Below are 72,089 nucleotides of genomic sequence, written 5' to 3'. Positions count from 1 at the left end.
ACCAGACCCCAAACACGTAACCCTAAACCCTAACGCCAACCCTAAACATCATAACCTAGACCCTATGTATCGAATGCTTACACCTATACATTTTTTAGCATTAAATGGTTTCCACAAAAAACCCAAGAATGCGAATTGTGTCCAACCAATATTAAAATGTAATCCAAGTAATAGTAAAATACAAAGATCATAAAAAAAATTAAGTGCAAACCATTGTAAAATTTTAGAGATAGTACAATTTATCCAAACCTTAATAAATGTCTAGAGATAGAAAATTTTTGCCCAAACACTAAACACTAAAACACAAACCCTTAACTCGAAACTCTAAACCCCAAACCCTAAACCCTGTGTATCGAAGGATAACTCATATGGCCTTTTGACCATTATGGTCTCCACTAAAGAACCAAGATTGTGATTTGTGTCCAACCTATAGTAAAATTTAACCAAAAGAGTAGCAAAATCTAGAAATCGAAAAATTTTAGGCTGAACCATAGTAGGATTGAAGAGATAGTACTATTTATCCAAACATTAATAAATGTATAAAGACAGAAAAATTTGCCTAAAGCCTAAATCCTTAACCCTAAGCACTAAACGCAGAACCCCAAACCTTGAACTCGAAACCCTAAACGCCAAACCCTAAACCCTATGTATCTAAGGATAACTCATATGGCTTTTTGACCATTATGGTCTCCACTAAAGAACCAAGATTGCGATTTGTGTCCAACCTAAACATCAAACCCTAAACCCTATGTATCGAATGCTTACACCTATGGATTTTTTACCATTAAATGGTTTCCACCAAAAACCCAAGAATGTGATTTGTGTCCAACCAATATTAAAATATAAACCAAGTAATAGTAAAATACAGAGACCATAAACAAACTAAGTGCAAACCATAGTCAAATTTTAGAGATAGTAGAATTTATCCAAACCTTAATAAATGTCTAGAGATAGAAAAAATTTGGCCAAACCATAAATCCTGAACCCTAAACACTGAAAGCCAAACCCTCAACTCGAAACTCTAAACCCCAAACCTTAAACCCTATGTATCGAAGGATAACTCATATGGCTTTTTGACCATTATGGTCTCCACTAAAGAACCAAGATTGTGATTTGTGTCCAAACACTAAACACTTAATCATAACCCTCAACCCTAAACACGAAACACCAGACCCCAAACACATAACCCTAAACCCTAACGCCAACCCTAAACATCATAACCTAGACCCTATGTATCGAATGCTTACACCTATACATTTTTTAGCATTAAATGGTTTCCACAAAAAACCCAAGAATGCGAATTGTGTCCAACCAATATTAAAATGTAATCCAAGTAATAGTAAAATACAAAGATCATAAAAAAAATTAAGTGCAAACCATTGTAAAATTTTAGAGATAGTACAATTTATCCAAACCTTAATAAATGTCTAGAGATAGAAAATTTTTGCCCAAACACTAAACACTAAAACACAAACCCTTAACTCGAAACTCTAAACCCCAAACCCTAAACCCTGTGTATCGAAGGATAACTCATATGGCCTTTTGACCATTATGGTCTCCACTAAAGAACCAAGATTGTGATTTGTGTCCAACCTATAGTAAAATTTAACCAAAAGAGTAGCAAAATCTAGAAATCGAAAAATTTTAGGCCGAACCATAGTAGGATTGAAGAGAGAGTACTATTTATCCAAACATTAATAAATGTAAAAAGACAGAAAAATTTGCCTAAAGCCTAAATCCTTAACCCTAAGCACTAAACGCAGAACCCCAAACCTTGAACTCGAAACCCTAAACGCCAAACCCTAAACCCTATGTATCTAAGGATAACTCATATGGCTTTTTGACCATTATGGTCTCCACTAAAGAACCAAGATTGCGATTTGTGTCCAACCTAAACATCAAACCCTAAACCCTATGTATCGAATGCTTACACCTATGGATTTTTTACCATTAAATGGTTTCCACCAAAAACCCAAGAATGTGATTTGTGTCCAACCAATATTAAAATATAAACCAAGTAATAGTAAAATACAGAGACCATAAACAAACTAAGTGCAAACCATAGTAAAATTTTAGAGATAGTAGAATTTATCCAAACCTTAATAAATGTCTAGAGATAGAAAAAATTTGGCCAAACCATAAATCCTGAACCCTAAACACTGAAAGCCAAACCCTCAACTCGAAACTCTAAACCCCAAACCTTAAACCCCATGTATCGAAGGATAACTCATATGGCTTTTTGACCATTATGGTCTCCACTAAAGAACCAAGATTGTGATTTGTGTCCAAACACTAAACACTTAATCATAACCCTCAACCCTAAACACGAAACACCAGACCCCAAACACGTAACCCTAAACCCTAACGCCAACCCTAAACATCATAACCTAGACCCTATGTATCGAATGCTTACACCTATACATTTTTTAGCATTAAATGGTTTCCACAAAAAAACCCAAGAATGCGAATTGTGTCCAACCAATATTAAAATGTAATCCAAGTAATAGTAAAATACAAAGATCATAAAAAAAATTAAGTGCAAACCATTGTAAAATTTTAGAGATAGTACAATTTATCCAAACCTTAATAAATGTCTAGAGATAGAAAATTTTTGCCCAAACACTAAACACTAAAACACAAACCCTTAACTCGAAACTCTAAACCCCAAACCCTAAACCCTGTGTATCGAAGGATAACTCATATGGCCTTTTGACCATTATGGTCTCCACTAAAGAACCAAGATTGTGATTTGTGTCCAACCTATAGTAAAATTTAACCAAAAGAGTAGCAAAATCTAGAAATCGAAAAATTTTAGGCTGAACCATAGTAGGATTGAAGAGATAGTACTATTTATCCAAACATTAATAAATGTATAAAGACAGAAAAATTTGCCTAAAGCCTAAATCCTTAACCCTAAGCACTAAACGCAGAACCCCAAACCTTGAACTCGAAACCCTAAACGCCAAACCCTAAACCCTATGTATCTAAGGATAACTCATATGGCTTTTTGACCATTATGGTCTCCACTAAAGAACCAAGATTGCGATTTGTGTCCAACCTAAACATCAAACCCTAAACCCTATGTATCGAATGCTTACACCTATGGATTTTTTACCATTAAATGGTTTCCACCAAAAACCCAAGAATGTGATTTGTGTCCAACCAATATTAAAATATAAACCAAGTAATAGTAAAATACAGAGACCATAAACAAACTAAGTGCAAACCATAGTAAAATTTTAGAGATAGTAGAATTTATCCAAACCTTAATAAATGTCTAGAGATAGAAAAAATTTGGCCAAACCATAAATCCTGAACCCTAAACACTGAAAGCCAAACCCTCAACTCGAAACTCTAAACCCCAAACCTTAAACCCTATGTATCGAAGGATAACTCATATGGCTTTTTGACCATTATGGTCTCCACTAAAGAACCAAGATTGTGATTTGTGTCCAAACACTAAACACTTAATCATAACCCTCAACCCTAAACACGAAACACCAGACCCCAAACACGTAACCCTAAACCCTAACGCCAACCCTAAACATCATAACCTAGACCCTATGTATCGAATGCTTACACCTATACATTTTTTAGCATTAAATGGTTTCCACAAAAAACCCAAGAATGCGAATTGTGTCCAACCAATATTAAAATGTAATCCAAGTAATAGTAAAATACAAAGATCTTAAAAAAATTAAGTGCAAACCATTGTAAAATTTTAGAGATAGTACAATTTATCCAAACCTTAATAAATGTCTAGAGATAGAAAATTTTTGCCCAAACACTAAACACTAAAACACAAACCCTTAACTCGAAACTCTAAACCCCAAACCCTAAACCCTGTGTATCGAAGGATAACTCATATGGCCTTTTGACCATTATGGTCTCCACTAAAGAACCAAGATTGTGATTTGTGTCCAACCTATAGTAAAATTTAACCAAAAGAGTAGCAAAATCTAGAAATCGAAAAATTTTAGGCCGAACCATAGTAGGATTGAAGAGATAGTACTATTTATCCAAACATTAATAAATGTATAAAGACAGAAAAATTTGCCTAAAGCCTAAATCCTTAACCCTAAGCACTAAACGCAGAACCCCAAACCTTGAACTCGAAACCCTAAACGCCAAACCCTAAACCCTATGTATCTAAGGATAACTCATATGGCTTTTTGACCATTATGGTCTCCACTAAAGAACCAAGATTGCGATTTGTGTCCAACCTAAACATCAAACCCTAAACCCTATGTATCGAATGCTTACACCTATGGATTTTTTACCATTACATGGTTTCCACCAAAAACCCAAGAATGTGATTTGTGTCCAACCAATATTAAAATATAAACCAAGTAATAGTAAAATACAGAGACCATAAACAAACTAAGTGCAAACCATAGTAAAATTTTAGAGATAGTAGAATTTATCCAAACCTTAATAAATGTCTAGAGATAGAAAAAATTTGGCCAAACCATAAATCCTGAACCCTAAACACTGAAAGCCAAACCCTCAACTCGAAACTCTAAACCCCAAACCTTAAACCCTATGTATCGAAGGATAACTCATATGGCTTTTTGACCATTATGGTCTCCACTAAAGAACCAAGATTGTGATTTGTGTCCAAACACTAAACACTTAATCATAACCCTCAACCCTAAACACGAAACACCAGACCCCAAACACGTAACCCTAAACCCTAACGCCAACCCTAAACATCATAACCTAGACCCTATGTATCGAATGCTTACACCTATACATTTTTTAGCATTAAATGGTTTCCACAAAAAAACCCAAGAATGCGAATTGTGTCCAACCAATATTAAAATGTAATCCAAGTAATAGTAAAATACAAAGATCATAAAAAAAATTAAGTGCAAACCATTGTAAAATTTTAGAGATAGTACAATTTATCCAAACCTTAATAAATGTCTAGAGATAGAAAATTTTTGCCCAAACACTAAACACTAAAACACAAACCCTTAACTCGAAACTCTAAACCCCAAACCCTAAACCCTGTGTATCGAAGGATAACTCATATGGCCTTTTGACCATTATGGTCTCCACTAAAGAACCAAGATTGTGATTTGTGTCCAACCTATAGTAAAATTTAACCAAAAGAGTAGCAAAATCTAGAAATCGAAAAATTTTAGGCTGAACCATAGTAGGATTGAAGAGATAGTACTATTTATCCAAACATTAATAAATGTATAAAGACAGAAAAATTTGCCTAAAGCCTAAATCCTTAACCCTAAGCACTAAACGCAGAACCCCAAACCTTGAACTCGAAACCCTAAACGCCAAACCCTAAACCCTATGTATCTAAGGATAACTCATATGGCTTTTTGACCATTATGGTCTCCACTAAAGAACCAAGATTGCGATTTGTGTCCAACCTAAACATCAAACCCTAAACCCTATGTATCGAATGCTTACACCTATGGATTTTTTACCATTAAATGGTTTCCACCAAAAACCCAAGAATGTGATTTGTGTCCAACCAATATTAAAATATAAACCAAGTAATAGTAAAATACAGAGACCATAAACAAACTAAGTGCAAACCATAGTAAAATTTTAGAGATAGTAGAATTTATCCAAACCTTAATAAATGTCTAGAGATAGAAAAAATTTGGCCAAACCATAAATCCTGAACCCTAAACACTGAAAGCCAAACCCTCAACTCGAAACTCTAAACCCCAAACCTTAAACCCTATGTATCGAAGGATAACTCATATGGCTTTTTGACCATTATGGTCTCCACTAAAGAACCAAGATTGTGATTTGTGTCCAAACACTAAACACTTAATCATAACCCTCAACCCTAAACACGAAACACCAGACCCCAAACACGTAACCCTAAACCCTAACGCCAACCCTAAACATCATAACCTAGACCCTATGTATCGAATGCTTACACCTATACATTTTTTAGCATTAAATGGTTTCCACAAAAAACCCAAGAATGCGAATTGTGTCCAACCAATATTAAAATGTAATCCAAGTAATAGTAAAATACAAAGATCATTAAAAAAATTAAGTGCAAACCATTGTAAAATTTTAGAGATAGTACAATTTATCCAAACCTTAATAAATGTCTAGAGATAGAAAATTTTTGCCCAAACACTAAACACTAAAACACAAACCCTTAACTCGAAACTCTAAACCCCAAACCCTAAACCCTGTGTATCGAAGGATAACTCATATGGCCTTTTGACCATTATGGTCTCCACTAAAGAACCAAGATTGTGATTTGTGTCCAACCTATAGTAAAATTTAACCAAAAGAGTAGCAAAATCTAGAAATCGAAAAATTTTAGGCCGAACCATAGTAGGATTGAAGAGATAGTACTATTTATCCAAACATTAATAAATGTATAAAGACAGAAAAATTTGCCTAAAGCCTAAATCCTTAACCCTAAGCACTAAACGCAGAACCCCAAACCTTGAACTCGAAACCCTAAACGCCAAACCCTAAACCCTATGTATCTAAGGATAACTCATATGGCTTTTTGACCATTATGGTCTCCACTAAAGAACCAAGATTGTGATTTGTGTCCAACCTAAACATCAAACCCTAAACCCTATGTATCGAATGCTTACACCTATGGATTTTTTACCATTACATGGTTTCCACCAAAAACCCAAGAATGTGATTTGTGTCCAACCAATATTAAAATATAAACCAAGTAATAGTAAAATACAGAGACCATAAACAAACTAAGTGCAAACCATAGTAAAATTTTAGAGATAGTAGAATTTATCCAAACCTTAATAAATGTCTAGAGATAGAAAAAATTTGGCCAAACCATAAATCCTGAACCCTAAACACTGAAAGCCAAACCCTCAACTCGAAACTCTAAACCCCAAACCTTAAACCCTATGTATCGAAGGATAACTCATATGGCTTTTTGACCATTATGGTCTCCACTAAAGAACCAAGATTGTGATTTGTGTCCAAACACTAAACACTTAATCATAACCCTCAACCCTAAACACGAAACACCAGACCCCAAACACGTAACCCTAAACCCTAACGCCAACCCTAAACATCATAACCTAGACCCTATGTATCGAATGCTTACACCTATACATTTTTTAGCATTAAATGGTTTCCACAAAAAACCCAAGAATGCGAATTGTGTCCAACCAATATTAAAATGTAATCCAAGTAATAGTAAAATACAAAGATCATAAAAAAATTAAGTGCAAACCATTGTAAAATTTTAGAGATAGTACAATTTATCCAAACCTTAATAAATGTCTAGAGATAGAAAATTTTTGCCCAAACACTAAACACTAAAACACAAACCCTTAACTCGAAACTCTAAACCCCAAACCCTAAACCCTGTGTATCGAAGGATAACTCATATGGCCTTTTGACCATTATGGTCTCCACTAAAGAACCAAGATTGTGATTTGTGTCCAACCTATAGTAAAATTTAACCAAAAGAGTAGCAAAATCTAGAAATCGAAAAATTTTAGGCCTGAACCATAGTAGGATTGAAGAGAGAGTACTATTTATCCAAACATTAATAAATGTATAAAGACAGAAAAATTTGCCTAAAGCCTAAATCCTTAACCCTAAGCACTAAACGCAGAACCCCAAACCTTGAACTCGAAACCCTAAACGCCAAACCCTAAACCCTATGTATCTAAGGATAACTCATATGGCTTTTTGACCATTATGGTCTCCACTAAAGAACCAAGATTGTGATTTGTGTCCAACCTAAACATCAAACCCTAAACCCTATGTATCGAATGCTTACACCTATGGATTTTTTACCATTAAATGGTTTCCACCAAAAACCTAAGAATGTGATTTGTGTCCAACCAATATTAAAATATAAACCAAGTAATAGTAAAATACAGAGACCATAAACAAACTAAGTGCAAACCATAGTAAAATTTTAGAGATAGTACAATTTATCCAAACCTTAATAAATGTCTAGAGATAGAAAAAATTTGGCCAAACCATAAATCCTGAACCCTAAACACTGAAAGCCAAACCCTCAACTCGAAACTCTAAACCCCAAACCTTAAACCCTATGTATCGAAGGATAACTCATATGGCTTTTTGACCATTATGGTCTCCACTAAAGAACCAAGATTGTGATTTGTGTCCAAACACTAAACACTTAATCATAACCCTCAACCCTAAACACGAAACACCAGACCCCAAACACGTAACCCTAAACCCTAACGCCAACCCTAAACATCATAACCTAGACCCTATGTATCGAATGCTTACACCTATACATTTTTTAGCATTAAATGGTTTCCACAAAAAACCCAAGAATGCGAATTGTGTCCAACCAATATTAAAATGTAATCCTAGTAATAGTAAAATACAAAGATCATAAAAAAATTAAATGCAAACCATTGTAAAATTTTAGAGATAGTACAATTTATCCAAACCTTAATAAATGTCTAGAGATAGAAAATTTTTGCCCAAACACTAAACACTAAAACACAAACCCTTAACTCGAAACTCTAAACCCCAAACCCTAAACCCTGTGTATCGAAGGATAACTCATATGGCCTTTTGACCATTATGGTCTCCACTAAAGAACCAAGATTGTGATTTGTGTCCAACCTATAGTAAAATTTAACCAAAAGAGTAGCAAAATCTAGAAATCGAAAAATTTTAGGCCGAACCATAGTAGGATTGAAGAGAGAGTACTATTTATCCAAACATTAATAAATGTATAAAGACAGAAAAATTTGCCTAAAGCCTAAATCCTTAACCCTAAGCACTAAACGCAGAACCCCAAACCTTGAACTCGAAACCCTAAACGCCAAACCCTAAACCCTATGTATCTAAGGATAACTCATATGGCTTTTTGACCATTATGGTCTCCACTAAAGAACCAAGATTGTGATTTGTGTCCAACCTAAACATCAAACCCTAAACCCTATGTATCGAATGCTTACACCTATGGATTTTTTACCATTAAATGGTTTCCACCAAAAACCCAAGAATGTGATTTGTGTCCAACCAATATTAAAATATAAACCAAGTAATAGTAAAATACAGAGACCATAAACAAACTAAGTGCAAACCATAGTAAAATTTTAGAGATAGTACAATTTATCCAAACCTTAATAAATGTCTAGAGATAGAAAAAATTTGGCCAAACCATAAATCCTGAACCCTAAACACTGAAAGCCAAACCCTCAACTCGAAACTCTAAACCCCAAACCTTAAACCCTATGTATCGAAGGATAACTCATATGGCTTTTTGACCATTATGGTCTCCACTAAAGAACCAAGATTGTGATTTGTGTCCAAACACTAAACACTTAATCATAACCCTCAACCCTAAACACGAAACACCAGACCCCAAACACGTAACCCTAAACCCTAACGCCAACCCTAAACATCATAACCTAGACCCTATGTATCGAATGCTTACACCTATACATTTTTTAGCATTAAATGGTTTCCACAAAAAACCCAAGAATGCGAATTGTGTCCAACCAATATTAAAATGTAATCCAAGTAATAGTAAAATACAAAGATCATAAAAAAATTAAGTGCAAACCATTGTAAAATTTTAGAGATAGTACAATTTATCCAAACCTTAATAAATGTCTAGAGATAGAAAATTTTTGCCCAAACACTAAACACTAAAACACAAACCCTTAACTCGAAACTCTAAACCCCAGACCCTAAACCCTGTGTATCGAAGGATAACTCATATGGCCTTCTGACCATTATGGTCTCCACTAAAGAACCAAGATTGTGATTTGTGTCCAACCTATAGTAAAATTTAACCAAAAGAGTAGCAAAATCTAGAAATCGAAAAATTTTAGGCCGAACCATAGTAGGATTGAAGAGAGAGTACTATTTATCCAAACATTAATAAATGTATAAAGACAGAAAAATTTGCCTAAAGCCTAAATCCTTAACCCTAAGCACTAAACGCAGAACCCCAAACCTTGAACTCGAAACCCTAAACGCCAAACCCTAAACCCTATGTATCTAAGGATAACTCATATGGCTTTTTGACCATTATGGTCTCCACTAAAGAACCAAGATTGTGATTTGTGTCCAACCTAAACATCAAACCCTAAACCCTATGTATCGAATGCTTACACCTATGGATTTTTTACCATTAAATGGTTTCCACCAAAAACCCAAGAATGTGATTTGTGTCCAACCAATATTAAAATATAAACCAAGTAATAGTAAAATACAGAGACCATAAACAAACTAAGTGCAAACCATAGTAAAATTTTAGAGATAGTACAATTTATCCAAACCTTAATAAATGTCTAGAGATAGAAAAAATTTGGCCAAACCATAAATCCTGAACCCTAAACACTGAAAGCCAAACCCTCAACTCGAAACTCTAAACCCCAAACCTTAAACCCTATGTATCGAAGGATAACTCATATGGCTTTTTGACCATTATGGTCTCCACTAAAGAACCAAGATTGTGATTTGTGTCCAAACACTAAACACTTAATCATAACCCTCAACCCTAAACACGAAACACCAGACCCCAAACACGTAACCCTAAACCCTAACGCCAACCCTAAACATCATAACCTAGACCCTATGTATCGAATGCTTACACCTATACATTTTTTAGCATTAAATGGTTTCCACAAAAAACCCAAGAATGCGAATTGTGTCCAACCAATATTAAAATGTAATCCAAGTAATAGTAAAATACAAAGATCATAAAAAAATTAAGTGCAAACCATTGTAAAATTTTAGAGATAGTACAATTTATCCAAACCTTAATAAATGTCTAGAGATAGAAAATTTTTGCCCAAACACTAAACACTAAAACACAAACCCTTAACTCGAAACTCTAAACCCCAAACCCTAAACCCTGTGTATCGAAGGATAACTCATATGGCCTTTTGACCATTATGGTCTCCACTAAAGAACCAAGATTGTGATTTGTGTCCAACCTATAGTAAAATTTAACCAAAAGAGTAGCAAAATCTAGAAATCGAAAAATTTTAGGCCGAACCATAGTAGGATTGAAGAGAGAGTACTATTTATCCAAACATTAATAAATGTATAAAGACAGAAAAATTTGCCTAAATCCTTAACCCTAAGCACTAAACGCAGAACCCCAAACCTTGAACTCGAAACCCTAAACGCCAAACCCTAAACCCTATGTATCTAAGGATAACTCATATGGCTTTTTGACCATTATGGTCTCCACTAAAGAACCAAGATTGTGATTTGTGTCCAACCTAAACATCAAACCCTAAACCCTATGTATCGAATGCTTACACCTATGGATTTTTTACCATTAAATGGTTTCCACCAAAAACCCAAGAATGTGATTTGTGTCCAACCAATATTAAAATATAAACCAAGTAATAGTAAAATACAGAGACCATAAACAAACTAAGTGCAAACCATAGTAAAATTTTAGAGATAGTACAATTTATCCAAACCTTAATAAATGTCTAGAGATAGAAAAAAATTTGGCCAAACCATAAATCCTGAACCCTAAACACTGAAAGCCAAACCCTCAACTCGAAACTTAAACCCCAAACCTTAAACCCTATGTATCGAAGGATAACTCATATGGCTTTTTGACCATTATGGTCTCCACTAAAGAACCAAGATTGTGATTTGTGTCCAAACACTAAACACTTAATCATAACCCTCAACCCTAAACACGAAACACCAGACCCCAAACACGTAACCCTAAACCCTAACGCCAACCCTAAACATCATAACCTAGACCCTATGTATCGAATGCTTACGCCTATACATTTTTTAGCATTAAATGGTTTCCACAAAAAAACCAAGAATGCGAATTGTGTCCAACCAATATTAAAATGTAATCCAAGTAATAGTAAAATACAAAGATCATAAAAAAATTAAGTGCAAACCATTGTAAAATTTTAGAGATAGTACAATTTATCCAAACCTTAATAAATGTCTAGAGATAGAAAAGTTTTGCCCAAACACTAAACACTAAAACACAAACCCTTAACTCGAAACTCTAAACCTCAAACCCTAAACCCTGTGTATCGAAGGATAACTCATATGGCCTTTTGACCATTATGGTCTCCACTAAAGAACCAAGATTGTGATTTGTGTCCAACCTATAGTAAAATTTAACCAAAAGAGTAGCAAAATCTAGAAATCGAAAAATTTTAGGCCGAACCATAGTAGGATTGAAGAGAGAGTACTATTTATCCAAACATTAATAAATGTATAAAGACAGAAAAATTTGCCTAAAGCCTAAATCCTTAACCCTAAGCACTAAACGCAGAACCCCAAACCTTGAACTCGAAACCCTAAACGCCAAACCCTAAACCCTATGTATCTAAGGATAACTCATATGGCTTTTTGACCATTATGGTCTCCACTAAAGAACCAAGATTGTGATTTGTGTCCAACCTAAACATCAAACCCTAAACCCTATGTATCGAATGCTTACACCTATGGATTTTTTACCATTAAATGGTTTCCACCAAAAACCCAAGAATGTGATTTGTGTCCAACCAATATTAAAATATAAACCAAGTAATAGTAAAATATAGAGACCATAAACAAACTAAGTGCAAACCATAGTAAAATTTTAGAGATAGTACAATTTATCCAAACCTTAATAAATGTCTAGAGATAGAAAAAATTTGGCCAAACCATAAATCCTGAACACTAAACACTGAAAGCCAAACCCTCAACTCGAAACTCTAAACCCCAAACCTTAAACCCTATGTATCGAAGGATAACTCATATGGCTTTTTGACCATTATGGTCTCCACTAAAGAACCAAGATTGTGATTTGTGTCCAAACACTAAACACTTAATCATAACCCTCAACCCTAAACACGAAACACTAGACCCCAAACACGTAACCCTAAACCCTAACGCCAACCCTAAACATCATAACCTAGACCCTATGTATCGAATGCTTACACCTATACATTTTTTAGCATTAAATGGTTTCCACAAAAAACCCAAGAATGCGAATTGTGTCCAACCAATATTAAAATGTAATCCAAGTAATAGTAAAATACAAAGATCATAAAAAAATTAAGTGCAAACCATTGTAAAATTTTAGAGATAGTACAATTTATCCAAACCTTAATAAATGTCTAGAGATAGAAAATTTTTGCCCAAACACTAAACACTAAAACACAAACCCTTAACTCGAAACTCTCAACCCCAAACCCTAAACCCTGTGTATCGAAGGATAACTCATATGGCCTTTTGACCATTATGGTCTCCACTAAAGAACCAAGATTGTGATTTGTGTCCAACCTATAGTAAAATTTAACCAAAAGAGTAGCAAAATCTAGAAATCGAAAAATTTTAGGCCGAACCATAGTAGGATTGAAGAGAGAGTACTATTTATCCAAACATTAATAAATGTATAAAGACAGAAAAATTTGCCTAAAGCCTAAATCCTTAACCCTAAGCACTAAACGCAGAACCCCAAACCTTGAACTCGAAACCCTAAACGCCAAACCCTAAACCCTATGTATCTAAGGATAACTCATATGGCTTTTTGACCATTATGGTCTCCACTAAAGAACCAAGATTGTGATTTGTGTCCAACCTAAACATCAAACCCTAAACCCTATGTATCGAATGCTTACACCTATGGATTTTTTACCATTAAATGGTTTCCACCAAAAACCCAAGAATGTGATTTGTGTCCAACCAATATTAAAATATAAACCAAGTAATAGTAAAATACAGAGACCATAAACAAACTAAGTGCAAACCATAGTAAAATTTTAGAGATAGTACAATTTATCCAAACCTTAATAAATGTCTAGAGATAGAAAAAATTTGGCCAAACCATAAATCCTGAACTCTAAACACTGAAAGCCAAACCCTCAACTCGAAACTCTAAACCCCAAACCTTAAACCCTATGTATCGAAGGATAACTCATATGGCTTTTTGACCATTATGGTCTCCACTAAAGAACCAAGATTGTGATTTGTGTCCAAACACTAAACACTTAATCATAACCCTCAACCCTAAACACGAAACACCAGACCCCAAACACGTAACCCTAAACCCTAACGCCAACCCTAAACATCATAACCTAGACCCTATGTATCGAATGCTTACGCCTATACATTTTTTAGCATTAAATGGTTTCCACAAAAAAACCAAGAATGCGAATTGTGTCCAACCAATATTAAAATGTAATCCAAGTAATAGTAAAATACAAAGATCATAAAAAAATTAAGTGCAAACCATTGTAAAATTTTAGAGATAGTACAATTTATCCAAACCTTAATAAATGTCTAGAGATAGAAAAGTTTTGCCCAAACACTAAACACTAAAACACAAACCCTTAACTCGAAACTCTAAACCTCAAACCCTAAACCCTGTGTATCGAAGGATAACTCATATGGCCTTTTGACCATTATGGTCTCCACTAAAGAACCAAGATTGTGATTTGTGTCCAACCTATAGTAAAATTTAACCAAAAGAGTAGCAAAATCTAGAAATCGAAAAATTTTAGGCCGAACCATAGTAGGATTGAAGAGAGAGTACTATTTATCCAAACATTAATAAATGTATAAAGACAGAAAAATTTGCCTAAAGCCTAAATCCTTAACCCTAAGCACTAAACGCAGAACCCCAAACCTTGAACTCGAAACCCTAAACGCCAAACCCTAAACCCTATGTATCTAAGGATAACTCATATGACTTTTTGACCATTATGGTCTCCACTAAAGAACCAAGATTGTGATTTGTGTCCAACCTAAACATCAAACCCTAAACCCTATGTATCGAATGCTTACACCTATGGATTTTTTACCATTAAATGATTTCCACCAAAAACCCAAGAATGTGATTTGTGTCCAACCAATATTAAAATATAAACCAAGTAATAGTAAAATATAGAGACCATAAACAAACTAAGTGCAAACCATAGTAAAATTTTAGAGATAGTACAATTTATCCAAACCTTAATAAATGTCTAGAGATAGAAAAAATTTGGCCAAACCATAAATCCTGAACCCTAAACACTGAAAGCCAAACCCTCAACTCGAAACTCTAAACCCCAAACCTTAAACCCTATGTATCGAAGGATAACTCATATGGCTTTTTGACCATTATGGTCTCCACTAAAGAACCAAGATTGTGATTTGTGTCCAAACACTAAACACTTAATCATAACCCTCAACCCTAAACACGAAACACTAGACCCCAAACACGTAACCCTAAACCCTAACGCCAACCCTAAACATCATAACCTAGACCCTATGTATCGAATGCTTACACCTATACATTTTTTAGCATTAAATGGTTTCCACAAAAAACCCAAGAATGCGAATTGTGTCCAACCAATATTAAAATGTAATCCAAGTAATAGTAAAATACAAAGATCATAAAAAAATTAAGTGCAAACCATTGTAAAATTTTAGAGATAGTACAATTTATCCAAACCTTAATAAATGTCTAGAGATAGAAAATTTTTGCCCAAACACTAAACACTAAAACACAAACCCTTAACTCGAAACTCTAAACCCCAAACCCTAAACCCTGTGTATCGAAGGATAACTCATATGGCCTTTTGACCATTATGGTCTCCACTAAAGAACCAAGATTGTGATTTGTGTCCAACCTATAGTAAAATTTAACCAAAAGAGTAGCAAAATCTAGAAATCGAAAAATTTTAGGCCGAACCATAGTAGGATTGAAGAGAGAGTACTATTTATCCAAACATTAATAAATGTATAAAGACAGAAAAATTTGCCTAAAGCCTAAATCCTTAACCCTAAGCACTAAACGCAGAACCCCAAACCTTGAACTCGAAACCCTAAACGCCAAACCCTAAACCCTATGTATCTAAGGATAACTCATATGGCTTTTTGACCATTATGGTCTCCACTAAAGAACCAAGATTGTGATTTGTGTCCAACCTAAACATCAAACCCTAAACCCTATGTATCGAATGCTTACACCTATGGATTTTTTACCATTTAATGGTTTCCACCAAAAACCCAAGAATGTGATTTATGTCCAACCAATATTAAAATATAAACCAAGTAATAGTAAAATACAGAGACCATAAACAAACTAAGTGCAAACCATAGTAAAATTTTAGAGATAGTACAATTTATCCAAACCTTAATAAATGTCTAGAGATAGAAAAAATTTGGCCAAACCATAAATCCTGAACCCTAAACACTAAAAGCCAAACCCTCAACTCGAAACTCTAAACCCCAAACCTTAAACCCTATGTATCGAAGGATAACTCATATGGCTTTTTGACCATTATGGTCTCCACTAAAGAACCAAGATTGTGATTTGTGTCCAAACACTAAACACTTAATCATAACCCTCAACCCTAAACACGAAACACTAGACCCCAAACACGTAACCCTAAACCCTAACGCCAACCCTAAACATCATAACCTAGACCCTATGTATCGAATGCTTACGCCTATACATTTTTTAGCATTAAATGGTTTCCACAAAAAAACCAAGAATGCGAATTGTGTCCAACCAATATTAAAATGTAATCCAAGTAATAGTAAAATACAAAGATCATAAAAAAATTAAGTGCAAACCATTGTAAAATTTTAGAGATAGTACAATTTATCCAAACCTTAATAAATGTCTAGAGATAGAAAAGTTTTGCCCAAACACTAAACACTAAAACACAAACCCTTAACTCGAAACTCTAAACCTCAAACCCTAAACCTTGTGTATCGAAGGATAACTCATATGGCCTTTTGACCATTATGGTCTCCACTAAAGAACCAAGATTGTGATTTGTGTCCAACCTATAGTAAAATTTAACCAAAAGAGTAGCAAAATCTAGAAATCGAAAAATTTTAGGCCGAACCATAGTAGGATTGAAGAGAGAGTACTATTTATCCAAACATTAATAAATGTATAAAGACAGAAAAATTTGCCTAAAGCCTAAATCCTTAACCCTAAGCACTAAACGCAGAACCCCAAACCTTGAACTCGAAACCCTAAACGCCAAACCCTAAACCCTATGTATCTAAGGATAACTCATATGGCTTTTTGACCATTATGGTCTCCACTAAAGAACCAAGATTGTGATTTGTGTCCAACCTAAACATCAAACCCTAAACCCTATGTATCGAATGCTTACACCTATGGATTTTTTACCATTAAATGGTTTCCACCAAAAACCCAAGAATGTGATTTGTGTCCAACCAATATTAAAATATAAACCAAGTAATAGTAAAATACAGAGACCATAAACAAACTAAGTGCAAACCATAGTAAAATTTTAGAGATAGTACAATTTATCCAAACCTTAATAAATGTCTAGAGACAGAAAAAATTTGCCCAAACACTAAACACTAAACACTAAAACACAAACCCTTAACTCGAAACTCTAAACCCCAAACCCTAAACCCTGTGTATCGAAGGATAACTCACATGGCTTTTTGACCATTATTGTCTCCACTAAAGAACCAAGATTGTGATTTGTGACCAACCTATAGTAAAATTTAACCAAAAGAGTAGCAAAATCTAGACATCGAAAAATTTTAGGCCGAACCATAGTAGGATTGAAGAGATAGTACTATTTATCCAAACATTAATAAATGTATAAAGACAGAAAAATTTGCCTAAAGCCTAAATCCTTAACCCTAAGCACCAAACGCTGAACCCCAAACCTTGAACTCGAAACCCTAAACGCCAAACCCTAAACCCTATGTATCTAAGGATAACTCATATGGCTTTTTGACCATTATGGTCTCCACTAAAGAACCAAGAGTGTGATTTGTGTCCAACCTAAACATCAAACCCTAAACCCTATGTATCGAATGCTTACACCTATGGAATTTTTTACCATTAAATGGTTTCCACCAAAAACCCAAGAATGTGATTTGTGTCCAACCAATATTAAAATATAAACCAAGTAATAGTAAAATACAGAGACCATAAACAAACTAAGTGCAAACCATAGTAAAATTTTAGAGATAGTACAATTTATCCAAACCTTAATAAATGTCTAGAGACAGAAAAAATTTGGCCAAACCATAAATCCTGAACCCTAAACACTGAAAGCCAAACCCTCAACTCGAAACTCTAAACCCCAAACCTTAAACCCTATGTATCGAAGGATAACTCATATGGCTTTTTGACCATTATGGTCTCCACTAAAGAACCAAGATTGTGATTTGTGTCCAAACACTAAACACTTAATCATAACCCTCAACCCTAAACACTAAACACCAGACCCCAAACACTTAACCCTAAACCCTAACGCCAACCCTAAACATCATAACCTAGACCCTATGTATCAAATGCTTACACCTATGCATTTTTTAGCATTAAATGGTTTCCACTAAAAACCCAAGAATGCGAATTGTGTCCAACCAATATTAAAATGTAATCCAAGTAATAGTAAAATACAAAGATCATCAAAAATTAAGTGCAAACCATTGTTAAATTTTAGAGATAGTACAATTTATCAAAACCTTAATAAATGTCTATTGACAGAAAAAATTTGCCCAAACACTAAACACTAAAACACAAACCCTTAACTCGAAACTCTAAACCCCAAACCCTAAACCCTGTGTATCGAAAGATAACTCATATGGCTTTTTGACCATTATGGTCTCCACTAAAGAACCACGATTGTGATTTGTGTCCAACATATAGTAAAATTTAACCAAAAGAGTAGCAAATCTAGAAATCGAAAAATTTTAGGCCGAACCATAGTAGGATTGAAGAGATAGTACTATTTATCCAAACATTAATAAATGTATAAAGACAGAAAAATTTGCCTAAAGCCTAAATCCTTAACCCTAAGCACCAAACGCTGAACCCCAAACCTTGAACTCGAAACCCTAAACGCCAAACCCTAAACCCTATGTATCTAAGGATAACTCATATGGCTTTTTGACCATTATGGTCTCCACTAAAGAACCAAGATTGTGATTTGTGTGCAACCTAAACATCAAACCCTAAACCCTATGTATCGAATGCTTACACCTATGGATTTTTTACCATTAAATGGTTTCCACCAAAAACCCAAGAATGTGATTTGTGTCCAACCAATATTAAAATATAAACCAAGTAATAGTAAAATACAGAGACCATAAACAAACTAAGTGCAAACCATAGTAAAATTTTAGAGATAGTACAATTTATCCAAACCTTAATAAATGTCTAGAGAGAAAAAATTTGCCCAAACACTAAACACTAAACACTAAAACACAAACCCTTAACTCGAAACTCTAAACCCCAAACCCTAAACCCTGTGTATCGAAGGATAACTCACATGGCTTTTTGACCATTATTGTCTCCACTAAAGAACCAAGATTGTGATTTGTGACCAACCTATAGTAAAATTTAACCAAAAGAGTAGCAAAATCTAGAAATCGAAAAATTTTAGGCCGAACCATAGTAGGATTGAAGAGATAGTACTATTTATCCAAACATTAATAAATGTATAAAGACAGAAAAATTTGCCTAAAGCCTAAATCCTTAACCCTAAGCACCAAACGCTGAACCCCAAACCTTGAACTCGAAACCCTAAACGCCAAACCCTAAACCCTATGTATCTAAGGATAACTCATATGGCTTTTTGACCATTATGGTCTCCACTAAAGAACCAAGAGTGTGATTTGTGTCCAACCTAAACATCAAACCCTAAACCCTATGTATCGAATGCTTACACCTATGGAATTTTTTACCATTAAATGGTTTCCACCAAAAACCCAAGAATGTGATTTGTGTCCAACCAATATTAAAATATAAACCAAGTAATAGTAAAATACAGAGACCATAAACAAACTAAGTGCAAACCATAGTAAAATTTTAGAGATAGTACAATTTATCCAAACCTTAATAAATGTCTAGAGACAGAAAAAATTTGCCCAAACACTAAACACTAAACACTAAAACACAAACCCTTAACTCGAAACTCTAAACCCCAAACCCTAAACCCTGTGTATCGAAGGATAACTCACATGGCTTTTTGACCATTATTGTCTCCACTAAAGAACCAAGATTGTGATTTGTGACCAACCTATAGTAAAATTTAACCAAAAGAGTAGCAAAATCTAGAAATCGAAAAATTTTAGGCCGAACCATAGTAGGATTGAAGAGATAGTACTATTTATCCAAACATTAATAAATGTATAAAGACAGAAAAATTTGCCTAAAGCCTAAATCCTTAACCCTAAGCACCAAACGCTGAACCCCAAACCTTGAACTCGAAACCCTAAACGCCAAACCCTAAACCCTATGTATCTAAGGATAACTCATATGGCTTTTTGACCATTATGGTCTCCACTAAAGAACCAAGAGTGTGATTTGTGTCCAACCTAAACATCAAACCCTAAACCCTATGTATCGAATGCTTACACCTATGGAATTTTTTACCATTAAATGGTTTCCACCAAATACCCAAGAATGTGATTTGTGTCCAACCAATATTAAAATATAAACCAAGTAATAGTAAAATACAGAGACCATAAACAAACTAAGTGCAAACCATAGTAAAATTTTAGAGATAGTACAATTTATCCAAACCTTAATAAATGTCTAGAGACAGAAAAAATTTGCCCAAACACTAAACACTAAAACACAAACCCTTAACTCGAAACTCTAAACCCCAAACCCTAAACCCTGTGTATCGAAGGATAACTCACATGGCTTTTTGACCATTATTGTCTCCACTAAAGAACCAAGATTGTGATTTGTGACCAACCTATAGTAAAATTTAACCAAAAGAGTAGCAAAATCTAGAAATCGAAAAATTTTAGGCCGAACCATAGTAGGATTGAAGACATAGTACTATTTATCCAAACATTAATAAATGTATAAAGACAGAAAAATTTGCCTAAAGCCTAAATCCTTAACCCTAAGCACCAAACGCTGAACCCCAAACCTTGAACTCGAAACCCTAAACGCCAAACCCTAAACCCTATGTATCTAAGGATAACTCATATGGCTTTTTGACCATTATGGTCTCCACTAAAGAACCAAGAGTGTGATTTGTGTCCAACCTAAACATCAAACCCTAAACCCTATGTATCGAATGCTTACACCTATGGAATTTTTTACCATTAAATGGTTTCCACCAAAAACCCAAGAATGTGATTTGTGTCCAACCAATATTAAAATATAAACCAAGTAATAGTAAAATACAGAGACCATAAACAAACTAAGTGCAAACCATAGTAAAATTTTAGAGATAGTACAATTTATCCAAACCTTAATAAATGTCTAGAGACAGAAAAAATTTGCCCAAACCATAAATCCTGAACCCTAAACACTGAAAGCCAAACCCTCAACTCGAAACTCTAAACCCCAAACCTTAAACCCTATGTATCGAAGGATAACTCATATGGCTTTTTGACCATTATGGTCTCCACTAAAGAACCAAGATTGTGATTTGTGTCCAAACACTAAACACTTAATCATAACCCTCAACCCTAAACACTAAACACCAGACCCCAAACACTTAACCCTAAACCCTAACGCCAACCCTAAACATCATAACCTAGACCCTATGTATCGAATGCTTACACCTATGCATTTTTTAGCATTAAATGGTTTCCACTAAAAACCCAAGAATGCGAATTGTGTCCAACCAATATTAAAATGTAATCCAAGTAATAGTAAAATACAAAGATCATAAAAAATTAAGTGCAAACCATTGTTAAATTTTAGTGATAGTACAATTTATCAAAACCTTAATAAATGTCTAGAGACAGAAAAAATTTGCACAAACAATAAACACTAAAACACAAACCCTTAACTCGAAACTCTAAACCCCAAACCCTAAACCCTGTGTATCGAAAGATAACTCATATGGCTTTTTGACCATTATGGTCTCCACTAAAGAACCAAGATTGTGATTTGTGTCCAACATATAGTAAAATTTAACCAAAAGAGTAGCAAAATCTAGAAATCGAAAAATTTTAGGCCGAACCATAGTAGGATTGAAGAGATAGTACTATTTATCCAAACATTAATAAATGTATAAAGACAGAAAAATTTGCCTAAAGCCTAAATCCTTAACCCTAAGCACCAAACGCTGAACCCCAAACCTTGAACTCGAAACCCTAAACGCCAAACCCTAAACCCTATGTATCTAAGGATAACTCATATGGCTTTTTGACCATTATGGTCTCCACTAAAGAACCAAGATTGTGATTTGTGTGCAACCTAAACATCAAACCCTAAACCCTATGTATCGAATGCTTACACCTATGGATTTTTTACCATTAAATGGTTTCCACCAAAAACCCAAGAATGTGATTTGTGTCCAACCAATATTAAAATATAAACCAAGTAATAGTAAAATACAGAGACCATAAACAAACTAAGTGCAAACCATAGTAAAATTTTAGAGATAGTACAATTTATCCAAACCTTAATAAATGTCTAGAGATAGAAAATTTTTGCCCAAACACTAAACACTAAAACACAAACCCTTAACTCGAAACTCTAAACCCCAAACCCTAAACCCTGTGTATCGAAGGATAACTCATATGGCCTTTTCACCATTATGGTCTCCACTAAAGAACCAAGATTGTGATCTGTGTCCAACCTATAGTAAAATTTAACCAAAAGAGTAGCAAAATCTAGAAATCGAAAAATTTTAGGCCGAACCATAGTAGGATTAAAGAGAGAGTACTATTTATCCAAACATTAATAAATGTATAAAGACAGAAAAATTTGCCTAAAGCCTAAATCCTTAACCCTAAGCACTAAACGCAGAACCCCAAACCTTGAACTCGAAACCCTAAACGCCAAACCCTAAACCCTATGTATCTAAGGATAACTCATATGGCTTTTTGACCATTATGGTCTCCACTAAAGAACCAAGATTGTGATTTGTGTCCAACCTAAACATCAAACCCTAAACCCTATGTATCGAATGCTTACACCTATGGATTTTTTACCATTAAATGGTTTCCACCAAAAACCCAAGAATGTGATTTGTGTCCAACCAATATTAAAATATAAACCAAGTTATAGTAAAATACAGAGACCATAAACAAACTAAGTGCAAACCATAGTAAAATTTTAGAGATAGTACAATTTATCCAAACCTTAATAAATGTCTAGAGACAGAAAAAATTTGCCCAAACACTAAACACTAAACACTAAAACACAAACCCTTAACTCGAAACTCTAAACCCCAAACCCTAAACCCTGTGTATCGAAGGATAACTCACATGGCTTTTTGACCATTATTGTCTCCACTAAAGAACCAAGATTGTGATTTGTGACCAACCTATAGTAAAATTTAACCAAAAGAGTAGCAAAATCTAGAAATCGAAAAATTTTAGGCCGAACCATAGTAGGATTGAAGAGATAGTACTATTTATCCAAACATTAATAAATGTATAAATATAGAAAAATTTGCCTAAAGCCTAAATCCTTAACCCTAAGCACCAAACGCTGAACCCCAAACCTTGAACTCGAAACCCTAAACGCCAAACCCTAAACCCTATGTATCTAAGGATAACTCATATGGCTTTTTGACCATTATGGTCTCCACTAAAGAACCAAGAGTGTGATTTGTGTCCAACCTAAACATCAAACCCTAAACCCTATGTATCGAATGCTTACACTTATGGAATTTTTTACCATTAAACGGTTTCCACCAAAAACCCAAGAATGTGATTTGTGTCCAACCAATATTAAAATATAAACCAAGTAATAGTAAAATACAGAGACCATAAACAAACTAAGTGCAAACCATAATAAAATTTTAGAGATAGTACAATTTATCCAAACCTTAATAAATGTCTAGAGACAGAAAAAATTTGCCCAAACACTAAACACTAAAACACAAACCCTTAACTCGAAACTCTAAACCCCAAACCCTAAACCCTGTGTATCGAAGGATAACTCACATGGCTTTTTGACCATTATTGTCTCCACTAAAGAACCAAGATTGTGATTTGTGACCAACCTATAGTAAAATTTAACCAAAAGAGTAGCAAAATCTAGAAATCGAAAAATTTTAGGCCGAACCATAGTAGGATTGAAGAGATAGTACTATTTATCCAAACATTAATAAATGTATAAAGACAGAAAATTTGCCTAAAGCCTAAATCCTTAACCCTAAGCACCAAACGCTGAACCCCAAACCTTGAACTCGAAACCCTAAACGCCAAACCCTAAACCCTATGTATCTAAGGATAACTCATATGGCTTTTTGACCATTATGGTCTCCACTAAAGAACCAAGAGTGTGATTTGTGTCCAACCTAAACATCAAACCCTAAACCCTATGTATCGAATGCTTACACCTATGGAATTTTTTACCATTAAATGGTTTCCACCAAAAACCCAAGAATGTGATTTGTGTCCAACCAATATTAAAATATAAACCAAGTAATAGTAAAATACAGAGACCATAAACAAACTAAGTGCAAACCATAGTAAAATTTTAGAGATAGTACAATTTATCCAAACCTTAATAAATGTCTAGAGACAGAAAAAATTTGGCCAAACCATAAATCCTGAACCCTAAACACTGAAAGCCAAACCCTCAACTCGAAACTCTAAACCCCAAACCTTAAACCCTATGTATCGAAGGATAACTCATATGGCTTTTTGACCATTATGGTCTCCACTAAAGAACCAAGATTGTGATTTGTGTCCAAACACTAAACACTTAATCATAACCCTCAACCCTAAACACTAAACACCAGACCCCAAACACTTAACCCTAAACCCTAACGCCAACCCTAAACATCATAACCTAGACCCTATGTATCGAATGCTTACACCTATGCATTTTTAGCATTAAATGGTTTCCACAAAAAACCCAAGAATGTGAATTGTGTCCAACCAATATTAAAATGTAATCCAAGTAATAGTAAAATACAAAGATCATAAAAAAATTAAGTGCAAACCATTGTTAAATTTTAGAGATAGTACAATTTATCAAAACCTTAATAAATGTCTAGAGACAGAAAAAATTTGCCCAAACACTAAACACTAAACACTAAAACACAAACCCTTAACTCGAAACTCTAAACCCCAAACCCTAAACCCTGTGTATCGAAGGATAACTCATATGGCTCTTTGACCATTATGGTCTCCACTAAAGAACCAAGATTGTGATTTGTGTCCAACCTAAACATCAAACCCTAAACCCTATGTATCGAATGCTTACACCTATGAATTTGTTACCATTAAATGGTTTCCACCAAAAACCCAAGAATGTGATTTGTGCCCAACCAATATTAAAATATAAACCAAGTAATAGGAAAATACAGAGACCATAAACAAACTAAGTGCAAACCATAGTAAAATTTTAGAGATAGTACAATTTATCGAAACCTTAATAAATGTCTAGAGACAGAAAAAATTTGGCCAAACATAAATCCTGAACCCTAAACACTGAAAGCCAAACCCTCAACTCGAAACTCTAAACCCCAAACCTTAAACCCTATGTATCGAAGGATAACTCATATGGCTTTTTGACCATTATGGTCTCCACTAAAGAACCAAGATTGTGATTTGTGTCCAAACACTAAACACTTAATCATAACCCTCAACCCTAAACACTAAACACCGGATCCCAAACATTTAACCCTAAACCCTAACGCCAACCCTAAACATCATAAACTAGACCCTATGTATCGAATGCTTACACCTATGCATTTTTTAGCATTAAATGGTTTCCACAAAAAACCCAAGAATGTGAATTGTGTCCAACCAATATTAAAATGTAATCCAAGTAATAGTAAAATACGAAGATCATAAAAAAATTAAGTGCAAACCATTGTAAAATTTTAGAGATAGTACAATTTATCAAAACCTTAATAAATGTCTAGAGACAGAAAAAATTTGCCCAAACACTAAACACTAAACACTAAAACACAAACCCTTAACTCGAAACTCTAAACCTCAAACCCTAAACCCTATGTATCGAAGGATAACTCATATGGCTTTTTGACCATTATGGTCTCTACTAAAGAACCAAGATTGTGATTTGTGTCCAACCTATAGTAAAATTTAACCAAAAGAGTAGCAAAATCTAGAAATCGAAAAATTTTAGGCCGAACCATAGTAGGATTGAAGAGATAGTACAATTTTATCTAGGCCATAATAAATGTCTAGAGATAGATAAATTTTTCCCAAACCCTAAAGACTTAACCATAACCCTCAATCGTATACACTAAACACCGGACCCCAAACCCAAATCCCTAAACCGTAACGCCCGAACCCTAAATATCAAACCCTAAACCCTATATACCGAATGCTTACACCTATGCATTTTTTAGCATTAAATGGTTTCCACAAAAAACCCAAGAATGCGAATTTTGTCCAACCAATATTAAAATGTAATCCAAGTAATAGTAAAATACAAAGATCATAAAAAAATTAAGTGCAAACCATTGTTAAATTTTAGAGATAGTACAATTTATCAAAACCTTAATAAATGTCTAGAGACAGAAAAAATTTGCCCAAACACTAAACACTAAAATACAAACCCTTAACTCAAAACTCTAAACCCCAAACCCTAAACCCTGTGTATCGAAGGATAACTCATATGGCTTTTTGACCATTATGGTCTCCACTAAAGAACCAAGATTGTGATTTGTGTCCAACCTAAACATCAAACCCTAAACCCTATGTATCGAATGCTTACACCTATGGATTTTTTACCATTAAATGGTTTCCACCAAAAACCCAAGAATGTGATTTGTGTCCAACCAATATTAAAATATAAACCAAGTAATAGTAAAATACAGAGACCATAAACAAACTAAGTGCAAACCATAGTAAAATTTTAGAGATAGTACAATTTATCCAAACCTTAATAAATGTCTAGAGACAGAAAAAATTTGGCCAAACCATAAATCCTGAACCCTAAACACTGAAAGCCAAACCCTCAACTCGAAACTCTAAACCCCAAACCTTAAACCCTATGTATCGAAGGATAACTCATATGGCTTTTTGACCATTATGGTCTCGACTAAAGAACCAAGATTGTGATTTGTGTCCAAACACTAAACACTTAATCATAACCCTCAACCCTAAACACTAAACACCAGACCCCAAACACTTAACCCTAAACCTTAACGCCAACCCTAAACATCATAACCTAGACCCTATGTATCGAATGCTTACACCTATGCATTTTTTAGCATTAAATGGTTTCCACAAAAAACCCAAGAATGTGAATTGTGTCCAACCAATATTAAAATGTAATCCAAGTAATAGTAAAATAGAAAGATCATAAAAAAATTAAGTGCAAACCATTGTAAAATTTTAGAGATAGTACAATTTATCAAAACCTTAATAAATGTCTAGAGACAGAAAAAAGTTGCCCAAACACTAAACACTAAACACTAAAACACAAACCCTTAACTCGAAACTCTAAACCCCAAACCCTAAACCCTGTGTATCGAAGGATAACTCATATGGCTTTTTGACCATTATGGTCTCCACTAAAGAACCAAGATTGTGATTTGTGTCCAACCTATAGTAAAATTTAACCAAAAGAGTAGCAAAATCTAGAAATCGAAAAATTTTAGGCCGAACCATAGTAGGATTGAAGAGATAGTACAATTTTATCTAGGCCATAATAAATGTCTAGAGATAGATAAAATTTTCCCAAACCCTAAAGACTTAACCATAACCCTCAATCGTATACACTAAACGGTGGACCCCAAACCCAAATCTCTAAACCGTAACGCCCGAACCCTAAACATCAAACCCTAAACCCTATATACCGAATGCTTACACCTATGCATTTTTTAGCATTAAATGGTTTCCACAAAAAAACCCAAGAATGCGAATGGTGTCCAACCAATATTAAAATGTAATCCAAGTAATAGTAAAATACAAAGATCATAAAAAAATTAAGTGCAAACCATTGTTAAATTTTAGAGATAGTACAATTTATCAAAACCTTAATAAATGTCTAGAGACAGAAAAAATTTGCCTAAACACTAAACACTAAAACACAAACCCTTAACTCGAAACACTAAACCCCAAACCCTAAACCCTGTAAGGAAGGATAACTCATATGGCTTTTTGACCATTATGGTCTCCACTAAAGAACCAAGATTGTGATTTGTGTCCAACCTAAACATCAAACCCTAAACCCTATGTATCGAATGCTTACACCTATGGATTTTTTACCATGAAATGGTTTCCACCAAAAACCCAAGAATGTGATTTGTGTCCAACCAATATTAAAATATAAACCAAGTAATAGTAAAATACAGAGACCATAAACAAACTAAGTGAAAACCATAGTAAAATTTTAGAGACAGTACAGTTTATCCAAACCTTAATAAATGTCTAGAGACAGAAAAAATTTGGCCAAACCATAAATCCTGAACCCTAAACACTTAAAGCCAAACCCTCAACTCGAAACTCTAAACCCCAAACCTTAAACCCTATGTATCGAAGGATAACTCATATGGCTTTTTGACCATTATGGTCTCCACTAAAGAACCAAGATTGTGATTTGTGTCCAAACACTAAACACTTAATCATAACCCTCAACCCTAAACACTAAACACCAGACCCCAAACACATAACCCTAAACCCTAACGCCAACCCTAAACATCATAACCTAGACCCTATGTATCGAATGCTTACACCTATGCATTTTTTAGCATTAAATGGTTTCCACTAAAAACCCAAGAATGCGAATTGTGTCCAACCAATATTAAAATGTAATCCATGTAATAGTAAAATACAAATATCATAAAAAAATTAAGTGCAAACCATTGTTAAATTTTAGAGATAGTACAATTTATCAAAACCTTAATAAATGTCTAGAGATAGAAAAAATTTGCCCAAACACTAAACACTAAACACTAAAACACAAACCCTTAACTCGAAACTCTAAACCCCAAACCCTAAACCCTGTGTATTGAAGGATAACTCATATGGCTTTTTGACCATTATGGTCTCCACTAAAGAACCAAGATTGTGATTTGTGTCCAACCTATAGTAAAATTTAACCAAAAGAGTAGCAAAATCTAGAAATCGAAAAATTTTAGGCCGAACCATAGTAGGATTGAAGAGATAGTACAATTTTATCTAGGCCATAATAAATGTCTAGAGATAGATAAAATTTTCCCAAACCCTAAAGACTTAACCATAACCCTCAATCGTATACACTAAACGGCGGACCCCAAACCCAAATCTCTAAACCGTAACGCCCGAACCCTAAACATCAAACCCTAAACCCTATATACCGAATGCTTACACCTATGCATTTTTTAGCATTAAATGGTTTCCACAAAAAAACCCAAGAATGCGAATGGTGTCCAACCAATATTAAAATGTAATCCAAGTAATAGTAAAATACAAAGATCATAAAAAAATTAAGTGCAAACCATTGTTAAATTTTAGAGATAGTACAATTTATCAAAACCTTAATAAATGTCTAGAGACAGAAAAAATTTGCCTAAACACTAAACACTAAAACACAAACCCTTGACTCGAAACACTAAACCCCAAACCCTAAACCCTGTAAGGAAGGATAACTCATATGGCTTTTTGACCATTATGGTCTCCACTAAAGAACCAAGATTGTGATTTGTGTCCAACCTAAACATCAAACCCTAAACCCTATGTATCGAATGCTTACACCTATGGATTTTTTACCATGAAATGGTTTCCACCAAAAACCCAAGAATGTGATTTGTGTCCAACCAATATTAAAATATAAACCAAGTAATAGCAAAATACAGAGACCATAAACAAACTAAGTGAAAACCATAGTAAAATTTTAGAGACAGTACAGTTTATCCAAACCTTAATAAATGTCTAGAGACAGAAAAAATTTGGCCAAACATAAATCCTGAACCCTAAACACTGAAAGCCAAACCCTCAACTCGAAACTCTAAACCCCAAACCTTAAACCCTATGTATCGAAGGATAACTCATATGGCTTTTTGACCATTATGGTCTCCACTAAAGAACCAAGATTGTGATTTGTGTCCAAACACTAAACACTTAATCATAACCCTCAACCCTAAACACTAAACACCAGACCCCAAACATTTAACCCTAAACCCTAACGCCAACCCTAAACATCATAACCTAGACCCTATGTATCGAATGCTTACACCTATGCATTTTTTAGCATTAAATGGTTTCCACAAAAAACCCAAGAATGCGAATTTTGTCCAACCAATATTAAAATGTAATCCAAGTAATAGTAAAATACAAAGATCATAAAAAAATTAAGTGCAAACCATTGTTAAATTTTAGAGATAGTACAATTTATCAAAACCTTAATAAATGTCTAGAGACAGAAAAAATTTGCCCAAACACTAAACACTAAAATACAAACCCTTAACTCAAAACTCTAAACCCCAAACCCTAAACCCTGTGTATCGAAGGATAACTCATATGGCTTTTTGACCATTATGGTCTCCACTAAAGAACCAAGATTGTGATTTGTGTCCAACCTAAACATCAAACCCTAAACCCTATGTATCGAATGCTTACACCTATGGATTTTTTACCATTAAATGGTTTCCACCAAAAACCCAAGAATGTGATTTGTGTCCAACCAATATTAAAATATAAACCAAGTAATAGTAAAATACAGAGACCATAAACAAACTAAGTGCAAACCATAGTAAAATTTTAGAGATAGTACAATTTATCCAAACCTTAATAAATGTCTAGAGACAGAAAAAATTTGGCCAAACCATAAATCCTGAACCCTAAACACTGAAAGCCAAACCCTCAACTCGAAACTCTAAACCCCAAACCTTAAACCCTATGTATCGAAGGATAACTCATATGGCTTTTTGACCATTATGGTCTCGACTAAAGAACCAAGATTGTGATTTGTGTCCAAACACTAAACACTTAATCATAACCCTCAACCCTAAACACTAAACACCAGACCCCAAACACTTAACCCTAAACCCTAACGCCAACCCTAAACATCATAACCTAGACCCTATGTATCGAATGCTTACACCTATGCATTTTTTAGCATTAAATGGTTTCCACAAAAAACCCAAGAATGTGAATTGTGTCCAACCAATATTAAAATGTAATCCAAGTAATAGTAAAATAGAAAGATCATAAAAAAAATAAGTGCAAACCATTGTAAAATTTTAGAGATAGTACAATTTATCAAAACCTTAATAAATGTCTAGAGACAGAAAAAATTTGCCCAAACACTAAACACTAAACACTAAAACACAAACCCTTAACTCGAAACTCTAAACCCCAAACCCTAAACCCTGTGTATCGAAGGATAACTCATATGGCTTTTTGACCATTATGGTCTCCACTAAAGAACCAAGATTGTGATTTGTGTCCAACCTATAGTAAAATTTAACCAAAAGAGTAGCAAAATCTAGAAATCGAAAAATTTTAGGCCGAACCATAGTAGGATTGAAGAGATAGTACAATTTTATCTAGGCCATAATAAATGTCTAGAGATAGATAAAATTTTCCCAAACCCTAAAGACTTAACCATAACCCTCAATCGTATACACTAAACGGCGGACCCCAAACCCAAATCTCTAAACCGTAACGCCCGAACCCTAAACATCAAACCCTAAACCCTATATACCGAATGCTTACACCTATGCATTTTTTAGCATTAAATGGTTTCCACAAAAAAACCCAAGAATGCAAATGGTGTCCAACCAATATTAAAATGTAATCCAAGTAATAGTAAAATACAAAGATCATAAAAAAATTAAGTGCAAACCATTGTTAAATTTTAGAGATAGTACAATTTATCAAAACCTTAATAAATGTCTAGAGACAGAAAAAATTTGCCTAAACACTAAACACTAAAACACAAACCCTTAACTCGAAACACTAAACCCCAAACCCTAAACCCTGTAAGGAAGGATAACTCATATGGCTTTTTGACCATTATGGTCTCCACTAAAGAACCAAGATTGTGATTTGTGTCCAACCTAAACATCAAACCCTAAACCCTATGTATCGAATGCTTACACCTATGGATTTTTTTACCATGAAATGGTTTCCACCAAAAACCCAAGAATGTGATTTGTGTCCAACCAATATTAAAATATAAACCAAGTAATAGTAAAATACAGAGACCATAAACAAACTAAGTGAAAACCATAGTAAAATTTTAGAGACAGTACAGTTTATCCAAACCTTAATAAATGTCTAGAGACAGAAAAAATTTGGCCAAACCATAAATCCTGAACCCTAAACACTTAAAGCCAAACCCTCAACTCGAAACTCTAAACCCCAAACCTTAAACCCTATGTATCGAAGGATAACTCATATGGCTTTTTGACCATTATGGTCTCCACTAAAGAACCAAGATTGTGATTTGTGTCCAAACACTAAACACTTAATCATAACCCTCAACCCTAAACACTAAACACCAGACCCCAAACACATAACCCTAAACCCTAACGCCAACCCTAAACATCATAACCTAGACCCTATGTATCGAATGCTTACACCTATGCATTTTTTAGCATTAAATGGTTTCCACTAAAAACCCAAGAATGCGAATTGTGTCCAACCAATATTAAAATGTAATCCATGTAATAGTAAAATACAAAGATCATAAAAAAATTAAGTGCAAACCATTGTTAAATTTTAGAGATAGTACAATTTATCAAAACCTTAATAAATGTCTAGAGATAGAAAATATTTGCCCAAACACTAAACACTAAAACACAAACCCTTAACTCGAAACTCTAAACCCCAAACCCTAAACCCTGTGTATTGAAGGATAACTCATATGGCTTTTTGACCATTATGGTCTCCACTAAAGAACCAAGATTGTGATTTGTGTCCAACCTATAGTAAAATTTAACCAAAAGAGTAGCAAAATCTAGAAATCGAAAAATTTTAGGCCGAACCATAGTAGGATTGAAGAGATAGTACAATTTTATCTAGGCCATAATAAATGTCTAGAGATAGATAAAATTTTCCCAAACCCTAAAGACTTAACCATAACCCTCAATCGTATACACTAAACGGCGGACCCCAAACCCAAATCTCTAAACCGTAACGCCCGAACCCTAAACATCAAACCCTAAACCCTATATACCGAATGCTTACACCTATGCATTTTTTAGCATTAAATGGTTTCCACAAAAAAACCCAAGAATGCGAATGGTGTCCAACCAATATTAAAATGTAATCCAAGTAATAGTAAAATACAAAGATCATAAAAAAATTAAGTGCAAACCATTGTTAAATTTTAGAGATAGTACAATTTATCAAAACCTTAATAAATGTCTAGAGACAGAAAAAATTTGCCTAAACACTAAACACTAAAACACAAACCCTTAACTCGAAACACTAAACCCCAAACCCTAAACCCTGTAAGGAAGGATAACTCATATGGCTTTTTGACCATTATGGTCTCCACTAAAGAACCAAGATTGTGATTTGTGTCCAACCTAAACATCAAACCCTAAACCCTATGTATCGAATGCTTACACCTATGGATTTTTTACCATGAAATGGTTTCCACCAAAAACCCAAGAATGTGATTTGTGTCCAACCAATATTAAAATATAAACCAAGTAATAGTAAAATACAGAGACCATAAACAAACTAAGTGAAAACCATAGTAAAATTTTAGAGACAGTACAGTTTATCCAAACCTTAATAAATGTCTAGAGACAGAAAAAATTTGGCCAAACCATAAATCCTGAACCCTAAACACTTAAAGCCAAACCCTCAACTCGAAACTCTAAACCCCAAACCTTAAACCCTATGTATCGAAGGATAACTCATATGGCTTTTTGACCATTATGGTCTCCACTAAAGAACCAAGATTGTGATTTGTGTCCAAACACTAAACACTTAATCATAACCCTCAACCCTAAACACTAAACACCAGACCCCAAACACATAACCCTAAACCCTAACGCCTACCCTAGACATCATAACCTAGACCCTATGTATCGAATGCTTACACCTATGCATTTTTTAGCATTAAATGGTTTCCACTAAAAACCCAAGAATGCGAATTGTGTCCAACCAATATTAAAATGTAATCCAAGTAATAGTAAAATACAAAGATCATGAAAAAATTAAGTGCAAACGATTGTTAAATTTTAGAGATAGTACAATTTATCAAAACCTTAATAAATGTCTAGAGACAGAAAAAATTTGCCCAAACACTAAACACTAAACACTAAAACACAAACCCTTAACTCGAAACTCTAAACCCCAAACCCTAAACCCTGTGTATCGAAGGATAACTCATATGGCTTTTTGACCATTATGGTCTCCACTAAAGAACCAAGATTGTGATTTGTGTCCAACCTATAGTAAAATTTAACCAAAAGAGTAGCAAAATATAGAAATCGAAAAATTTTAGGCCGAACCATAGTAGGATTGAAGAGATAGTACAATTTTATCTAGGCCATAATAAATGTCTAGAGATAGATAAAATTTTCCCAAACCCTAAAGACTTAACCATAACCCTCAATCGTATACACTAAACAGCGGACCCCAAACCCAAATCTCTAAACCGTAACGCCCGAACCCTAAACATCAAACCCTAAACCCTATATACCGAATGCTTATACCTATGCATTTTTTAGCATTAAATGGTTTCCACAAAAAACCCAAGAATGCGAATTGTGTCCAACCAATATATTAAAATGTAATCCAAGTAATAGTAAAATACAAAGATCATAAAAAAAATTAAGTGCAAACCATTGTTAAATTTTAGAGATAGTACAATTTATCAAAACCTTAATAAATGTCTAGAGAGAGAAAAAATTTGCCCAAACACTAAACACTAAACACTAAAACACAAACCCTTAACTCGAAACACTAAACCCCAAACCCTAAACCCTGTAAGGAAGGATAACTCATATGGCTTTTTGACCATTATGGTCTCCACTAAAGAACCAAGATTGTGATTTGTGTCCAACCTAAACATCAAACCCTAAACCCTATGTATCGAATGCTTACACCTATGCATTTTTTACCATGAAATGGTTTCCACCAAAAACCCAAGAATGTGATTTGTGTCCAACCAATATTAAAATATAAACCAAGTTATAGTAAAATACAGAGACCATAAACAAACTAAGTGAAAACCATAGTAAAATTTTAGAGACAGTACAATTTATCCAAACCTTAATAAATGTCTAGAGACAGAAAAAATTTGGCCAAACCATAAATCCTGAACCCTAAACACTTAAAGCCAAACCCTCAACTCGAAACTCTAAACCCCAAACCTTAAACCCTATGTATCGAAGGATAACTCATATGGCTTTTTGACCATTATGGTCTCCACTAAAGAACCAAGATTGTGATTTGTGTCCAAACACTAAACACTTAATCATAACCCTCAACCCTAAACACTAAACACCAGACCCCAAACACTTAACCCTAAACCCTAACGCCAACCCTAAACATCATAACCTAGACCCTATGTATCGAATGCTTACACCTATGCATTTTTTAGCATTAAATGGTTTCCACTAAAAACCCAAGAATGCGAATTGTGTCCAACCAATATTAAAATGTAATCCAAGTAATAGTAAAATACAAAGATCATAAAAAAATTAAGTGCAAACGATTGTTAAATTTTAGAGATAGTACAATTTATCAAAACCTTAATAAATGTCTAGAGACAGAAAAAATTTGCCCAAACACTAAACACTAAACACTAAAACACAAACCCTTAACTCGAAACTCTAAACCCCAAACCCTAAACCCTGTGTATCGAAGGATAACTCATATGGCTTTTTGACCATTATGGTCTCCACTAAAGAACCAAGATTGTGATTTGTGTCCAACCTATAGTAAAATTTAACCAAAAGAGTAGCAAAATCTAGAAATCGAAAAATTTTAGGCCGAACCATAGTAGGATTGAAGAGATAGTACAATTTTATCTAGGCCATAATAAATGTCTAGAGATAGATAAAATTTTCCCAAACCCTAAAGACTTAACCATAACCCTCAATCGTATACACTAAACAGCGGACCCCAAACCCAAATCTCTAAACCGTAACGCCCGAACCCTAAACATCAAACCCTAAACCCTATATACCGAATGCTTACACCTATGCATTTTTTAGCATTAAATGGTTTCCACAAAAAACCCAAGAATGCGAATTGTGTCCAACCAATATTAAAATGTAATCCAAGTAATAGTAAAATACAAAGATCATAAAAAAAATTAAGTGCAAACCATTGTTAAATTTTAGAGATAGTACAATTTATCAAAACCTTAATAAATGTATAGAGAGAGAAAAAATTTGCCCAAACACTAAACACTAAACACTAAAACACAAACCCTTAACTCGAAACACTAAACCCCAAACCCTAAACCCTGTAAGGAAGGATAACTCATATGGCTTTTTGACCATTATGGTCACCACTAAAGAACCAAGATTGTGATTTGTGTCCAACCTAAACATCAAACCCTAAACCCTATGTATCGAATGCTTACACCTATGCATTTTTTACCATGAAATGGTTTCCACCAAAAACCCAAGAATGTGATTTGTGTCCAACCAATATTAAAATATAAACCAAGTTATAGTAAAATACAGAGACCATAAACAAACTAAGTGAAAACCATAGTAAAATTTTAGAGAAAGTACAATTTATCCAAACCTTAATAAATGTCTAGAGACAGAAAAAATTTGGCCAAACCATAAATCCTGAACCCTAAACACTTAAAGCCAAACCCTCAACTCGAAACTCTAAACCCCAAACCTTAAACCCTATGTATCGAAGGATAACTCATATGGCTTTTTGACCATTATGGTCTCCACTAAAGAACCAAGATTGTGATTTGTGTCCAAACACTAAACACTTAATCATAACCCTCAACCCTAAACACTAAACACCAGACCCCAAACACTTAACCCTAAACCCTAACGCCAACCCTAAACATCATAACCTAGACCCTATGTATCGAATGCTTACACCTATGCATTTTTTAGCATTAAATGGTTTCCACTAAAAACCCAAGAATGCGAATTGTGTCCAACCAATATTAAAATGTAATCCAAGTAATAGTAAAATACAAAGATCATAAAAAAATTAAGTGCAAACCATTGTTAAATTTTAGAGATAGTACAATTTATCAAAACCTTAATAAATGTCTAGAGACAGAAAAAATTTGCCCAAACACTAAACACTAAACACTAAAACACAAACCCTTAACTCGAAACTCTAAACCCCAAACCCTAAACCCTGTGTATCGAAGGATAACTCATATGGCTTTTTGACCATTATGGTCTCCACTAAAGAACCAAGATTGTGATTTGTGTCCAACCTATAGTAAAATTTAACCAAAAGAGTAGTAAAATCAAGAAATCGAAAAATTTTAGGCCGAATCATAGTAGGATTGAAGAGATAGTACAATTTTATCTAGGCCATAATAAATGTCTAGAGATAGATAAAATTTTCCCAAACCCTAAAGACTTAACCATAACCCTCAATCGTATACACTAAACAGCGGACCCCAAACCCAAATCTCTAAACCGTAACGCCTGAACCCTAAACATCAAACCCTAAACCCTATATACCGAATGCTTACACCTATGCATTTTTTTAGCATTAAATGGTTTCCACAAAAAACCCAAGAATGCGAATTGTGTCCAACCAATATTAAAATGTAATCCAAGTAATAGTAAAATACAAAGATCATAAAAAAAATTAAGTGCAAACCATTGTTAAATTTTAGAGATAGTACAATTTATCAAAACCTTAATAAATGTCTAGAGAGAGAAAAAATTTGCCCAAACACTAAACACTAAAACACAAACCCTTAACTCGAAACACTAAACCCCAAACCCTAAACCCTGTAAGGAAGGATAACTCATATGGCTTTTTGACCATTATGGTCTCCACTAAAGAACCAAGATTGTGATTTGTGTCCAACCAAAACATCAAACCCTAAACCCTATGTATCGAATGCTTACACCTATGGATTTTTTACCATGAAATGGTTTCCACCAAAAACCCAAGAATGTGATTTGTGTCCAACCAATATTAAAATATAAACCAAGTAATAGTAAAATACAGAGACCATAAACAAACTACGTGAAAACCATAGTAAAATTTTAGAGACAGTACAATTTATCCAAACCTTAATAAATGTCTAGAGACAAAAAATTTGGCCAAACCATAAATCCTGAACCCTAAACACTGAAAGCCAAACCCTCAACTCGAAACTCTAAACCCCAAACCTTAAACCCTATGTATCGAAGGATAACTCATATGGCTTTTTGACCATTATGGTCTCCACTAAAGAACCAAGATTGTGATTTGTGTCCAAACACTAAACACTTAATCATAACCCTCAACCCTAAACACTAAACACCAGACCCCAAACACTTAACCCTAAACCCTAACGCCAACCCTAAACATCATAACCTAGACCCTATGTATCGAATGCTTACACCTATGCATTTTTTAGCATTAAATGGTTTCCACTAAAAACCCAAGAATGCGAATTGTGTCCAACCAATATTAAAATGTAATCCAAGTAATAGTAAAATACAAAGATCATAAAAAAATTAAGTGCAAACCATTGTAAAATTTTAGAGATAGTACAATTTATCAAAGCCTTAATAAATGTCTAGAGACAGAAAAAATTTGCCCAAACACTAAACACTAAACACTAAAACACAAACTCTTAACTCGAAACTCTAAACCCCAAACCCTAAACCCTGTGTATCGAAGGATAACTCATATGGCTTTTTGACCATTATGGTCTCCACTAAAGAACCAAGATTGTGATTTGTGTCCAACCTATAGTAAAATTTAACCAAAAGAGTAGCAAAATCTAGAAATCGAAAAATTTTAGGCCGAACCATAGTAGGATTGAAGAGATAGTACAATTTTATCTAGGCCATAATAAATGTCTAGAGATAGATAAAATTTTCCCAAACCCTAAAGACTTAACCATAACCCTCAATCGTATACACTAAACAGCGGACCCCAAACCCAAATCTCTAAACCGTAACGCCCGAACCCTAAACATCAAACCCTAAACCCTATATACCGAATGCTTACACCTATGCATTTTTTAGCATTAAATTGTTTCCACAAAAAACCCAAGAATGCGAATTGTGTCCAACCAATATTAAAATGTAATCCAAGTAATAGTAAAATACAAAGATCATAAAAAAAATTAAGTGCAAACCATTGTTAAATTTTAGAGATAGTACAATTTATCAAAACCTTAATAAATGTCCAGAGAGAGAAAAAATTTGCCCAAACACTAAACACTAAACACTAAAACACAAACCCTTAACTCGAAACACTAAACCCCAAACCCTAAACCCTGTAAGGAAGGATAACTCATATGGCTTTTTGACCATTATGGTCTCCACTAAAGAACCAAGATTGTGATTTGTGTCCAACCTAAACATCAAACCCTAAACCCTATGTATCGAATGCTTACACCTATGGATTTTTTTACCATTAAATGGTTTCCACCAAAAACCCAAGAATGTGATTTGTGTCCAACCAATATTAAAATATAAACCAAGTAATAGTAAAATACAGAGACCATAAGCAAACTAAGTGAAAACCATAGTAAAATTTTAGAGATAGTACAATTTATCCAAACCTTAATAAATGTCTAGAGACAGAAAAAATTTGGCCAAACCATAAATCCTGAACCCTAAACACTGAAAGCCAAACCCTCAACTCGAAACTCTAAACCCCAAACCTTAAACCCTATGTATCGAAGGATAACTCATATGGCTTTTTGACCATTATGGTCTCCACTAAAGAACCAAGATTGTGATTTGTGTCCAACCTATAGTAAAATTTAACCAAAAGAGTAGCAAAATCTAGAAATCGAAAAATTTTAGGCCGAACCATAGTAGGATTGAAGAGATTGTACAATTTTATCTAGGCCATAATAAATGTCTAGAGATAGATAAAATTTTCCCAAACCCTAAAGACTTAACCATAACCCTCAATCGTATACACTAAACAGCGGACCCCAAACCCAAATCTCTAAACCGTAACGCCCGAACCCTAAACATCAAACCCTAAACCCTATATACCGAATGCTTACACCTATGCATTTTTTAGCATTAAATGGTTTCCACAAAAAACCCAAGAATGCGAATTGTGTCCAACCAATATTAAAATGTAATCCAAGTAATAGTAAAATACAAAGATCATAAAAAAAATTAAGTGCAAACCATTGTTAAATTTTAGAGATAGTACAATTTATCAAAACCTTAATAAATGTCTAGAGACAGAAAAAATTTGCCCAAACACTAAACACTAAACACTAAAACACAAACCCTTAACTCGAAACACTAAACCCCAAACCCTAAACCCTGTAAGGAAGGATAACTCATATGGCTTTTTGACCATTATGGTCTCCACTAAAGAACCAAGATTGTGATTTGTGTCCAACCTAAACATCAAACCCTAAACCCTATGTATCGAATGCTTACACCTATGGATTTTTTACCATGAAATGGTTTCCACCAAAAACCCAAGAATGTGATTTGTGTCCAACCAATATTAAAATATAAACCAAGTAATAGTAAAATACAGAGACCATAAACAAACCAAGTGAAAACCATAGTAAAATTTTAGAGACAGTACAATTTATCCAAACCTTAATAAATGTCTAGAGACAGAAAAAATTTGGCCAAACCATAAATCCTGAACCCTAAACACTGAAAGCCAAACCCTCAACTCGAAACTCTAAACCCCAAACCTTAAACCCTATGTATCGAAGGATAACTCATATGGCTTTTTGACCATTATGGTCTCCACTAAAGAACCAAGATTGTGATTTGTGTCCAAACACTAAACACTTAATCATAACCCTCAACCCTAAACACTAAACACCAGACCCCAAACACTTAACCCTAAACCCTAACGCCAACCCTAAACATCATAACCTAGACCCTATGTATCGAATGCTTACACCTATGCATTTTTTAGCATTAAATGGTTTCCACTAAAAACCCAAGAATGCGAATTGTGTCCAACCAATATTAAAATGTAATCCAAGTAATAGGAAAATACAAAGATCATAAAAAAATTAAGTGCAAACCATTGTTAAATTTTAGAGATAGTACAATTTATCAAAACCTTAATAAATGTCTAGAGACAGAAAAAATTTGCCCAAACACTAAACACTAAACACTAAAACACAAACCCTTAACTCGAAACTCTAAACCCCAAACCCTAAACCCTGTGTATCAAAGGATAACTCATATGGCTTTTTGACCATTATGGTCTCCACTAAAGAACCAAGATTGTGATTTGTGTCCAACCTTTAGTAAACTTTAACCAAAAGAGTCGCAAAATCTAGAAATCGAAAAATTTTAGGCCGAACCATAGTAGGATTGAAGAGATAGTACAATTTTATCTAGGCCATAATAAATGTCAAGAGATAGATAAAAGTTTCCCAAACCCTAAAGACTTAACCATAACCCTCAATCGTATACACTAAACAGCGGACCCCAAACGCAAATCCCTAAACCGTAACGCCCGAACCCTAAACATCAAACCCTAAACCCTATATACCGAATGCTTACACCTATGCATTTTTTAGCATTAAATGGTTTCCACAAAAAACCAAAGAATGCGAATTATGTCCAACCAATATTAAAATGTAATCCATGTAATAGTAAAATACAAAGATCATAAAAAAATTAAGTGCAAACCATTGTTAAATTTTAGAGATAGTTCAATTTATCAAAACCTTAATAAATGTCTAGAGACAGAAAAAATTTGCCCAAACACTAAACACTAAAACACAAACCCTTAACTTGAAACACTAAACCCCAAACCCTAAACCTGTGTAAGGAAAGATAACTCATATGGCTTTTTGACCATTATGGTCTCCACTAAAGAACCAAGATTGTGATTTGTGTCCAACCTAAACATCAAACCCTAAACCCTATGTATCGAATGCTTACACCTATGGATTTTTTACCATGAAATGGTTTCCACCAAAAACCCAAGAATGTGATTTGTGTCCAACCAATATTAAAATATAAACCAAGTAATAGTAAAATACAGAGACCATAAAAAACTAAGTGAAAACCATAGTAAAATTTTAGAGACAGTACAATTTATCCAAACCTTAATAAATGTCTAGAGACAGAAAAAATTTGGCCAAACCATAAATCCTGAACCCTAAACACTTAAAGCCAAACCCTCAACTCGAAACTCTAAACCCCAAACCTTAAACCCTATGTATCGAAGGATAACTCATATGGCTTTTTGACCATTATGGTCTCCACTAAAGAACCAAGATTGTGATTTGTGTCCAACCTAAACATCAAACCCTAAACCCTATGTATCGAATGCTTACACCTATGGATTTTTTACCATGAAATGGTTTCCACCAAAAACCCAAGAATGTGATTTGTGTCCAACCAATATTAAAATATAAACCAAGTAATAGTAAAATACAGAGACCATAAACAAACTACGTGAAAACCATAGTAAAATTTTAGAGACAGTACAATTTATCCAAACCTTAATAAATGTCTAGAGACAGAAAAAATTTGGCCAAACCATAAATCCTGAACCCTAAACACTGAAAGCCAAACCCTCAACTCGAAACTCTAAACCCCAAACCTTAAACCCTATGTATCGAAGGATAACTCATATGGCTTTTTGACCATTATGGTCTCCACTAAAGAACCAAGATTGTGATTTGTGTCCAAACACTAAACACTTAATCATAACCCTCAACCCTAAACACTAAACACCAGACCCCAAACACTTAACCCTAAACCCTAACGCCAACCCTAAACATCATAACCTAGACCCTATGTATCGAATGCTTACACCTATGCATTTTTTAGCATTAAATGGTTTCCACTAAAAACCCAAGAATGCGAATTGTGTCCAACCAATATTAAAATGTAATCCAAGTAATAGTAAAATACAAAGATCATAAAAAAATTAAGTGCAAACCATTGTAAAATTTTAGAGATAGTACAATTTATCAAAGCCTTAATAAATGTCTAGAGACAGAAAAAATTTGCCCAAACACTAAACACTAAACACTAAAACACAAACTCTTAACTCGAAACTCTAAACCCCAAACCCTAAACCCTGTGTATCGAAGGATAACTCATATGGCTTTTTGACCATTATGGTCTCCACTAAAGAACCTAGATTGTGATTTGTGTCCAACCTATAGTAAAATTTAACCAAAAGAGTAGCAAAATCTAGAAATCGAAAAATTTTAGGCCGAACCATAGTAGGATTGAAGAGATAGTACAATTTTATCTAGGCCATAATAAATGTCTAGAGATAGATAAAATTTTCCCAAACCCTAAAGACTTAACCATAACCCTCAATCGTATACACTAAACAGCGGACCCCAAACCCAAATCTCTAAACCGTAACGCCCGAACCCTAAACATCAAACCCTAAACCCTATATACCGAATGCTTACACCTATGCATTTTTTAGCATTAAATGGTTTCCACAAAAAACCCAAGAATGCGAATTGTGTCCAACCAATATTAAAATGTAATCCAAGTAATAGTAAAATACAAAGATCATAAAAAAAATTAAGTGCAAACCATTGTTAAATTTTAGAGATAGTACAATTTATCAAAACCTTAATAAATGTCTAGAGAGAGAAAAAATTTGCCCAAACACTAAACACTAAACACTAAAACACAAACCCTTAACTCGAAACACTAAACCCCAAACCCTAAACCCTGTAAGGAAGGATAACTCATATGGCTTTTTGACCATTATGGTCTCCACTAAAGAACCAAGATTGTGATTTGTGTCCAACCTAAACATCAAACCCTAAACCCTATGTATCGAATGCTTACACCTATGGATTTTTTTACCATTAAATGGTTTCCACCAAAAACCCAAGAATGTGATTTGTGTCCAACCAATATTAAAATATAAACCAAGTAATAGTAAAATACAGAGACCATAAGCAAACTAAGTGAAAACCATAGTAAAATTTTAGAGATAGTACAATTTATCCAAACCTTAATAAATGTCTAGAGACAGAAAAAATTTGGCCAAACCATAAATCCTGAACCCTAAACACTGAAAGCCAAACCCTCAACTCGAAACTCTAAACCCCAAACCTTAAACCCTATGTATCGAAGGATAACTCATATGGCTTTTTGACCATTATGGTCTCCACTAAAGAACCAAGATTGTGATTTGTGTCCAAACACTAAACACTTAATCATAACCCTCAACCCTAAACACTAAACACCAGACCCCAAACACTTAACCCTAAACCCTAACGCCAACCCTAAACATCATAACCTAGACCCTATGTATCGAATGCTTACACCTATGCATTTTTTAGCATTAAATGGTTTCCACTAAAAACCCAAGAATGCGAATTGTGTCCAACCAATATTAAAATGTAATCCAAGTAATAGTAAAATACAAAGATCATAAAAAAATTAAGTGCAAACCATTGTTAAATTTTAGAGATAGTACAATTTATCAAAACCTTAATAAATGTCTAGAGACAGAAAAAATTTGCCCAAACACTAAACACTAAACACTAAAACACAAACCCTTAACTCGAAACTCTAAACCCCAAACCCTAAACCCTGTGTATCGGAGGATAACTCATATGGCTTTTTGACCATTATGGTCTCCACTAAAGAACCAAGATTGTGATTTGTGTCCAACCTATAGTAAAATTTAACCAAAAGAGTAGCAAAATCTAGAAATCGAAAAATTTTAGGCCGAACCATAGTAGGATTGAAGAGATTGTACAATTTTATCTAGGCCATAATAAATGTCTAGAGATAGATAAAATTTTCCCAAAGCCTAAAGACTTAACCATAACCCTCAATCGTATACACTAAACAGCGGACCCCAAACCCAAATCTCTAAACCGTAACGCCCGAACCCTAAACATCAAACCCTAAACCCTATATACCGAATGCTTACACCTATGCATTTTTTAGCATTAAATGGTTTCCACAAAAAACCCAAGAATGCGAATTGTGTCCAACCAATATTAAAATGTAATCCAAGTAATAGTAAAATACAAAGATCATAAAAAAAATTAAGTGCAAACCATTGTTAAATTTTAGAGATAGTACAATTTATCAAAACCTTAATAAATGTCTAGAGACAGAAAAAATTTGCCCAAACACTAAACACTAAACACTAAAACACAAACCCTTAACTCGAAACACTAAACCCCCAACCCTAAACCCTGTAAGGAAGGATAACTCATATGGCTTTTTGACCATTATGGTCTCCACTAAAGAACCAAGATTGTGATTTGTGTCCAACCTAAACATCAAACCCTAAACCCTATGTATCGAATGCTTACACCTATGGATTTTTTACCATGAAATGGTTTCCACCAAAAACCCAAGAATGTGATTTGTGTCCAACCAATATTAAAATATAAACCAAGTAATAGTAAAATACAGAGACCATAAACAAACTAAGTGAAAACCATAGTAAAATTTTAGAGACAGTACAATTTATCCAAACCTTAATAAATGTCTAGAGACAGAAAAAATTTGGCCAAACCATAAATCCTGAACCCTAAACACTGAAAGCCAAACCCTCAACTCGAAACTCTAAACCCCAAACCTTAAACCCTATGTATCGAAGGATAACTCATATGGCTTTTTGACCATTATGGTCTCCACTAAAGAACCAAGATTGTGATTTGTGTCCAAACACTAAACACTTAATCATAACCCTCAACCCTAAACACTAAACACCAGACCCCAAACACTTAACCCTAAACCCTAAAGCCAACCCTAAACATCATAACCTAGACCCTATGTATCGAATGCTTACACCTATGCATTTTTTAGCATTAAATGGTTTCCACTAAAAACCCAAGAATGCGAATTGTGTCCAACCAATATTAAAATGTAATCCAAGTAATAGGAAAATACAAAGATCATAAAAAAATTAAGTGCAAACCATTGTTAAATTTTAGAGATAGTACAATTTATCACAACCTTGATAAATGTCTAGAGACAGAAAAAATTTGCCCAAACACTAAACACTAAACACTAAAACACAAACCCTTAACTCGAAACTCTAAACCCCAAACCCTAAACCCTGTGTATCGAAGGATAACTCATATGGCTTTTTGACCATTATGGTCTCCACTAAAGAACCAAGATTGTGATTTGTGTCCAACCTTTAGTAAACTTTAACCAAAAGAGTAGCAAAATCTAGAAATCGAAAAATTTTAGGCCGAACCATAGTAGGATTGAAGAGATAGTACAATTTTATCTAGGCCATAATAAATGTCAAGAGATAGATAAAAGTTTCCCAAACCCTAAAGACTTAACCATAACCCTCAATCGTATACACTAAACAGCGGACCCCAAACGCAAATCCCTAAACCGTAACGCCCGAACCCTAAACATCAAACCCTAAACCCTATATACCGAATGCTTACACCTATGCATTTTTTAGCATTAAATGGTTTCCACAAAAAACCAAAGAATGCGAATTGTGTCCAACCAATATTAAAATGTAATCCATGTAATAGTAAAATACAAAGATCATAAAAAAAATTAAGTGCAAACCATTGTTAAATTTTAGAGATAGTACAATTTATCAAAACCTTAATAAATGTTTAGAGACAGAAAAAATTTGCCCAAACACTAAACACTAAACACTAAAACACAAACCCTTAACTCGAAACACTAAACCCCAAACCCTAAACCTGTGTAAGGAAAGATAACTCATATGGCTTTTTGACCATTATGGTCTCCACTAAAGAACCAAGATTGTGATTTGTGTCCAACCTAAACATCAAACCCTAAACCCTATGTATCGAATGCTTACACCTATGGATTTTTTACCATGAAATGGTTTCCACCAAAAACCCAAGAATGTGATTTGTGTCCAACCAATATTAAAATATAAACCAAGTAATAGTAAAATACAGAGACCATAAAAAAACTAAGTGAAAACCATAGTAAAATTTTAGAGACAGTACAATTTATCCAAACCTTAATAAATGTCTAGAGACAGAAAAAATTTGGCCAAACCATAAATCCTGAACCCTAAACACTGAAAGCCAAACCCTCAACTCGAAACTCTAAACCCCAAACCTTAAACCCTATGTATCGAAGGATAACTCATATGGCTTTTTGACCATTATGGTCTCCACTAAAGAACCAAGATTGTGATTTGTGTCCAAACACTAAACACTTAATCATAACCCTCAACCCTAAACACTAAACACCAGACCCCAAACACTTAACCCTAAACCCTAACGCCAACCCTAAACATCATAACCTAGACCCTATGTATCGAATGCTTACACCTATGCATTTTTTAGCATTAAATGGTTTCCACTAAAAACCCAAGAATGCGAATTGTGTCCAACCAATATTAAAATGTAATCCAAGTAATAGTAAAATACAAAGATCATAAAAAAATTAAGTGCAAACCATTGTTAAATTTTAGAGATAGTACAATTTATCAAAACCTTAACAAATGTCTAGAGACAGAAAAAATTTGCCCAAACACTAAACACTAAACACTAAAACACAAACCCTTAACTCGAAACTCTAAACCCCAAACCCTAAACCCTGTGTATCGAAGGATAACTCATATGGCTTTTTGACCATTATGGTCTCCACTAAAGAACCCAGATTGTGATTTGTGTCCAACCTACAGTAAAATTTAACCAAAAGAGTAGCAAAATCTAGAAATCGAAAAATTTTAGGCCGAACCATAGTAGGATTGAAGAGATAGTACAATTTTATCTAGGCCATAATAAATGTCTAGAGATAGATAAAATTTTCCCAAACCCTAAAGACTTAACCATAACCCTCTATCGTATACACTAAACACCGGACCCCAAACCCAAATCCCTAAACCGTAACGCCCGAACCCTAAACATCAAACCCTAAACCCTATATACCGAATGCTTACACCTATGCATTTTTTAGCATTAAATGGTTTCCACAAAAAACCAAAGAATGCGAATTGTGTCCAACCAATATTAAAATGTAATCCAAGTAATAGTAAAATACAAAGATCATAAAAAAAATTAAGTGCAAACCATTGTTAAATTTTAGAGATAGTACAATTTATCAAAACCTTAATAAATGTCTAGAGACAGAAAAAATTTGCCCAAACACTAAACACTAAACACTAAAACACAAACCCTTAACTCGAAACACTAAACCCCAAACCCTAAACCCTGTGTAAGGAAAGATAACTCATATGGCTTTTTGACCATTATGGTCTCCACTAAAGAACCAAGATTGTGATTTGTGTCCAACCTAAACATCAAACCCTAAACCCTATGTATCGAATGCTTACACCTATGGATTTTTTACCATGAAATGGTTTCCACCAAAAACCCAAGAATGTGATTTGTGTCCAACCAATATTAAAATATAAACCAAGTAATAGTAAAATACAGAGACCATAAACAAACTAAGTGAAAACCATAGTAAAATTTTAGAGACAGTACAATTTATCCAAACCTTAATAAATGTCTAGAGACAGAAAAAATTTGGCCAAACCATAAATCCTGAACCCTAAACACTGAAAGCCAAACCCTCAACTCGAAACTCTAAACCCCAAACCTTAAACCCTATGTATCGAAGGATAACTCATATGGCTTTTTGACCATTATGGTCTCCACTAAAGAACCAAGATTGTGATTTGTGTCCAAACACTAAACACTTAATCATAACCCTCAACCCTAAACACTAAACACCAGACCCCAAACACTTAACCCTAAACCCTAACGCCAACCCTAAACATCATAACCTAGACCCTATGTATCGAATGCTTACACCTATGCATTTTTTAGCATTAAATGGTTTCCACTAAAAACCCAAGAATGCGAATTGATTCCAACCAATATTAAAATGTAATCCAAGTAATAGTAAAATACAAAGATCATAAAAAAATTAAGTGCAAACCATTGTTAAATTTTAGAGATAGTACAATTTATCAAAACCTTAACAAATGTCTAGAGACAGAAAAAATTTGCCCAAACACTAAACACTAAACACTAAAACACAAACCCTTAACTCGAAACTCTAAACCCCAAACCCTAAACCCTGTGTATCGAAGGATAACTCATATGGCTTTTTGACCATTATGGTCTCCACTAAAGAACCAAGATTGTGATTTGTGTCCAACCTACAGTAAAATTTAACCAAAAGAGTAGCAAAATCTAGAAATCGAAAAATTTTAGGCCGAACCATAGTAGGATTGAAGAGATAGTACAATTTTATCTAGGCCATAATAAATGTCTAGAGATAGATAAAATTTTCCCAAACCCTAAAGACTTAACCATAACCCTCAATCGTATACACTAAACACCGGACCCCAAACCCAAATCCCTAAACCGTAACGCCCGAACCCTAAACATCAAACCCTAAACCCTATATACCGAATGCTTACACCTATGCATTTTTTAGCATTAAATGGTTTCCACAAAAAACCCAAGAATGCGAATTGTGTCCAACCAATATTAAAAAGTAATCCAAGTAATAGTAAAATACAAAGATCATAAAAAAAATTAAGTGCAAACCATTGTTAAATTTTAGAGATAGTACAATTTATCAAAACCTTAATAAATGTCTAGAGACAGAAAAAATTTGCCCAAACACTAAACACTAAACACTAAAACACAAACCCTTAACTCGAAACACTAAACCCCAAACCCTAAACCCTGTGTAAGGAAGGATAACTCATATGGCTTTTTGACCATTATGGTCTCCACTAAAGAACCAAGATTGTGATTTGTGTCCAACCTAAACATCAAACCCTAAACCCTATGTATCGAATGCTTACACCTATGGATTTTTTACCATTAAATGGTTTCCACCAAAAACCCAAGAATGTGATTTGTGTCCAACCAATATTAAAATATAAACCAAGTAATAGTAAAATACAGAGACCATAAACAAACTAAGTGAAAACCATAGTAAAATTTTAGAGACAGTACAATTTATCCAAACCTTAATAAATGTCTAGAGACAGAAAAAATTTGGCCAAACCATAAATCCTGAACCCTAAACACTGAAAGCCAAACCCTCAACTCGAAACTCTAAACCCCAAACCTTAAACCCTATGTATCGAAGGATAACTCATATGGCTTTTTGACCATTATGGTCTCCACTAAAGAACCAAGATTGTGATTTGTGTCCAAACACTAAACACTTAATCATAACCCTCAACCCTAAACACTAAACACCAGACCCCAAACACTTAACCCTAAACCCTAACGCCAACCCTAAACATCATAACCTAGACCCTATGTATCGAATGCTTACACCTATGCATTTTTTAGCATTAAATGGTTTCCACTAAAAACCCAAGAATGCGAATTGTGTCCAACCAATATTAAAATGTAATCCAAGTAATAGTAAAATACAAAGATCATAAAAAAATTAAGTGCAAACCATTGTTAAATTTTAGAGATAGTACAATTTATCAAAACCTTAACAAATGTCTAGAGACAGAAAAAATTTGCCCAAACACTAAACACTAAACACTAAAACACAAACCCTTAACTCGAAACTCTAAACCCCAAACCCTAAACCCTGTGTATCGAAGGATAACTCATATGGCTTTTTGACCATTATGGTCTCCACTAAAGAACCAAGATTGTGATTTGTGTCCAACCTACAGTAAAATTTAACCAAAAGAGTAGGAAAATCTAGAAATCGAAAAATTTTAGGCCGAACCATAGTAGGATTGAAGAGATAGTACAATTTTATCTAGGCCATAATAAATGTCTAGAGATAGATAAAATTTTCCCAAACCCTAAAGACTTAACCATAACCCTCAATCGTATACACTAAACACCGGACCCCAAACCCAAATCCCTAAACCGTAACGCCCGAACCCTAAACATCAAACCCTAAACCCTATATACCGAATGCTTACACCTATGCATTTTTTAGCATTAAATGGTTTCCACAAAAAACCCAAGAATGCGAATTGTGTCCAACCAATATTAAAATGTAATCCAAGTAATAGTAAAATACAAAGATCATAAAAAAAATTAAGTGCAAATCATTGTTAAATTTTAGAGATAGTACAATTTATCAAAACCTTAATAAATGTCTAGAGACAGAAAAAATTTGCCCAAACACTAAACACTAAACACTAAAACACAAACCCTTAACTCGAAACACTAAACCCTAAACCCTAAACCCTGTGTAAGGAAGGATAACTCATATGGCTTTTTGACCATTATGGTCTCCACTAAAGAACCAAGATTGTGATTTGTGTCCAACCTAAACATCAAACCCTAAACCCTATGTATCGAATGCTTACACCTATGGATTTTTTACCATTAAATGGTTTCCACCAAAAACCCAAGAATGTGATTTGTGTCCAACCAATATTAAAATATAAACCAAGTAATAGTAAAATACAGAGACCATAAACAAACTAAGTGAAAACCATAGTAAAATTTTAGAGATAGTACAATTTATCGAAACCTTAATAAATGTCTAGAGACAGAAAAAATTTGGCCAAACCATAAATCCTGAACCCTAAACACTGAAAGCCAAACCCTCAACTCGAAACTCTAAACCCCAAACCTTAAACCCTATGTATCGAAGGATAACTCATATGGCTTTTTGACCATTATGGTCTCCACTAAAGAACCAAGATTGTGATTTGTGTCCAAACACTAAACCCTTAATCATAACCCTCAACCCTAAACACTAAACACCAGACCCTAAACACTTAACCCTAAACCCTAACGCCAACCCTAAACATCATAACCTAGACCCTATGTATCGAATGCTTACACCTATGCATTTTTTAGCATTAAATGGTTTCCACTAAAAACCCAAGAATGCGAATTGTGTCCAACCAATATTAAAATGTAATCCAAGTAATAGTAAAATACAAAGATCATAAAAAAATTAAGTGCAAACCATTGTTAAATTTTAGAGATAGTACAATTTATCAAAACCTTAACAAATGTCTAGAGACAGAAAAAATTTGCCCAAACAATAAACACTAAACACTAAAACACAAACCCTTAACTCGAAACTCTAAACCCCAAACCCTAAACCCTGTGTATCGAAGGATAACTCATATGGCTTTTTGACCATTATGGTCTCCACTAAAGAACCAAGATTGTGATTTGTGTCCAACCTACAGTAAAATTTAACCAAAAGAGTAGCAAAATCTAGAAATCGAAAAATTTTAGGCCGAACCATAGTAGGATTGAAGAGATAGTACAATTTTATCTAGGCCATAATAAATGTCTAGAGATAGATAAAATTTTCCCAAACCCTAAAGACTTAACCATAACCCTCAATCGTATACACTAAACACCGGACCCCAAACCCAAATCCCTAAACCGTAACGCCCGAACCCTAAACATCAAACGCTAAACCCTATATACCGAATGCTTACACCTATGCATTTTTTAGCATTAAATGGTTTCCACAAAAAACCCAAGAATGCGAATTGTGTCCAACCAATATTAAAATGTAATCCAAGTAATAGTAAAATACAAAGATCATAAAAAAAATTAAGTGCAAATCATTGTTAAATTTTAGAGATAGTACAATTTATCAAAACCTTAATAAATGTCTAGAGACAGAAAAAATTTGCCCAAACACTAAACACTAAACACTAAAACACAAACCCTTAACTCGAAACACTAAACCCCAAACCCTAAACCCTGTGTAAGGAAGGATAACTCATATGGCTTTTTGACCATTATGGTCTCCACTAAAGAACCAAGATTGTGATTTGTGTCCAACCTAAACATCAAACCCTAAACCCTATGTATCGAATGCTTACACCTATGGATTTTTTACCATTAAATGGTTTCCACCAAAAACCCAAGAATGTGATTTGTGTCCAACCAATATTAAAATATAAACCAAGTAATAGTAAAATACAGAGACCATAAACAAACTAAGTGAAAACCATAGTAAAATTTTAGAGATAGTACAATTTATCGAAACCTTAATAAATGTCTAGAGACAGAAAAAATTTGGCCAAACCATAAATCCTGAACCCTAAACACTGAAAGCCAAACCCTCAACTCGAAACTCTAAACCCCAAACCTTAAACCCTATGTATCGAAGGATAACTCATATGGCTTTTTGACCATTATGGTCTCCACTAAAGAACCAAGATTGTGATTTGTGTCCAAACACTAAACCCTTAATCATAACCCTCAACCCTAAACACTAAACACCAGACCCCAAACACTTAACCCTAAACCCTAACGCCAACCCTAAACATCATAACCTAGACCCTATGTATCGAATGCTTACACCTATGCATTTTTTAGCATTAAATGGTTTCCACTAAAAACCCAAGAATGCGAATTGTGTCCAACCAATATTAAAATGTAATCCAAGTAATAGTAAAATACAAAGATCATAAAAAAATTAAGTGCAAACCATTGTTAAATTTTAGAGATAGTACAATTTATCAAAACCTTAACAAATGTCTAGAGACAGAAAAAATTTGCCCAAACACTAAACACTAAACACTAAAACACAAACCCTTAACTCGAAAGTCTAAACCCCAAACCCTAAACCCTGTGTATCGAAGGATAACTCATATGGCTTTTTGACCATTATGGTCTCCACTAAAGAACCAAGATTGTGATTTGTGTCCAACCTACAGTAAAATTTAACCAAAAGAGTAGCAAAATCTAGAAATCGAAAAATTTTAGGCCGAACCATAGTAGGATTGAAGAGATAGTACAATTTTATCTAGGCCATAATAAATGTCAAGAGATAGATAAAATTTTCCCAAACCCTAAAGACTTAACCATAACCCTCAATCGTATACACTAAACACCGGACCCCAAACCCAAATCCCTAAACCGTAACGCCCGAACCCTAAACATCAAACCCTAAACCCTATATACCGAATGCTTACACCTATGCATTTTTTAGCATTAAATGGTTTCCACAAAAAACCCAAGAATGCGAATTGTGTCCAACCAATATTAAAATGTAATCCAAGTAATAGTAAAATACAAAGATCATAAAAAAATTAAGTGCAAACCATTGTTAAATTTTAGAGATAGTACAATTTATCAAAACCTTAATAAATGTCTAGAGACAGAAAAAATTTGCCCAAACACTAAACACTAAAACACAAACCCTTAACTCGAAACTCTAAACCCCAAACCCTAAACCCTGTGTATCGAAGGATAACTCATATTGCTTTTTGACCATTATGGTCTCCACTAAAGAACCAAGATTGTGATTTGTGTCCAACCTAAACATCAAACCCTAAACCCTATGTATCGAATGCTTACACCTATGGATTTTTCACCATTAAATGGTTTCCACCAAAAACACAAGAATGTGATTTGTGTCCAACCAATATTAAATTATAAACCAAGTAATAGTAAAATACAGAGACCATAAACAAACTAAGTGCAAACCATAGTAAAATTTTAGAGATAGTACAATTTATCCAAACCTTAATAAATGTCTAGAGACAGAAAAAATTTGGCCAAACCAGAAATCCTGAACCCTAAACACTGAAAGCCAAACCCTCAACTCGAAACTCTAAACCCCAAACCTTAAACCCTATGTATCGAAGATAACTCATATGGCTTTTTGACCATTATGGTCTCCACTAAAGAACCAAGATTGTGATTTGTGTCCAAACACTAAACACTTAATCATAACCCTCAACCCTAAACACTAAACACCAGAACCCAAACACTTAACCCTAAACCCTAACGCCAACCCTAAACATCATAACCTAGACCCTATGTATCGAATGCTTACACCTATGCATTTTTTAGCATTAAATAGTTTCCACAAAAAACCCAAGAATGTGAATTGTGTCCAACCAATATTAAAATGTAATCCAAGTAATAGTAAAATACAAAGATCATAAAAAAATTAAGTGCAAACCATTGTTAAATTTTAGAGATAGTACAATTTATCAAAACCTTAAAAAATGTCTAGAGACAGAAAAATTTGCCCAAACACTAAACACTAAACACTAAAACGCAAACCCTTAACTCGAAACTCTAAACCCCAAACCCTAAACCCTGTGTATCGAAGGATAACTCATATGGCTTTTTGACCATTATGGTCTCCACTAAAGAACCAAGATTGTGATTTGTGTCCAACCTAAACATCAAACCCTAAACCCTATGTATCGAATGCTTACACCTATGGATTTTTTACCATTAAATGGTTTCCACCAAAAACCCAAGAATGTGATTTGTGTCCAACCAATATTAAAATATAAACCAAGTAATAGTAAAATACAGAGACCATAAATAAACTAAGTGCAAACCATAGTAAAATTTTAGAGATAGTACAATTTATCCAAACCTTAATAAATGTCTAGAGACAGAAAAAATCTGGCCAAACCATAAATCCTGAACCCTAAACACTGAAAGCCAAACCCTCAACTCGAAACTCTAAACCCCAAACCTTAAACCCTATGTATCGAAGGATAACTCATATGGCTTTCTGACCATTATGGTCTCCACTAAAGAACCAAGATTGTGATTTGTGTCCAAACACTAAACACTTAATCATAACCCTCAACCCTAAACACTAAACACCAGACCCCAAACACTTAACCCTAAACCCTAACGCCAACCCTAAACATCATAACCTAGACCCTATGTATCGAATGCTTACACCTGTGCATTTTTTAGCATTAAATAGTTTCCACAAAAAACCCAAGAATGTGAATTGTGTCCAACCAATATTAAAATGTAATCCAAGTAATAGTAAAATACAAAGATCATAAAAAAATTAAGTGCAAACCATTGTTAAATTTTAGAGAGAGTACAATTTATCAAAACCTTAACAAATGTCTAGAGACAGAAAAAATTTGCCCAAACACTAAACACTAAACACTAAAACACAAACCCTTAACTCGAAACTCTAAACCCCAAACCCTAAACCCTGTGTATCGAAGGATAAATCATATGGCTTTTTGACCATTATGGTCTCCACTAAAGAACCAAGATTGTGATTTGTGTCCAACCTACAGTAAAATTTAACCAAAAGAGTAGCAAAATCTAGAAATCGAAAAATTTTAGGCCGAACCATAGTAGGATTGAAGAGATAGTACAATTTTATCTAGGCCATAATAAATGTCTAGAGATAGATAAAATTTACCCAAACCCTAAAGACTTAACCATAACCCTCAATCGTATACACTAAACACCGGACCCCAAACCCAAATCCCTAAACCGTAACGCCCGAACCCTAAACATCAAACCCTAAACCCTATATACCGAATGCTTACACCTATGCATTTTTTAGCATTAAATGGTTTCCACAAAAAACCCAAGAATGCGAATTGTGTCCAACCAATATTAAAATGTAATCCAAGTAATAGTAAAATACAAAGATCATAAAAAAATTAAGTGCAAACCATTGTTAAATTTTAGAGATAGTACAATTTATCAAAACCTTAATAAATGTCTAGAGACAGAAAAAATTTGCCCAAACACTAAACACTAAAACACAAACCCTTAACTCGAAACTCTAAACCCCAAACCCTAAACCCTGTGTATCGAAGGATAACTCATATTGCTTTTTGACCATTATGGTCTCCACTAAAGAACCAAGATTGTGATTTGTGTCCAACCTAAACATCAAACCCTAAACCCTATGTATCGAATGCTTACACCTATGGATTTTTTACCATTAAATGGTTTCCACCAAAAACACAAGAATGTGATTTGTGTCCAACCAATATTAAATTATAAACCAAGTAATAGTAAAATACAGAGACCATAAACAAACTAAGTGCAAACCATAGTAAAATTTTAGAGATAGTACAATTTATCCAAACCTTAATAAATGTCTAGAGACAGAAAAAATTTGGCCAAACCATAAATCCTGAACCCTAAACACTAAAAGCCAAACCCTCAACTCGAAACTCTAAACCCCAAACCTTAAACCCTATGTATCGAAGGATAACTCATATGGCTTTTTGACTATTATGGTCTCCACTAAAGAACCAAGATTGTGATTTGTGTCCAAACACTAAACACTTAATCATAACCCTCAACCCTAAACACTAAACACCAGACCCCAAACACTTAACCCTAAACCCTAACGCCAACCCTAAACATCATAACCTAGACCCTATGTATCGAATGCTTACACCTATGCATTTTTTAGCATTAAATGGTTTCCACAAAAAACCCAAGAATGTGAATTGTGTCCAACCAATATTAAAATGTAATCCAAGTAATAGTAAAATACAAAGATCATAAAAAAATTAAGTGCAAACCATTGTTAAATTTTAGAGATAGTACAATTTATCAAAACCTTAATAAATGTCTAGAGACAGAAAAATTTGCCCAAACACTAAACACTAAACACTAAAACACAAACCCTTAACTCGAAACTCTAATCCCCAAACCCTAAACCCTGTGTATCGAAGGATAACTCATATGGCTTTTTGACCATTATGGTCTCCACTAAAGAACCAAGATTGTGATTTGTGTCCAACCTAAACATCAAACCCTAAACCCTATGTATCGAATGCTTACACCTATGGATTTTTTACCATTAAATGGTTTCCACCAAAAACCCAAGAATGTGATTTGTGTCCAACCAATATTAAAATATAAACCAAGTAATAGTAAAATACAGAGACCATAAACAAACTAAGTGCAAACCATAGTAAAATTTTAGAGATAGTACAATTTATCCAAACCTTAATAAATGTCTAGAGACAGAAAAAATTTGGCCAAACCATAAATCCTGAACCCTAAACACTGAAAACCAAACCCTCAACTCGAAACTCAAAACCCCAAACCTTAAACCCTATGTATCGAAGGATAACTCATATGGCTTTTTGACCATTATGGTCTCCACTAAAGAACCAAGATTGTGATTTGTGTCCAAACACTAAACACTTAATCATAACCCTCAACCCTAAACACTAAACACCAGACCCCAAACACTTAACCCTAAACCCTAACGCCAACCCTAAACATCATAACCTAGACCCTATGTATCGAATGCTTACACCTATGCATTTTTTAGCATTAAATGGTTTCCACAAAAAACCCAAGAATGTGAATTGTGTCCAACCAATATTAAAATGTAATCCAAGTAATAGTAAAATACGAAGATCATAAAAAAATTAAGTGCAAACCATTGTAAAATTTTAGAGATAGTACAATTTATCAAAACCTTAATAAATGTCTAGAGACAGAAAAAATTTGCCCAAACACTAAACACTAAACACTAAAACACAAACCCTTAACTTGAAACTCTAAACCCTAAACCCTAAACCCTGTGTATCGAAGGATAACTCATATGGCTTTTTGACCATTATGGTCTCCACTAAAGAACCAAGATTGTGATTTGTGTCCAACCTAAACATCAAACCCTAAACCCTATGTATCGAATGCTTACACCTATGGATTTTTTACCATTAAATGGTTTCCACCAAAAACCCAAGAATGTGATTTGTGTCCAACCAATATTAAAATATAAACCAAGTAATAGTAAAATACAGAGACCATAAACAAACTAAGTGCAAACCATAGTAAAATTTTAGAGATAGTACAATTTATCCAAACCTTAATAAATGTCTAGAGACAGAAAAAATTTGGCCAAACCATAAATCCTGAACCCTAAACACTGAAAACCAAACCCTCAACTCGAAACTCTAAACCCCAAACCTTAAACCCTATGTATCGAAGGATAACTCATATGGCTTTTTGACCATTATGGTCTCCACTAAAGAACCAAGATTGTGATTTGTGTCCAAACACTAAACACTTAATCATAACCCTCAACCCTAAACACTAAACACCAGACCCCAAACACTTAACCCTAAACCCTAACGCCAACCCTAAACATCATAACCTAGACCCTATGTATCGAATGCTTACACCTATGCATTTTTTAGCATTAAATGGTTTCCACAAAAAACCCAAGAATGTGAATTGTGTCCAACCAATATTAAAATGTAATCCAAGTAATAGTAAAATACGAAGATCATAAAAAAATTAAGTGCAAACCATTGTAAAATTTTAGAGATAGTACAATTTATCAGAACCTTAATAAATGTCTAGAGACAGAAAAAATTTGCCCAAACACTAAACACTAAACACTAAAACACAAACCCTTAACTTGAAACTCTAAACCCTAAACCCTAAACCCTGTGTATCGAAGGATAACTCATATGGCTTTTTGACCATTATGGTCTCCACTAAAGAACCAAGATTGTGATTTGTGTCCAACCTATAGTAAAATTTAACCAAAAGAGTAGCAAAATCTAGAAATCGAAAAATTTTAGGCCGAACCATAGTAGGATTGAAGAGATAGTACAATTTTATCTAGGCCATAATAAATGTCTAGAGATAGATAAAATTTTCCCAAACCCTAAAGACTTAACCATTACCCTCAATCGTATACACTAAACACCGGACCTCAAACCCAAATCCCTAAACCGTAACGCCCGAACCCTAAACATCAAACCCTAAACCCTATATACCGAATGCTTACACCTATGCATTTTTTAGCATTAAATGGTTTCCACAAAAAACCCAAGAATGCGAATTGTGTCCAACCAATATTAAAATGTAATCCAAGTAATAGTAAAATACAAAGATCATAAAAAAATTAAGTGCAAACCATTGTTAAATTTTAGAGATAGTACAATTTATCAAAACCTTAATAAATGTCTAGAGACAGAAAAAATTTGCCCAAACACTAAAACACAAACCCTTAACTCGAAACTCTAAACCCCAAACCCTAAACCCTGTGTATCGAAGGATAACTCATATGGCTTTTTGACCATTATGGTCTCCACTAAAGAACCAAGATTGTGATTTGTGTCCAACCTAAACATCAAACCCTAAACCCTATGTATCGAATGCTTACACCTATGGATTTTTTACCATTAAATGGTTTCCACCAAAAACCCAAGAATGTGATTTGTGTCCAACCAACATTAAAATATAAACCAAGTAATAGTAAAATACAGAGACCATAAACAAACTAAGTGCAAACCATAGTAAAATTTTAGAGATAGTACAATTTATCCAAACCTTAATAAATGTCTAGAGACAGAAAAAATCTGGCCAAACCATAAATCCTGAACCCTAAACACTGAAAGCCAAACCCTCAACTCGAAACTCTAAACCCCAAACCTTAAACCCTATGTATCGAAGGATAACTCATATGGCTTTCTGACCATTATGGTCTCCACTAAAGAACCAAGATTGTGATTTGTGTCCAAACACTAAACACTTAATCATAACCCTCAACCCTAAACACTAAACACCAGACCCCAAACACTTAACCCTAAACCCTAACGCCAACCCTAAACATCATAACCTAGACCCTATGTATCGAATGCTTACACCTGTGCATTTTTTAGCATTAAATAGTTTCCACAAAAAACCCAAGAATGTGAATTGTGTCCAACCAATATTAAAATGTAATCCAAGTAATAGTAAAATACAAAGATCATAAAAAAATTAAGTGCAAACCATTGTTAAATTTTAGAGAGAGTACAATTTATCAAAACCTTAACAAATGTCTAGAGACAGAAAAAATTTGCCCAAACACTAAACACTAAACACTAAAACACAAACCCTTAACTCGAAACTCTAAACCCCAAACCCTAAACCCTGTGTATCGAAGGATAAATCATATGGCTTTTTGACCATTATGGTCTCCACTAAAGAACCAAGATTGTGATTTGTGTCCAACCTACAGTAAAATTTAACCAAAAGAGTAGCAAAATCTAGAAATCGAAAAATTTTAGGCCGAACCATAGTAGGATTGAAGAGATAGTACAATTTTATCTAGGCCATAATAAATGTCTAGAGATAGATAAAATTTACCCAAACCCTAAAGACTTAACCATAACCCTCAATCGTATACACTAAACACCGGACCCCAAACCCAAATCCCTAAACCGTAACGCCCGAACCCTAAACATCAAACCCTAAACCCTATATACCGAATGCTTACACCTATGCATTTTTTAGCATTAAATGGTTTCCACAAAAAACCCAAGAATGCGAATTGTGTCCAACCAATATTAAAATGTAATCCAAGTAATAGTAAAATACAAAGATCATAAAAAAATTAAGTGCAAACCATTGTTAAATTTTAGAGATAGTACAATTTATCAAAACCTTAATAAATGTCTAGAGACAGAAAAAATTTGCCCAAACACTAAACACTAAAACACAAACCCTTAACTCGAAACTCTAAACCCCAAACCCTAAACCCTGTGTATCGAAGGATAACTCATATTGCTTTTTGACCATTATGGTCTCCACTAAAGAACCAAGATTGTGATTTGTGTCCAACCTAAACATCAAACCCTAAACCCTATGTATCGAATGCTTACACCTATGGATTTTTTACCATTAAATGGTTTCCACCAAAAACACAAGAATGTGATTTGTGTCCAACCAATATTAAATTATAAACCAAGTAATAGTAAAATACAGAGACCATAAACAAACTAAGTGCAAACCATAGTAAAATTTTAGAGATAGTACAATTTATCCAAACCTTAATAAATGTCTAGAGACAGAAAAAATTTGGCCAAACCAGAAATCCTGAACCCTAAACACTGAAAGCCAAACCCTCAACTCGAAACTCTAAACCCCAAACCTTAAACCCTATGTATCGAAGGATAACTCATATGGCTTTTTGACCATTATGGTCTCCACTAAAGAACCAAGATTGTGATTTGTGTCCAAACACTAAACACTTAATCATAACCCTCAACCCTAAACACTAAACACCAGAACCCAAACACTTAACCCTAAACCCTAACGCCAACCCTAAACATCATAACCTAGACCCTATGTATCGAATGCTTACACCTATGCATTTTTTAGCATTAAATAGTTTCCACAAAAAACCCAAGAATGTGAATTGTGTCCAACCAATATTAAAATGTAATCCAAGTAATAGTAAAATACAAAGATCATAAAAAAATTAAGTGCAAACCATTGTTAAATTTTAGAGATAGTACAATTTATCAAAACCTTAATAAATGTCTAGAGACAGAAAAATTTGCCCAAACACTAAACACTAAACACTAAAACACAAACCCTTAACTCGAAACTCTAAACCCCAAACCCTAAACCCTGTGTATCGAAGGATAACTCATATGGCTTTTTGACCATTATGGTCTCCACTAAAGAACCAAGATTGTGATTTGTGTCCAACCTAAACATCAAACCCTAAACCCTATGTATCGAATGCTTACACCTATGGATTTTTTACCATTAAATGGTTTCCACCAAAAACCCAAGAATGTGATTTGTGTCCAACCAATATTAAAATATAAACCAAGTAATAGTAAAATACAGAGACCATAAACAAACTAAGTGCAAACCATAGTAAAATTTTAGAGATAGTACAATTTATCCAAACCTTAATAAATATCTAGAGACAGAAAAAATCTGGCCAAACCATAAATCCTGAACCCTAAACACTGAAAGCCAAACCCTCAACTCGAAACTCTAAACCCCAAACCTTAAACCCTATGTATCGAAGGATAACTCATATGGCTTTCTGACCATTATGGTCTCCACTAAAGAACCAAGATTGTGATTTGTGTCCAAACACTAAACACTTAATCATAACCCTCAACCCTAAACACTAAACACCAGACCCCAAACACTTAACCCTAAACCCTAACGCCAACCCTAAACATCATAACCTAGACCCTATGTATCGAATGCTTACACCTATGCATTTTTTAGCATTAAATAGTTTCCACAAAAAACCCAAGAATGTGAATTGTGTCCAACCAATATTAAAATGTAATCCAAGTAATAGTAAAATACGAAGATCATAAAAAAATTAAGTGCAAACCATTGTTAAATTTTAGAGATAGTACATTTTATCAGAACCTTAATAAATGTCTAGAGACAGAAAAAATTTGCCCAAACACTAAACACTAAACACTAAAACACAAACCCTTAACTTGAAACTCTAAACCCTAAACCCTAAACCCTGTGTATCGAAGGATAACTCATATGGCTTTTTGACCATTATGGTCTCCACTAAAGAACCAAGATTGTGATTTGTGTCCAACCTATAGTAAAATTTAACCAAAAGAGTAGCAAAATCTAGAAATCAAAAAATTTTAGGCCGAACCATAGTAGGATTGAAGAGATAGTACAATTTTATCTAGGCCATAATAAATGTCTAGAGATAGATAAAATTTTCCCAAACCCTAAAGACTTAACCATTACCCTCAATCGTATACACTAAACACCGGACCTCAAACCCAAATCCCTAAACCGTAACGCCCGAACCCTAAACATCAAACCCTAAACCCTATATACCGAATGCTTACACCTATGCATTTTTTAGCATTAAATGGTTTCCACAAAAAACCCAAGAATGCGAATTGTGTCCAACCAATATTAAAATGTAATCCAAGTAATAGTAAAATACAAAGATCATAAAAAAATTAAGTGCAAACCATTGTTAAATTTTAGAGATAGTACAATTTATCAAAACCTTAATAAATGTCTAGAGACAGAAAAAATTTGCCCAAACACTAAAACACAAACCCTTAACTCGAAACTCTAAACCCCAAACCCTAAACCCTGTGTATCGAAGGATAACTCATATGGCTTTTTGACCATTATGGTCTCCACTAAAGAACCAAGATTGTGATTTGTGTCCAACCTAAACATCAAACCCTAAACCCTATGTATCGAATGCTTACACCTATGGATTTTTTACCATTAAATGGTTTCCACCAAAAACCCAAGAATGTGATTTGTGTCCAACCAACATTAAAATATAAACCAAGTAATAGTAAAATACAGAGACCATAAACAAACTAAGTGCAAACCATAGTAAAATTTTAGAGATAGTACAATTTATCCAAACCTTAATAAATGTCTAGAGACAAAAAAAATTTGGCCAAACCATAAATCCTGAACCCTAAACACTAAAAGCCAAACCCTCAACTCGAAACTCTAAACCCCAAACCTTAAACCCTATGTATCGAAGGATAACTCATATGGCTTTTTGACTATTATGGTCTCCACTAAAGAACCAAGATTGTGATTTGTGTCCAAACACTAAACACTTAATCATAACCCTCAACCCTAAACACTAAACACCAGACCCCAAACACTTAACCCTAAACCCTAACGCCAACCCTAAACATCATAACCTAGACCCTATGTATCGAATGCTTACACCTATGCATTTTTTAGCATTAAATGGTTTCCACAAAAAACCCAAGAATGTGAATTGTGTCCAACCAATATTAAAATGTAATCCAAGTAATAGTAAAATACAAAGATCATAAAAAAATTAAGTGCAAACCATTGTTAAATTTTAGAGATAGTACAATTTATCAAAACCTTAATAAATGTCTAGAGACAGAAAAATTTGCCCAAACACTAAACACTAAACACTAAAACACAAACCCTTAACTCGAAACTCTAATCCCCAAACCCTAAACCCTGTGTATCGAAGGATAACTCATATGGCTTTTTGACCATTATGGTCTCCACTAAAGAACCAAGATTGTGATTTGTGTCCAACCTAAACATCAAACCCTAAACCCTATGTATCGAATGCTTACACCTATGGATTTTTTACCATTAAATGGTTTCCACCAAAAACCCAAGAATGTGATTTGTGTCCAACCAATATTAAAATATAAACCAAGTAATAGTAAAATACAGAGACCATAAACAAACTAAGTGCAAACCATAGTAAAATTTTAGAGATAGTACAATTTATCCAAACCTTAATAAATGTCTAGAGACAGAAAAAATTTGGCCAAACCATAAATCCTGAACCCTAAACACTGAAAACCAAACCCTCAACTCGAAACTCAAAACCCCAAACCTTAAACCCTATGTATCGAAGGATAACTCATATGGCTTTTTGACCATTATGGTCTCCACTAAAGAACCAAGATTGTGATTTGTGTCCAAACACTAAACACTTAATCATAACCCTCAACCCTAAACACTAAACACCAGACCCCAAACACTTAACCCTAAACCCTAACGCCAACCCTAAACATCATAACCTAGACCCTATGTATCGAATGCTTACACCTATGCATTTTTTAGCATTAAATGGTTTCCACAAAAAACCCAAGAATGTGAATTGTGTCCAACCAATATTAAAATGTAATCCAAGTAATAGTAAAATACGAAGATCATAAAAAAATTAAGTGCAAACCATTGTAAAATTTTAGAGATAGTACAATTTATCAAAACCTTAATAAATGTCTAGAGACAGAAAAAATTTGCCCAAACACTAAACACTAAACACTAAAACACAAACCCTTAACTTGAAACTCTAAACCCTAAACCCTAAACCCTGTGTATCGAAGGATAACTCATATGGCTTTTTGACCATTATGGTCTCCACTAAAGAACCAAGATTGTGATTTGTGTCCAACCTAAACATCAAACCCTAAACCCTATGTATCGAATGCTTACACCTATGGATTTTTTACCATTAAATGGTTTCCACCAAAAACCCAAGAATGTGATTTGTGTCCAACCAATATTAAAATATAAACCAAGTAATAGTAAAATACAGAGACCATAAACAAACTAAGTGCAAACCATAGTAAAATTTTAGAGATAGTACAATTTATCCAAACCTTAATAAATGTCTAGAGACAGAAAAAATTTGGCCAAACCATAAATCCTGAACCCTAAACACTGAAAACCAAACCCTCAACTCGAAACTCTAAACCCCAAACCTTAAACCCTATGTATCGAAGGATAACTCATATGGCTTTTTGACCATTATGGTCTCCACTAAAGAACCAAGATTGTGATTTGTGTCCAAACACTAAACACTTAATCATAACCCTCAACCCTAAACACTAAACACCAGACCCCAAACACTTAACCCTAAACCCTAACGCCAACCCTAAACATCATAACCTAGACCCTATGTATCGAATGCTTACACCTATGCATTTTTTAGCATTAAATGGTTTCCACAAAAAACCCAAGAATGTGAATTGTGTCCAACCAATATTAAAATGTAATCCAAGTAATAGTAAAATACGAAGATCATAAAAAAATTAAGTGCAAACCATTGTAAAATTTTAGAGATAGTACAATTTATCAGAACCTTAATAAATGTCTAGAGACAGAAAAAATTTGCCCAAACACTAAACACTAAACACTAAAACACAAACCCTTAACTTGAAACTCTAAACCCTAAACCCTAAACCCTGTGTATCGAAGGATAACTCATATGGCTTTTTGACCATTATGGTCTCCACTAAAGAACCAAGATTGTGATTTGTGTCCAACCTATAGTAAAATTTAACCAAAAGAGTAGCAAAATCTAGAAATCGAAAAATTTTAGGCCGAACCATAGTAGGATTGAAGAGATAGTACAATTTTATCTAGGCCATAATAAATGTCTAGAGATAGATAAAATTTTCCCAAACCCTAAAGACTTAACCATTACCCTCAATCGTATACACTAAACACCGGACCTCAAACCCAAATCCCTAAACCGTAACGCCCGAACCCTAAACATCAAACCCTAAACCCTATATACCGAATGCTTACACCTATGCATTTTTTAGCATTAAATGGTTTCCACAAAAAACCCAAGAATGCGAATTGTGTCCAACCAATATTAAAATGTAATCCAAGTAATAGTAAAATACAAAGATCATAAAAAAATTAAGTGCAAACCATTGTTAAATTTTAGAGATAGTACAATTTATCAAAACCTTAATAAATGTCTAGAGACAGAAAAAATTTGCCCAAACACTAAAACACAAACCCTTAACTCGAAACTCTAAACCCCAAACCCTAAACCCTGTGTATCGAAGGATAACTCATATGGCTTTTTGACCATTATGGTCTCCACTAAAGAACCAAGATTGTGATTTGTGTCCAACCTAAACATCAAACCCTAAACCCTATGTATCGAATGCTTACACCTATGGATTTTTTACCATTAAATGGTTTCCACCAAAAACCCAAGAATGTGATTTGTGTCCAACCAACATTAAAATATAAACCAAGTAATAGTAAAATACAGAGACCATAAACAAACTAAGTGCAAACCATAGTAAAATTTTAGAGATAGTACAATTTATCCAAACCTTAATAAATGTCTAGAGACAAAAAAAATTTGGCCAAACCATAAATCCTGAACCCTAAACACTAAAAGCCAAACCCTCAACTCGAAACTCTAAACCCCAAACCTTAAACCCTATGTATTGAAGGATAACTCATATGGCTTTTTGACTATTATGGTCTCCACTAAAGAACCAAGATTGTGATTTGTGTCCAAACACTAAACACTTAATCATAACCCTCAACCCTAAACACTAAACACCAGACCCCAAACACTTAACCCTAAACCCTAACGCCAACCCTAAACATCATAACCTAGACCCTATGTATCGAATGCTTACACCTATGCATTTTTTAGCATTAAATGGTTTCCACAAAAAACCCAAGAATGTGAATTGTGTCCAACCAATATTAAAATGTAATCCAAGTAATAGTAAAATACAAAGATCATAAAAAAATTAAGTGCAAACCATTGTAAAATTTTAGAGATAGTACAATTTATCAAAACCTTAATAAATGTCTAGAGACAGAAAAAATTTGCCCAAACACTAAACACTAAACACTAAAACACAAACCCTTAACTCGAAACTCTAAACCCCAAACCCTAAACCCTATGTATCGAAGGATAACTCATATGGCTTTTTGACCATTATGGTCTCCACTAAAGAACCAAGATTGTGATTTGTGTCCAACCTATAGTAAAATTTAACCAAAAGAGTAGCAAAATCTAGAAATCGAACAATTTTAGGTCGAACCATAGTAGGATTGAAGAGATAGTACAATTTTATCTAGGCCATAATAAATGTCTAGAGATAGATAAAATTTTCCCAAACCCTAAAGACTTAACCATAACCCTCAATCGTATACACTAAACAACGGACCCCAAACCCAAATCCCTAAACCGTAACGCCCGAACCCTAAACATCAAACCCTAAACCCTATATACCGAATGCTTACACCTATGCATTTTTTAGCATTAAATGGTTTCCACAAAAAACCCAAGAATGCGAATTGTGTCCAACCAATATTAAAATGTAATCCAAGTAATAGTAAAATACAAAGATCATAAAAAAATGAAGTGCAAACCATTGTTAAATTTTAGAGATAGTACAATTTATCAAAACCTTAATAAATGTCTAGAGACAGAAAAAATTTGCCCAAACACTAAACACTAAAACACAAACCCTTAACTCGAAACACTAAACCCCAAACCCTAAACCCTGTGTAAGGAAGGATAACTCATATGGCTTTTTGACCATTATGGTCTCCACTAAAGAACCAAGATTGTGATTTGTGTCCAACCTAAACATCAAACCCAAACCCTATGTATCGAATGCTTACACCTATGGATTTTTTACCATTAAATGGTTTCCACCAAAAACCCAAGAATGTGATTTGTGTCCAACCAATATTAAAATATAAACCAAGTAATAGTAAAATACAGAGACCATAAACAAACTAAGTGAAAACCATAGTAAAATTTTAGAGATAGTACAATTTATCCAAACCTTAATAAATGTCTAGAGACAGAAAAAATTTGGCCAAACCATAAATCCTGAACCCTAAACACTGAAAGCCAAACCCTCAACTCGAAACTCTAAACCCCAAACCTTAAACCCTATGTATCGAAGGATAACTCATATGGCTTTTTGACCATTATGGTCTCCACTAAAGAACCAAGATTGTGATTTGTGTCCAAACACTAAACACTTAATCATAACCCTCAACCCTAAACACTAAACACCAGACCCCAAACACTTAACCCTAAACCCTAACTCCAACCCTAAACATCATAACCTAGACCCTATGTATCGAATGCTTACACCTATGCATTTTTTAGCATTAAATGGTTTCCACTAAAAACCCAAGAATGCAAATTGTGTCCAACCAATATTAAAATGTAATACAAGTAATAGTAAAATACAAAGATCATAAAAAATTAAGTGCAAACCATTGTTAAATTTTAGAGATAGTACAATTTATCAAAACCTTAATAAATGTCTAGAGACAGAAAAAATTTGCCCAAACACTAAACACTAAACACTAAAACACAAACCCTTAACTCGAAACTCTAAACCCCAAACCCTAAACCCTGTGTATCGAAGGATAACTCATATGGCTTTTTGACCATTATGGTCTCCACTAATGAACCAAGATTGTGATTTGTGTCCAACCTATAGTAAAATTTAAGCAAAAGAGTAGCAAAATCTAGAAATCGAAAAATTTTAGGCCGAACCATAGTAGGATTGAAGAGATAGTACAATTTTATCTAGGCCATAATAAATGTCTAGAGATAGATAAAATTTTCCCAAACCCTAAAGACTAAACCATAACCCTCAATCGTATACACTAAACAGCAGACCCCAAACCCAAATCCCTAAACCGTAACGCCCGAACCCTAAACATCAAACCCTAAACCCTATATACCGAATGCTTACACCTATGCATTTTTTAGCATTAAATGGTTTCCACAAAAAACCCAAGAATGCGAATTGTGTCCAACCAATATTAAAATGTAATCCAAGTAATAGTAAAATACAAAGATCATAAAAAAAATTAAGTGCAAACCATTGTTAAATTTTAGAGATAGTACAATTTATCAAAACCTTAATAAATGTCTAGAGACAGAAAAAATTTGCCCAAAAACTAAACACTAAAACACAAACCCTTAACTCGAAACACTAAACCCCAAACCCTAAACCATGTGTAAGGAAGGATAACTCATATGGCTTTTTGACCATTATGGTCTCCACTAAAGAACCAAGATTGTGATTTGTGTCCAACCTAAACATCAAACCCTAAACCCTATGTATCGAATGCTTACACCTATGGATTTTTTTACCATTAAATGGTTTCCACCAAAAACCCAAGAATGTGATTTGTGTCCAACCAATATTAAAATATAAACCAAGTAATAGTAAAATACAGAGACCATAAGCAAACTAAGTGAAAACCATAGTAAAATTTTAGAGATAATACAATTTATCCAAACCTTAATAAATGTCTAGAGACAGAAAAAATTTGGCCAAACCATAAATCCTGAACCCTAAACACTGAAAGCCAAACCCTCAAATCGAAACTCTAAACCCCAAACCTTAAACCCTATGTATCGAAGGATAACTCATATGGCTTTTTGACCATTATGGTCTCCACTAAAGAACCAAGATTGTGATTTGTGTCCAAACACTAAACACTTAATCATAACCCTCAACCCTAAACACTAAACACCAGACCCCAAACACTTAACCCTAAACCCTAACGCCAACCCTAAACATCATAACCTAGACCCTATGTATCGAATGCTTACACCTATGCATTTTTTAGCATTAAATGGTTTCCACTAAAAACCCAAGAATGCGAATTGTGTCCAACCAATATTAAAATGTAATCCAAGTAATAGTAAAATACAAAGATCATAAAAAAATTAAGTGCAAACCATTGTTAAATTTTAGAGATAGTACAATTTATCAAAACCTTAATAAATGTCTAGAGACAGAAAAAATTTGCCCAAACACTAAACACTAAACACTAAAACACAAACCCTTAACTCGAAACTCTAAACCCCAAACCCTAAACCCTGTGTATCGAAGGATAACTCATATGGCTTTTTGACCATTATGGTCTCCACTAAAGAACCAAGATTGTGATTTGTGTCCAACCTATAGTAAAATTTAACCAAAAGAGTAGCAAAATCTAGAAAACGAAAAATTTTAGGCGGAACCATAGTAGGATTGAAGAGATAGTACAATTTTATCTAGGCCATAATAAATGTCTAGAGATAGATAAAATTTTCCCAAACCCTAAAGACTTAACCATAACCCTCAATCGTATACACTAAACAGCGGACCCCAAACCCAAATCCCTAAACCGTAACGCCCGAACCCTAAACATCAAACCCTAAACCTTATATACCGAATGCTTACACCTATGCATTTTTTAGCATTAAATGGTTTCCACAAAAAACCCAAGAATGCGAATTGTGTCCAACCAATATTAAAATGTAATCCAAGTAATAGTAAAATACAAAGATCATAAAAAAATTAAGTGCAAACCATTGTAAAATTTTAGAGATAGTACAATTTATCCAAACCTTAATAAATGTCTAGAGATAGAAAATTTTTGCCCAAACACTAAACACTAAAACACAAACCCTTAACTCGAAACTCTAAACCCCAAACCCTAAACCCTGTGTATCGAAGGATAACTCATATGGCCTTTTGACCATTATGGTCTCCACTAAAGAACCAAGATTGTGATTTGTGTCCAACCTATAGTAAAATTTAACCAAAAGAGTAGCAAAATCTAGAAATCGAAAAATTTTAGGCCGAACCATAGTAGGATTGAAGAGATAGTACTATTTATCCAAACATTAATAAATGTATAAGGACAGAACAATTTGCCTAAAGCCTAAATCCTTAACCCTAAGCACTAAACGCTAAACCCCAAACCTTGAACTCGAAACCCTAAACGCCAAACCCTAAACCCTATGTATCTAAGGATAACTCATATGGTTTTTGACCATTATGGTCTCCACTAAAGAACCAAGATTGTGATTTGTCTCCAACCTAAACATCAAACCCTAAACCCTATGTATCTAAGGATAACTCATATGGCCTTTTGACCATTATGGTCTCCACTAAAGAACCAAGATTGTGATTTGTGTCCAACCTATAGTAAAATTTAACCAAAAGAGTAGCAAAATCTAGAAATCGAAAAATTTTAGGCCGAACCATAGTAGGATTGAAGAGATAGTACAATTTTATCTAGGCCATAATAAATGTCTAGAGATAGATAAAATTTTCCCAAACCCTAAAGACTTAACCATAACCCTCAATCGTATACACTAAACAGCGGACCCCAAACCCAAATCTCTAAACCGTAACGCCCGAACCCTAAACATCAAACCCTAAACCCTATATACCGAATGCTTACACCTATGCATTTTTTAGCATTAAATGGTTTCCACAAAAAACCCAAGAATGCGAATTGTGTCCAACCAATATTAAAATGTAATCCAAGTTATATTAAAATACAAAGATCATAAAAAAAATTAAGTGCAAACCATTGTTAAATTTTAGAGATAGTACAATTTATCAAAACCTTAATAAATGTCTAGAGACAGAAAAAATTTGCCCAAACACTAAACACTAAACACTAAAACACAAACCCTTAACTCGAAACACTAAACCCCAAACCC

Source organism: Zea mays, chromosome 4, assembly GCF_902167145.1.
Source record: "Zea mays cultivar B73 chromosome 4, Zm-B73-REFERENCE-NAM-5.0, whole genome shotgun sequence".
NCBI lineage: Eukaryota > Viridiplantae > Streptophyta > Magnoliopsida > Poales > Poaceae > Zea > Zea mays.
The sequence above is the reverse complement of the archived record's forward strand: the minus strand, read 5'-3'. Positions refer to the sequence as shown.